The 72,089-nt window shown below is 35.7% G+C and overlaps 3 protein-coding genes and 1 long non-coding RNA gene across 5 annotated transcripts; 2 read left to right on the top strand and 2 right to left on the bottom strand.

Moving 5' to 3' along the window:
• The first annotated feature begins 18,440 nt into the window (after nucleotides 1-18,440).
• On the top strand, nucleotides 18,441-23,340 carry LOC110731825 (aspartic proteinase-like protein 2). Its single transcript, XM_021911710.1, has 9 exons — nucleotides 18,441-19,208; nucleotides 19,917-20,046; nucleotides 20,193-20,443; nucleotides 20,550-20,777; nucleotides 21,561-21,723; nucleotides 21,921-22,091; nucleotides 22,309-22,375; nucleotides 22,552-22,623; nucleotides 22,777-23,340. Exons 1-9 carry the CDS (start codon nucleotides 18,961-18,963, stop codon nucleotides 22,932-22,934), a joined length of 1,488 nt encoding a protein of 495 aa, XP_021767402.1. The 5' UTR covers nucleotides 18,441-18,960; the 3' UTR covers nucleotides 22,935-23,340.
• An 86-nt stretch (nucleotides 23,341-23,426) lies between these two features.
• Nucleotides 23,427-24,982, bottom strand: LOC110731826. The gene is made up of 4 exons (XR_002513366.1): nucleotides 24,915-24,982; nucleotides 24,678-24,743; nucleotides 24,368-24,533; nucleotides 23,427-24,207 (listed from the first exon to the last, which is right to left on the bottom strand). It is a non-coding gene; the product is annotated as an uncharacterized LOC110731826 (long non-coding RNA).
• A 106-nt stretch (nucleotides 24,983-25,088) lies between these two features.
• LOC110731903 (alpha-galactosidase-like) lies at nucleotides 25,089-26,150 on the bottom strand. The gene is made up of 6 exons (XM_021911821.1): nucleotides 26,013-26,150; nucleotides 25,791-25,875; nucleotides 25,634-25,690; nucleotides 25,510-25,544; nucleotides 25,292-25,395; nucleotides 25,089-25,185 (listed from the first exon to the last, which is right to left on the bottom strand). Exons 1-6 carry the CDS (start codon nucleotides 26,148-26,150, stop codon nucleotides 25,089-25,091), a joined length of 516 nt encoding a protein of 171 aa, XP_021767513.1.
• A 19,107-nt stretch (nucleotides 26,151-45,257) lies between these two features.
• On the top strand, nucleotides 45,258-63,681 carry LOC110731824 (fatty acyl-CoA reductase 2-like). Of its 2 annotated transcripts, none has more exons than XM_021911708.1 (5): nucleotides 45,258-45,435; nucleotides 46,111-46,214; nucleotides 48,618-48,820; nucleotides 60,268-60,369; nucleotides 63,168-63,681. In XM_021911708.1, the coding sequence occupies exons 1-5, from the start codon at nucleotides 45,336-45,338 to the stop codon at nucleotides 63,241-63,243; spliced, it is 585 nt and encodes a 194-aa protein (XP_021767400.1). In that variant the 5' UTR covers nucleotides 45,258-45,335; the 3' UTR covers nucleotides 63,244-63,681. The 2 variants fall into 2 exon arrangements, with proteins under 2 accessions (XP_021767400.1, XP_021767401.1); XM_021911709.1 differs by lacking the exon at nucleotides 63,168-63,681 and adding an exon at nucleotides 62,485-63,157.
• Nucleotides 63,682-72,089: the final 8,408 nt, after the last annotated feature.

Below are 72,089 nucleotides of genomic sequence, written 5' to 3'. Positions count from 1 at the left end.
TTCTTACTTAAGTAATAGATTGCATTCTCTTTGTTTTCTACCTCTTGTGCTAGCATGGCTCCCATTGTCTTTTTGGTAACCGTCAAATATAACCTAAGAGGTATTGCGGGAAGTGCTGGCGCTAATACGGGAGGATTTGCAAGATAGGCTTTGATCCGGTCAAAGGCTTCTTGACATTCGTCATCCCATATTACTGGTACATTCTTCTTGAGCTTTTTGAAGATTGGTTCACATATCGTTGTTAGTTTTGATATGAACCTACTTATGTATTGCAATCGGCCAATGAATCCTCGAATCTGTTTCTCGGTCTTGGGCGGTGGCATTGACATGATTGCTTTAATCTTGGTTGGATCTATCTCTATTCCTCTAGAGCTTATGACGTACCCCAAGAGCTTGCCTGAGGTGACTCCAAAAGCACATTTTGATGGATTCAACCTCATATTGTATTTTCTTAGCCTTTCGAAAAATTTCCTTAAGGCTACTTGATGGCCTTGACGGTCCTTTGATTTCACAATCATGTTGTCGACATATACTTCAACTTCTTTGTGCATTATGTCATGAAGCAAGGCAGTTGCTGCACGTTGGTAAGTAGCACCTGCGTTTTTCAACCCAAATGGCATTACCGTGTAACAATAAGTGCCCCATGGTGTGATGAAAGTTGTCTTCTCCATGTCTTCTTTCGCCATGAGAATCTGATTGTACCCTGCGTATCCGTCCATGAATGAGAGAAGCGCGTGATTTGCCGTGTTGTCTACCAGAATATCGATGTGTGGTAGAGGGAAGTCGTCCTTTGGACTTGCCTTATTTAGATCTCGATAGTCGACACACATCCTTACCCTTCCGTCTTTCTTTGGAATTGGGACGACGTTGGCGACCCATTCGGGGTATTTGGATACCTTGATGAAACCTTAAGTTATTTGTTTTTGAACTTCTTCTTTTATTTTAAGTGCTACGTCGGGTTTCATTCGATGCAACTTTTGTTTTACAGGTTTCATTCCTGGAATTAATGGTATAGTGTGTTGAGCTATTTCTCTGTTAATGCCTGGCATATCTTCATATGACCAAGCAAATACATCGATAAATTCTTTAAGCAAGTTAATTAAATCGGTTCTTTCTTGTTTATTCGATGTTAGTCCGATTTTAACTTCTCTTTTATGAGTTGAATCATTTGAGATGTCAACTGTTTTAGTCTCTTCAATTATCGGTGTTTTCTTTTCAAGTGTTTCCATTGCTTTAATAAATTCTTTATCTTTTTCATCGTTAGCTAAGCAATGTTCGTCATCTTGGGTTAGGGAAGAACACGAGAAGTAAGAAGAATGAGTGATATTATTATACTATGAGATCATTACATCAAAGAGTGATATGTCCTCAGAGACTGGATCACTAACTATCCTAGGAGAAGAAATAGGAAGGGGAGACATTATAGCTAAAGACTTAGAAGGTTCTAAAGGGGAAGACTCAGACTCAGACTCTGACTCTGACGATTCTTCAAACATTGGCCCTAGTCCTGTCGTGATTGATATCTTCCTTCCACTCGGAGTAATCACCTTGATAGTCTTGCGCCACCCTTGCAATAATCCTTCGGCTGGAGTAATTAGCTTTGAGGGGTCGAAGTTTTCACTTTGTAGGACCGTTTGAATGAGTGAGGAGTTATCTTCTTCATAAACTGGCTCATTCTTTTCTCGCCCAAACAGTACTCCTATAACGTTAAAGTCAAAGCATGGGGGTACTTTCTCCTTATGGACGGGAGTTGGGATTTCGTCAGTGAAGTAGCAATCCAAGAAAATCTCGAATCCTGGTTGTCGTATGCCATTTACAACAAATGGTTCGGGAAATTCATGGCATGGATAGTCCTCTCCTTCTTTTATAAACTGACCATTAAGCGTAAGAGGGTACTGATCCATTGGAATTGCTTTCTTTTGAATGCGAGCGTCCCTACGTGCTTTCAATTTGTCCTGGGCTCGCTTGAGATCTTTCCGAGTCGGTTCGAAACAAAGTCCGAAAGTATCTAGCTTTGGGAGGCCAGGTGACTCTATTCATTTTTCTATCCCCTTCTTCTTTCCTAAGGTCATCCCAGGGAAGTGTCCTTGTTTCTTTAGCATAGTGTTGATAATCATGTTGGAATGGGGGTCGTGGCAAAGAGATGTCCTTTCATCCTCTTGGATTAAGGAGACTTCTTCGTTAAAGCCCCATCGGTCTTCATCGTCTTCGTCGTGCTCCACGTTGATGATTGGATTCTCTATTGATTTGATCCTCATTGGCGAAGCATTAACAGTGATGGGGATTCCTCCAACTATGGCTTTCACTTGTTGGTGGAGAGATGAAGGGACGGCCTTTAGATCATGGAGCCAAGGGCGTCCTAACAACAGATTTAATGAGGCTTTGATGTCTACCACTTGAAAAGTAGTAGCATGTTCTATTGCTCCTGCCGTCACATTTAGGGTTATTTTGCCAAGATCTTGACGTCGAGTATTATCGTAAGCTCTTATTCCTTGTGTGGACGGAGTTAAATCCTCATCCTTTATGTCGAGCATCCTCGCAGTCCTAAGTGGACAGACATTAATAGCCGATCCATTGTCTACAAGAGTCATGGGAACATTCATTCTTTTGCAGAGTACTATAAGGTTTAACGCTTTGTAGTGCTTGTCACCTTCCGGGGGTAAATCTTTATCAGAGAAGGTGATTAGATTAATTGGACTAGGGAGATCACTCGTGAGGAAGTTAGCTAGTCCCTCAGGAGTGGTGTCAGCTATCCCGATTTTATCCAAGGCATTCATCACAGCGAACCTATGTTTTCGAGATGTTGCCAGAAGCTTCCATACATTCATCTCAACTTTTGTCTTCTTGAATTGTTTAACGATGTCATTGCCTTCGATGATAGGTATGGGAACTTGTTGTACAGTAGGCATAGGTTGTGTTGAAACGGGAGGTAGTATTCTCCCGGATCTTTTGAGGACGTTTATTGATAAATCTTCTTCAGCCCAAATGTCGTCTGTGGTGTATGATACAGAAGGTGAAGGTCCTACTATGTCTTTTATATAGAAATCTTCTTCATCACTGTCCCATACTCCATTAACATTTATGTCCTCTTCTTGTTGAACTTGGACTAATTCCTTTCAATCAATCATTTTCTGCACCAAATCCTTGAACTTGAGGTAGTTTTCTAGGGTATGTCCTCCTAACTGATGGTATTGACAGTAATATCTATCTGTCCTTTTTAATGATTCAAATGGTCTCGGTTCGAGAGGTTTGACCTTGCAACCCTCGGAGAGCATTTTAAACATTTGTGCATACGGGATCCCAATTGGAGTATAAACTTTATTGCTCTTCTTGGGTCTTTCGGTGACTTGTAAAGGAAAGTATTTTGCCTCATAAGTCGTTTTTACTGGTGTGAATTCTCTCTTAGGTTCTTCATCATATTCCTTGCGAAGTTCATTCAAAATTTTGGGAGTTTCATGTAACAGTTGCGATGTCTCCCTCAGATACAGTGTGAGTATTCGTATCTCTACCTCATTTGCTGGTTCTGGAAGATTATCTTCGACATCGAAAAAGGTCTCTTCTTCTTCCTCTTCGACGTTGGTTGCTTTGAGAGGTTTAATGAGGAATGAGGGGTCAACTTCGCTTTCTTCATCGGAGATAGCCAATGTGTGAGCTAGAGGTGCATTGTCAATACTCGGTTTCTTACTGGCAGGGGGCAACGACAGCTTGTTACTGTCAATTAGGTCTTGGATAGCTTCCTTAAGCTTCCAACAACTTTCAGTAGAATGGCCCCTACCTTGATGATATTTGCAATGTGCATTGGGGTTCCAATTAGGCGAACTCTTCTCGACTGGTGGATCTCCAAATGGTCCAATGGGAGTTATAAGACCTTTTGCATTTAGTCGATCAAACGCGGTGTCATAACTCATGCCAATAGGAGTGAAGTTTCTCCTAAACGGTTTCTTTTGTCCTTGATTATTCATGGCGAGGACTTCTCCTAGATTAAAGGAGCTAACATTATTTGAGTGGGCGGTTTTGGAAGAAGAAGGATTGTCGTTCTTCTTTCCTTTCCAGCCACTGTTGGAGTTATTGTTGGCAGCTTTAGATTTAGCCAAGTCATCTTCGATATTAATCCTAATATCATAAACAACCTTAAAGGTATGAAGGTTATTTTGATATTTAAGATGTTTTGAATATTTTTCTTGGAGATTTTTAATGAACAGTCTCACGGACTCTTTTTCAACTTGGTACCTCAATCATTTTAGCTGAGGTTTCTCTCCACTTGTTAAAGAAAGATGTGAAGCCTTCATTCTCCTTCTGCTTGAGAATTTCAAGTTCTCTATGGTCAGTTTCAACTTGAACGTTGCACTTGTACCTATTGACGAAAGCGTTTGCTATGGATTCCCAGGTAGAGGTCTTTTCTTTTTCAAGAGAAAAGAACCATTGTTGGCAAACGGTCTCGAGAGATAGCGAGAACAGAGAAGGAAAGACTTTCTTATCGATACCCTTGATACTTATTATTATTTCAAATGCTCTTAGATGGAAGTATTGGTTGTCGATTGCCCTAAACTTTGGGATTTCATTGGCACTGAAATTATGCGGAAGAAGATCCTTATCCACCGAGACCCCTTGGGATGTGAGTTCTTGAAACTTGTAGTCGCTGGACAACTTGCTTAGGCTTTCTTGCATGAGGTCCATTTGTTGTTGCTTCGCGGGATCCTCGATCTTAAGTGCAAGAAGCTTCAGTGTCTCAGTTACAGTAGCCAGTTGGTTCTTGAGATCGTTAACTTCTTCCTGAGTTGCCATTATGACTCTTGCTTTCCTCTTGCGGGCTATAGGTTTGTCGAAAAGTTGGACTTGTACGAAGAGGTTATCTTTAATTAATCGTCCTTCCTTTCTTGACCACGCGCTGTAAATTAAACCAGTTTGCGTTTTAATTACTTGACTCGAATCAATTTGACTTTATGGTTTTTATTTTAAAAAAGGGTATGCAAAAAGTATGCATATTTTTAGGGAGCAATAATGTACATGTGTTTAGGGAACTTAAGTATTATTATTTATTGGAGGATTAATATCCGACTTACCCCCCTAAAAAAATGACGAAAAATGACGCGCGCACACAAGACTCCCTTAATCATGGTCAAGACATGTGTATTGGTGTGTGTATTGAGTGTAAGTGACATGCTTGGACTCTTGTGTGAGACCATGAGACTTAGTGCCTAAACTCGAATATTGATTCAATTAAGCATTATTGCCAGCAAAATTAACCGAATTAAACAGGAAACTGGTTAATTAGACATTAGGTGATGACTCGACAAATAATCCGAACTGTCGGCCAAGCGACAGAAATGGCGTCATAATATGGTGATTGGCGCCAGACTGTTTAGTAAATTTCTGGCGCTACACACCATACAATGGCGCTACAGCTCAGGTTTTGGCACCAATATTGGAGCCTCGGTCTGGGACTGTTTTCGGTATTATTAGTTAACTGGGGTATGCCTAAAGTCGTACTAGGTCAATTCCGATTAAAAGAAGAAAAAACTTTATTGACTCGAATTAATTAATTATTTAATTAGGCAAAGTTCTTTAAGTCATTAATTATAATCTCAACACAAATCAACAAACGGTTCAGAGGAGCATAGAAAATATATGCACAACAAATAATGCACAATTAGTCAAGTAGGCACAACATGATGCAATGAGTTCGCAACCTAACCATGGCTCTAGTTCTCTAAAGTTCGGGATATGGTTTAGTCAAACAGGGTCCATGGTTAATTTTCCAGATGCACCGCGTAGAAGCCTAACCGTGAAAGGTTAACGCGTGTGGATAGAACACCGCGAGTTTTTAGAAAAAACTCACTTCCATGGTTTGGTGAATTCAACCTCTCAGATGTAACCCTTGTTGCCAGGAGCGTTCAATCGGGTAGATAGAGCATGCATTCCCAGAGGGTTATGTCCATATGTAGAACACATGGGTTTCAGAAAAGTGAGAAAAAATTCAATCAGGAAGCAGGATCGAGCAAACAATACGAAAAACCAGTCGAAATTAGAACGCATATTTCTGGCTCGGTATTGGGGGAAATTGGCGCCAACAAACAGAGACTGGCGCCAACCTTTAACTGTAGCGTCTGGCGCCAATATTGGCGTCTGGCGCTACGGCTTAATGTTTGGCGCCAAGCTCTGGCCCCTGACGCTACTTCCCACATGCCTCAGCAGCTTTCTGTGCTCAATAAAATCACCTAGTTTCGCGCGGTGCTATTTCAGTCCTAGTTGTGAAAGACATTTCTCAAATTTCCTACGTGTAAAAATCCTATGTTTTTGACTCATTACGGATGGTCTTTCCAATGAGAACCTTTTTATGCATATGACAATAATGTTAATCAAAATTACGCACATGAAATACTTAGAATTTTTTGAGTCTCATCCACTCATTCTAAATCATTGCCGAAACAAATTCAGGAATTAAAATAGAAATCCTCCCCAGTGAAGTCGCCAAAAACTGTAGGGAATAGTTTCAAGCCTTTAAAATCCCACTAGCTCGAACCCCACTGTGATCATACACTAAAGTACGGTGGCGTCCAAAAGGGAAGAAGATAGAGCAAAAGAGTCGCCAACAAGTTTTTAAGGAACTTGTAAACCGTTCACGAGGTGAAGGTTACACCCCTTAACGATCCAAGAGATCGTCAACTCCATAAGGTCATGAACCAAATAAGGGTTCGGGGATGATGGTACAAATCCAACCTAAAAGAGATTGAACCTGCCCTAATAATAGGCCTCTACTTTATTCTGCTCGTATTCATGTGCGCTTTCTGACTAACATACAATCAATAGGATTAACCCTAAACCTGTTTAATCTATGTTGGTTGAATATTAATGCACAAATAAACTATTATAGGTGATCACTTGAATTATAATAACAATTAACCTAACAAGATTATTAATTATCTTTTTAAGCGTGATTGCAAATACAAATTCCTTTTAAACATACATAAAAAGGTGTGATCAAGCAATAAATAATATAAAATAATACATATCAAGCAACATAATAAATAACATCATTAATAATAATAACATCAATCATAATTAATCATAATCATGTTAAAGCATAGCAAGATCCTAGGCGTGATACTAACAAGATTAATAACAAACCCTAGCATGTCACTAAGCAATAAAAATCAAATCTTTAGCCCTAACATGATACTAACATGAATAAATATGAGGAAGAGAATAAAAGGCATCATAGCAATCATATTTAATATTAAAGTTATTCTAGACATGATACTAGGAATATCATAATAACAATATAAACATGATTTCTACATCATAATATTAATTAAACCATTAAAGTACTTACTTGGATGCCTCGTACCTCTTTCTAATTACAAAATACACACGTTAGTAACTTCAAGGAAAATAATAATCAAAACAATTAAATTAAATAATTGAAAGAAAGATTTGGGACCAAACCCTCAGAAATTAAACCTTTCACGCCTAGGGCGAAGACAACTTCGAATATGGCTAGGTGTTTCTAGATCTTGCGAATGCGGAATTTTGTATCAAAAAGCAAGAAAGAAAAGAAAGAATGAATGTTAATGAAAGTTGATTAAAAGAGATGAATGAAAAGGATTATTTGACTGTAGATGAATGCTAATTGATGAATAATTTGTGAATGAAGAGAGTTGATGATCGATGATGCTTGTTGATGAATGATGAAGATAGTTGGTGAAATATTAAGAATAAAGAGAATTGGTGAATGAAAACGGAGTTTTTGATACGATATTTATAGAGAAAATCATCCAAAAAGATAATTTAACAAAACAGAGTCTGAAGACCGCAAAACCATCTTGGCGTCAGCCCTGGCTCATTGGCGCCAGGACCAGTGGCTAGCGCCAGGCGCCAATGGCTGGCGTCTGGCGCCGATCCTGGTTCCAGGCGCCAAGGCCTGGGGTTGGACGCCAAATTGGATTTCAACGCGTTTTCAAAAAATCTGATAAATTTCCGTAATGGAAGAAAAAATAATATAATTTCAGTCGAAAATGCTATTTGATCTAATTAAAACTCTGAAGAGTCCTAATTGAATTAAGAATGATAATACCTTTCTAGAATTTTCTAGAAGACTAAAACCATTCCTAATTACATTAGGAATGATAAATTATATTAGGCCCTCCCCTAGATCATTAGGCCGTACTTAAAGCTCAAACCGGTGCCCAGTTTAGTAAATTGGCCATAATTTCCTCAATATTCATCGGAATTGGGCTTATAATATATCGTTGAAAAATTATTTGCAAGCCCCATCCAACTATACCACTATTAGACCCATATCATGGACCAACCAAACTGGATTGGTTGTTTTCTTAAAATAAAGTTTTCAAAAACAGGGAGAAGAGAAATAAAACTTTCCGCAACACTAGACCTTTCCACACTTTCGTTTCATTCGATTATGATTCGACGTGAAAGGCACTCATCACCGGGTTTGGTTTTGGGGAGACACAAATGGGTGTCTACAACAACCAACTCAAGATCCAACTAGTCCCTATTTTATTCATCCTTCATAAAATACTAGTCAATCACTAGTTTCTGAGAAATTTTCTGGTGATGGATATGGTGAATGGAAACGAAGCATGATAATAGCTCTTTCAGCTAAAAATAAGCTTGGATTCATAGATGGAAGCTTGTCTAAACCTCATCCTTCAGATCCAGCATTTGCTGCCTGGAAAAGGTGTGATGCAATCATCATTTCCTATATCTTGAGGTCTCTTGAAACCTCGATTGCTCGTAGTGTTATGTATTTGACAACATCTAGAGAAATCTAGAAGGATTTGGAGGAGAGGTATTCTCAAACTTCAGGACCTCAACTGTTTACTCTACAGCAGAAACTTTCTGATCTTACTCAAGGACTTGATACTTCGATTGCTGATTTTTTCACTCAAATTAAGGCTGTTTGGGATCAAATTAGTGAGATGAATCCGATACCTACTTGTTCCTGCAGTAACTGTACTTGTTCTCTAACTCAAAAATTCTTGAAGCAACAGCAAGAAGAACGACTTGTTTAACTTTTGATGAAGTTGAATAATAAGTTTTCCAACACCAGATCCAATATTCTGATGATGCAGCCCTTGCCTCTATCTCTCTTGCATACAGGCTTTTGATTCAAGAGGAGAAACAACAGGAAATGAGTATGCTATCTGATGAAGCAAACAAGGCTATGGCATTTGCTGCAGGCTACAAGAAGTTTCAATCTCATCCTAGGCCTGCATATCTTCCTGATTCATTACACACTCATAAGTTTGTTGTTCATAACAAGACCTCTATTTTGTGATTACTGTAAGTTTCCTGGACATACAGTAGACAAGTGCTACAAAATTCATGGTTATCCACCTAATCATCCAAGTAAGTTCAAAGGCAAGAGAGTAGCTGCTGTTGTACATGGAGATGATACTGATCAGAATCTTGAAGATGTTGTTCAAGTTGCACATATTTCTCAGGAGCATTACAACAATTTTTTGAAGTATATGCAGACTCAGGAATCTGATGCAAGCTCTGGAGGTTCACTTGCTCATACTGAGTCAACTTCAAGAGCATATGTTGCAGGTACTTGTCTAATCACATGTTCTAATTCTAACTGGATTATTGATAGTGGAGCTACAGACCACATTTGCTCTAATATTGATTTATTCAGTGAATTTAGAGTTTTTGACAAGTATCCTAATACTATTACTATAGCTGATGGAAAAAAAGTAATAGTTAATCACATAGGAACAATCAAGTTTGATAATGGAATACATGTACAACTTGAAAATGTTCTGCATGTTCCTGAGTTTAAATTCAACCTGATTTCTACACATAAACTGTGTAAGGATCTGAATTGTGAGGTCCCTTTCACTCATGATAAATGTTTACTTCAGGATCCAATTTCGAATCAGTACTTGGTTCTTGGTAATCAGAGTTCTGGCTTGTATGCTGTTGATGATGCTGGACAGAACAAATTGCAGGACAACACTATTGATGTTAGTACTACCTTACTAAGTAGTTCAGAGGAAGCCAAGTTATGGCACCTGAGATTAGGGCATATGCCTTTTAACAAATTACACTTAGTAAATAAGTCTTTTGATTGTACAGTTGGTTGTGACACCATCTGTCAGGTTTGTCATAGAGCTAAGCAAACCAGATTGCCTTTTCATTCTAGTACTTCTAGAAGTAGCAAGTGTTTTGAGTTGTTACATGTAGATACTTGGGGACCATATAGAGTTAAAACTCATGATGGTTATAGTTACTTTTTGACTGTAGTGGATGATTACTCAAGGCACACTTGGACCTTTTTAATGAGAAATAAAGTTGAAGTTGTTTCTGTTCTGAATAATCTTGTTGCATTAATTGAAAATCAATTTCATACTAAAGTTTTAGGCATTAGAACTGATAATGCCAAGGAACTTTGTGAGGGTGATATCTTGTCTTTGTATCATGGGAAAGGTATCTTACATCAGAAAACTTGTTCAGAAACACCTCAGCAGAATGGGGTGGTTGAAAGGAAGCACAGGCACTTGCTTGAGACAGCAAGGAGTTTGTACTTTCAGTCCAGAGTTCCTATCAAGTTCTGGGGAGACTGTTTATTATGTGTTACTCACATAATTAACAGAATGCCTTTAAGCAGTGTTCAGTTTAGCTCTCCATATGAAATGATGAATGGTGTAAAACCTAATCTGGATCATTTGAAGGTGTTTGGCTGTCTGTGTTTTGTCTCAACCTTGAAAAATAATAGAGCAAAGTTTGAATCCAGAGCTTCACCTTGTATTTTTCTTGGATACCCACCAGATCAGAAAGCTTATAAGGTTCTCAATCTTGAAACAAACAACATCATTGTATCTAGAGACATTATATTCTATGAAAAACACTTACCTTTTCATTATGATCCTAACCTTCACAAATCTAAATTGCCTATTTTCTTACCATCTAATACAGATTCTGATCTTGATATTTCTTGTGAAATCCCTGAACCTTTCATTTTCCCAACAGACATACAAGATTCCCATTCTATACCAACCCAAAACACTGATCCTGATCCCAACCAAAATACCTGTCCTGTTCCCACTCAAACTGTTTCTTCACAAATCACCCAAACTGTAACTGACTAAAACACTGATCCATCTGTCTTAGTAAGACAGTCAACCAGACCTAGAAAATGGCCCTCTTATTTTGATAATTTTGTCTGCATTGCAGATTCTGTGACTGATCATTGGTGTAACATTGTTCAGTTTGATGTGATTCCTTCTGACACTAGAGTCTTGATTAATAAAGTGTCTCAAATCAGTGAACCCGTGAGTTATTTGGAAGCATCTCAACATCCAGGTTGGGTAGAAGCTATGAAAAAGGAGATTGAGGCTTTGACAGCAAATCAGACTTGGGATATGATTCCTTTACCTAAGGGAAAGAAGCCTATAGGTTATAAGTGGGTCTTCAAGGTGAAATTAAATGCTGATGGGTCCATTGAGAGACTGAAAGCTAGACTAGTGGCAAAGGGGTTCACTTAGAAGTATGGCATTGATTACCTAGAAACTTTCTCACCTGTTGTTAAAATGGCAACAATAAGGTGTATTTTGTCTATTGCTGCAAACAGACATTGGAAGCTTCATCAACTAGACATCAACAATGCTTTTCTTCATGGTGAATTGACTGAAGAAGTCTATATGAGAGTGCCTGAAGGAATGCAGAATCCTAACAACCTTGTTTGCAGACTGAAGAGATCTTTGTATGGGCTCAAACAAGCTTCTAGGCAATGGTTTGCCAGGTTAACTACATAATTGGTAAATTTGGGGTACATTCAGTCTAAAAATGATTATTCTTTGTTCATTAAAAGGTCAGATTCTATGTTTGCCATGGTTGCAGTCTATATGGATGACATTATTGTCACTGGATCAGATGAAAAGGAGATTGAATTGTTTAAAGCTCATTTGCATTCCAAATTCAGCATTAAGGATTTGGGACTACTCAATTTCTTCCTTGGGATTGAAATTAGTCATTTACCCTCAGGAATTCTTATGACACAGAAGAAGTTCACCAAAGAGTTGCTGCAAGACTACCAAATGGATCTCTCAAAAACAGCTCTCTCTCCTTTACCTACTTAAAGTTGCAGTGTGATGTTGGTGATTTTTATCATGATCCAGAACTGTACAGGAGTTTGGTAGGAAAGCTCAATTTTCTATCTCATACAAGGCCTGATATTGCATTCTCAGTTCAGACCCTCAGACAGTTCTTAACTCAGCCTAGAGTTCCACATGCTACAGCTCTGCATCATGTCTTGAGATACATTGCTCATACAGTTGGTCAAGGAATTTTGCTTAGAGCCACTGATAAGCTGACCTTACAAGCTTACTCTGATTCTGATTGGGCAGCTTGTCTGAACACAAGAAGATCATCACTGGGTACATTTTGCTCTTAGAACAGTCACCTGTTTCTTGGAAATCAAAGAAACAGTCCACTACTTCTACAAGTTCAAGTGAAGCAGAGTATAGAGCCATGGCTGCAGCAGCTTCTGAGGTAGCCTGGGTTGTAAGATTACTGCAAGAACTTGGAGAGCATAATTTACAACCCGTGACTCTGAGATGTGATAATCAGAGTGCCATACACATAGGGAAGAACCCTGTGTTCCATGAAAGGACCAAACATATTGAAATCGACTATCATTTTACCAGGGAGAAAGTTCTGGAAGGTCTATTGGAGCTTACTTATGTGCCTAGTGGAGAGAAATTGGCTGATATTCTAACTAAGGCTCTTCCTGTTCATCAGCATTCAAAGCTTAAATCCAAGCTAATTGTGTCTACTTCAGGCATCCACTCTAGCTTGAGGGGGGATGTTGCTAATGCTGATATTGATTCATCCTCTGCCACATAGGAGAGTTTGTTATAGTTTGTTATTTGTTTGTTATTTGCCGGTGTCAGCAGTTAGTTACAGAATTTGTTTTGCTTCCTGTATGAACATTCTAGTTGCAGTATATATATTCTGCACTAGCTCTCCTTTGATGATTCATTCAATACAATCTTCTCTTCTTCCTTCTCTCTACAATTTTCTCTCTCTATTTCTGCATTTCACAGAGTTCAATAGTTGGTAATCCTATTACGAAACAAAAACACATCTGCATAGATCAAATATAATAATAGTTGATTGTGCTACTAGTACATGCTTAATGATGGTAACACATCTTATAACTCATCAAATGTGCGGCTATACACAATTGCTTTGTAATTGTGGTTGTTATGTGCCTAAAAAAAAATTAAAAGGGATTTTTTTTTTTTTGAATGATTGTCACACTTTCATGAATTGATATTTGCAACTCAGCAACTGTAATTGATATAGATATAAATATGGCCCTCCAAAAATGAAGAACAACCAAAGTTGTTGTTTGATTAGCTGCTTTACTGTGTTTGTTGGTTTATTCAAATGTACTTCAATTATTTTTCATAGGCTACAATGAATAATGCTTTTTGATGATGTGAAAATTTAATTGATACCTGAAATGCTCTTTGTAAAACGTCCTCAAGTATTTGAAAATATTAGTGTGCGTGGACCAGGGAGAAGATGGGTAAGTACTACCTGATGAGTATTGTTCTTCGATCATGTATAACTAGGAATGGCAATCCCTGACCCGACTCGATAACTCGACCCGAATCCAACCCGAAGTTATCGAGAGAAACCTGAATCCGACCCGACCCAAACCCGAACAATCCGAATTCGATCCGATTTGACCAAAATGTCATATATTGTTATAATATTAAGTTTTAAACTATTTTTGATAGTTTTTAAACACAACCCGAAATTAACCCGAAATCTGACCCGAACCCGACCCACTGACCCGAATTGCCACTCCTAAGTATAACAATTAACTCGATTAGTAAAGATTTAAGGATATAACTAGCCTAATAAGTTAAGCTTAGTTTAGTGGCATAACCATGACAAAAACTATTAACAAAGATAATTCTAACGAGCACTCACTGATTCACATAGTCACATAATCGAGTGGCATAACCATGTTTAATCTCGGGTATGAGTCAAATGTATATATGTGAATAGTACGGATGATATTCAAAAATCGATCCAAAATAGAAAAAATAAACTACACCAGACAAAAGAGAACCGACCAAGTCTATAGATTGAGAAATTTAAAATTCTAGCTTTCGGTTCAGTCTTGTCCAAAACCCTTAAAATCGATCTTGAATTGAACTGATTTTTTTGGTCATAATTTCATACCTATGAATAAAAATTAAAAACCTTACTACAAAGTTATGTTTAAATTTTTGGTACGTGTTAGAATTAAATTACATTGAACGTTCGAAACAGCCATACAATCTTTTTTTTAATTATTACATTGCTGTAAATTTTTGTAAAAAAATATAGCCGAAAAAATCTATTTTGGACCGATTTAATGAGTTCGGTTTGAGTTTGGTCCAAGCAAAACCGGTTCGATATCTTTGTAAATCGAATTGAAGTATACTTCCTCTGTTCTTTTTTACTTGACCTATTTCTTTTATCACAATTGTCAATGCAAAACTTTAGCGATCAATAACTTTAATTCTTCATAAGTAAAAATTATAAAAGTTGTATATTACGATAGTACTTATTGAGACGAATTAAAAAAGATATCATATGAATATATTTTTCCTTACATATCATTCACAAAAGACGGTCAAAGGTCAAAGGAGAGGTGGTGAATAACGTAAAAGTCAAAGCGGTCAAGTAAAAACGTACAGAGGAAGGAAATACTACTTGTAAATTTCTAGAAGTGGCGGCGGCTGGGTGGCAGATGTCAGAGGTTGAAAGGATGACGCCAAAGACTGGGTTAATTGGTGGTTGACCTATAATACGCTGCATTATCATTTATCAAATATAAAAGTCAATTTATTAATTTGTGGGCAGCTCAGGTTATACGCCATTACGCGTTACCTAAAATGCCATTTCTACATTTCTAAAATGAAAATTTCTCCATCATGTGTTGACCATGCATGTTGTTGACTAGTTTACACGAGTTTCATAATGTGAATACATAAGATCTTTCATTCGTATGCTTTAATTTGGTCACACAATGAGTGCTTCGTTGTAAGTGTTGCAATTAGCCAAAATGGTTAAAAAAAATAATAATAATAATAATTTAAGGAATGTGTTGTGATTAATCGAAAGCTGGAGGAATAAACAATAAAAGAGGATTTTGAATGGTGATATTTATGCTTTGTTTAGTTTAATTGTTTTTTTGGACTTAATTTGACTTAAATTTTTTATTATATGAGTGTTTTGTTTGAAATAGTCTAAAAATGTTATTTATATTAAATTATTTGAACTTGTCTAAATATATTATTGAATTAAATCTAATTTAACTTTAGAATTTAGTTAAAAAGTGATGAAACAAAAAATCTTTAATTTGTTTGATTTCATTAGTTTTTTTTTAGAGAGCCACAAAGACAAGTGATGAGAATCGATTCTTGGGTCACTTGGAACCGGAAGGGAACTATAACCACTTAAACTTTCTCTCACCCTCAATTTGATTTCATTAGTGGTTGTTGACCTGTTGATACCTTCCTATCTTTTTTCTTTTTTTTTTTTTTTTTTTTTTTTTTTTTTTGGTGAGATAATCATTGTTCAATTGTTGTTTAATTCATTTCCCCGACTTAATTTCACTATCCACAAGTATATTCAATCTCCACCTTCCTTTTCTTTCTAAACTATTCAGTTTTCGAATAATGCATATATAACTAAAGTGATTAGGGAGTTAATAGAATCTACTAGACTACTACTCTGCAATTAGTCGTTTTTTTAGTTTAATGGACTGCGACTCCAAGCTACGTTAGACTAGTATTTTGTTTATCTAAACTTTGATAGATTCGTTAGACGTGGGTCAGGGACACAAGTCAAGTGGTCAATAACGGCCTAATACGATGTAATGTACTCCGTATAATTTAGCAACAATTAAAAAAAAATAAATTATGTAATTAATTGATTTCTCTTGGTTCCAAATAATAATAATAATAATAATAATAATAATAATAATAATAATAGTAATAGGGAAAAATCCTCTGTCCCCTTTTCAAGTCCCATTTTCAAGTCCCATTTGTATTCCACTTAATTTGAACATAATAATAAAAATTTAAATATAAGAATTCTAATTTTAAGATATGCTCTAGAATACTTGACTAGTTGTCATTATCAATTTGAATATATTAAGTTAACGTGCCTTTATGAAACAAATTTGTAATAAAAAAAATCCCATAATATGAGATATATTATGTTCCAAGTATCGAGTAGTTAAGATGTTTCTAAGGAATACAACCACAAAGATACAATTACGTCATTCTTCCCAACATTTAAGTATCCCTCGAGTGATTTCATGTGTGATGTAGGCACCAAATAAATTGGCATGCTATGCACTTTGCTTTCTTCATTTAAGCTTTAGTAGGTTTATTTCTCATGCAACATTAGTACATTACATAAACTTGTACCATCTCACTAACAGCTAGTACATAATCAATCTAGCCTACTCCTAATAAACCTCAATTGGGTTGTTTTTAGGTTAATGAAGTCATCTACCCATAAACTCAAATAGTTTATTGTTAGCTGTTTTTATTTTGGGTTGGTTAGGAAAATGTCCAATTGAGTCAAAACCTCTTTAGGATCTTCCTGATCTAGCTTAACGGGCTAGACACATTAGAAGTGAAGGGAAAGGGTGAGAGAATTCACACTCCAAAGTGCCTGTAGTAGAGTTGATCCCAAGAGGTTGTAAATTGCAAACATCTTAAAACATTGAAAGTATCCGAGGTTATTCAATTTATTACAACTCTTTTATGATGCAAGTGTATCATTAATTAAGCGTACAACAAACTTTAATCATCTCAATCACACAGTATATATTCAATCAATATACTCATTATTGTTGGTAACTTTAAACTTATTTAGAATTAAGAAAATAGAATATAGGATGAAAAAGCACGATTATTTAGTAAGAGTACTTCGTATGCTTTGGATTGATGTAAAATGTGATTACTAACTTTTGATTGATCTTCGATCTAGTATATAAGTGTATTAAAAATCTATAGTCATTTTCTAAAAAGGAATTAAGGAAGAACATTGAACATATTTTCTTAATTATAGTTCTTATTTTCATGATGAAAAGCAAAAGGAAGAGAGCTATGCTTTTGCTGAATCCAAGGAAAATTACGGCAAGCAGATTATTATTTTTTTTTTTTTTTTAATTTTAAAATTCTTTTTTATAAAGGTAAGAAAAATAGAGGACATTAAAAAACCCTTCCTCACGAGGGGAACTTCTAATGCAAACAAGCCGAGTAAATTAGCTTGTCTTTCTTTAATCATTTTTTTAAAAATTTATACTACGAAGTATAATTTTTTGGGTTTCTTCAAAAAAAAAAAGGGTTGTTTTCCTTTGTTAAGTTACTAGATGAAGCCCGTGCGATGTACGGTTTGTTAGTATTTTTTTAAAAAATATTTTACATATTTATGTGATTAAAATTGTTATTATATTAGTTTTAAAATATTAGATAAAATTCCTAATCCCAAAAGATAATATTTTGTATTTAATTAATTTAAACTTTGAAATCTCATTCGTCAATTTTGCTTACGTGACATTTGAATTATTTAATTGTAAAAGAAATTAATAATCTCTTACTTAATTGGCTACAACTTAAATTTATAATCCTACATGGCGCGCTAAGAAAATTAAATCCTACGTGGCTCTTTAAAAACTCGGGGAAAAACTCCCCTTTATATATATATAAATATTAGATTTTTCTTAAGAAAAATAATCAAGTTATCTTTTTAAATTACATACTTAGGGCCTGTTCACATTTAATGAACTGGACTGATTGGAGCTGAACCGAATTGAATTGAAATGAACTAAACTAATTGGACCTGAACTGAACTAAACTAAACGGAACTGAGTTGAAATGAATATTTAATGAGCGAGGAAAATTAGGAACTGAACTAAATTGAACTGAGCTGAAATTAAGTAAATGTAAACAGACTAATTGGAGTTAAATTATTCTGATTGCCTTAGAAAGATGCATTGAAAAATATGAAAAATTTATTGCAAAATAGATTTCAGCAGAGTAGAGCAACTCTTAAGAATAGGGCCATATACTATGCAATATGCATCTTAATATACAAATTAGTGTGAAGCCCGAGCGTTGCATCGATTGCTATTTTAATTAGACCTTGTGATTATTAATTATATACATTTATTTTCATGTTTATAACATAGTTAAATAGGTGACGTGACATGATCTAAGTGGCACAAAGACGTTCTTAGTGATGCCTTTTAATAGATTAGTATAGTTATTATTATTCATTCGAAAAAAATAAAATTAAAAGATATTCAAAGAGTGAAAATTTCTATAGAATTTCCCATACTAGGGGTAACATATAATTAAGCACATGGCCTTTAATTATTTGGTAGTTGAAGGAAATTGCAACGAAAGAGGTAGCTTAAACAATTTTAATCTCCTCCCAAAATAAAGGCAAATAAGAAGATCAAAGAATTTTCTCATAATTACAAAGGTTGGTCTACAATTAAATATAAAGTATATTAAAGAAATTATTTTATTAATTAATTACCAAATTAATTAAAAAAAAAAGAAAAAAAAAAAGTAAAAGCAGAGAACATATAAATGCTAACGTAATCCAAACTCTCCTAGTCGGCTGCTTCTTCTTCCCCTGCTCTTCACTTTCTCTCTCTAACTTTGTCTCTCTTTCTCTCTCTAAATCATCCTGCAAAAACATGCAATTTTCGATCTTGTAATCAATTATTTATTAATTAATTTTACATATATACTCCCAATTCATTCCCTAATTATACTTTAATTCAATTTATTAATTATAAAGTATATAAATTCAATTAATTTATTACTACAAATTTTCTCTCTCCTCCAATTCTGGTTGAGTTCTTGGTAGGGGTAGGAGAGAGAGAAAATTCAAGTTCAACAAAAAGCAATGAATCCGAACTTTTACGCAACTATTTGCATCTGGGTAATACTTTCCGGCGCTTTTTCGCCGGCGACGGTGGTTTCCGGCGGTTTTCCGACGACCCTAAATCTTCACCGAGCTATCCCTCTAAAAGACAGAGTTGAAGTGAGTCAACTTAGAGCGCACGACCGTGCTCGGCACGGCCGTGCGCTTCAGTCAGTTAATGGAGTTGTTGATTTCCCTGTTGCCGGAACCTTTAATCCGTACCGTGTTGGGTAATTTGACTCATTTCTAGTTAAACATAATTTTTTTAATGTTTTTTTTTTTTGAGATTTGATGTAGTGAATTTTGATGGGTTTTGAAAATTGATGTGAATTTTGATGGGTTTTTGAAAATTGATGTGAATTTTATTGGGTTAGTTTTATTTTATAAGATTTGATTTGATATGATTTCTATATTTATGTTGTTTTTTTTTTCTTTATTTGGTTGTTTCTAAAGATAGAACCTTTTACTTCATGTAGAAGTTTTGCTCTGTTTCATTGTTATTGCTTTAATCATATGATTGATATCTGCCAACTTTTTATTTATAATTCAATTATTAATAGTTAGTGGCCATTTTTTTTTTTTTTTTGAAACCTAGTTAGTGGCCATATATTGGTAGCTTTAATCACTTTTTTTTTTTTTTTTTTTTTTTTTATGGTATTTTGTTCAAACAACTTTTTTTTTTTCATTTTCCTTTTGCTTTGAAAAAATAAATAAATGTATGAGTAGAATTTCACCAATCTAATTTCTACTACCATACGTATGATGCACGGGGCACTTGCCTGCCCCATACGACCGGTTGTACCAAACTTGTCCAATTCCAAAACACGTTAACAGTAAAATCGCTAATGTCATTATATGGTGCACCTTACCAATAAATTGAATTTTATGTAGAGAGTGAAGTTTCTAATTTTGTAATGTTGACAATATTGTATTTTTAGGCTATACTATACGAAGGTACAACTAGGGTCTCCAGCACAAGAATTCAATGTACAGATTGATACAGGAAGTGATGTTTTGTGGATTGGTTGCACAGGATGCACTGGTTGTCCTGGAACTACTGGACTTCAAGTATATTCACTCTTCTTAATTTACTACTTAGTATTTATTTTTTCAATTTTGTTATCAAAACTTCTGAAGCAAAAAAAGATTTGAAGTAAATTAATCTAGAAAGACTTGATTTTGTTGTTGTGCAATACTAATTGGACCTTTTACAGGACATTCAACTTAATGAATTCAACCCATCAAGCTCATCTTCATCATCCGTAATCTCTTGCTCCGATAAACGGTGTAAGATGGGAGCTCAATATGCTGATGCCCTTTGTGACAACTCAAACAATTGTGCTTATCAGTTTCAGTATGGTGATGGTAGTGGAACTCAGGGTTACTATGTATCTGATTTGTTGCATCTCGAGACTATTGTTGGGAACACTCAATCTTCTAACAGCTCAGCTAAAGTCATCTTTGGGTAAGAATCAAAGAGTCTTTCAATCTAGTGTAGGAGGATTAGATTTTTATATGAATTATAGCTTAAATGTGATTGACTAATATTGGTTTTTAAATTTGTGGTACAGCTGTAGTGTGTCTCAGACTGGGGACTTAACCAAGACAGATAGAGCAGTGGATGGGATTTTCGGGTTTGGTCAGCAGGCAATGTCTGTTGTCACGCAATTGTCGACACAAGGGATAACACCAGCAGCATTCTCCCACTGCTTGAGGGGAGATGATAATGGTGGAGGAATAATGGTCCTTGGGAGTATTGTGGAGCCCGGGATTGTTTATACTCCCCTTGTACCATCAATGTATGTTCCTTTCTTCTTCATAGTGTTAACGATTGTCTATTGGTTGCTTCCCTCATTGCTTTGCATCAACATAAAAATGAATTAATGATACAAGAATATAACAAGAAAAAGCTGACAAAAGCAAATGCTTAATGATGATTGTTAAGGGCTAAAGGCCACTATCCTTTTGTGTGGGATATGTTTGCTTTCATTTACTTAGGACGAGGCTTAGTCATTATAATGTATTGTGTTTACTTGCTATTTCAAAAGCGTCATTACTACAGTTTAGAAACTAATGATGGTGTTTGATTCTCGACCCAGTTAGTGGTATCCTTTAGGATACTGGAATCTGTCTTCTTAAAGAGGACACCGGAAAAAAAAAAAAATTACCTATTTCAACAAATCAAAAGAGAAAACCTGTCTTTTACTCTTCTGCTGGGATTCTTCTTCTATGACACACTCCTCTCTCTTTTTTCCTGCTTTTCTTCTTGTGTGAAAAACAATTCAGGCTGAAAAATTCTTATACTGTAAGTCTGTGACCATTTTTAAATGCAAAGTTTGTTATTTGTATAAAGGTAATCAAGAAAGCACAGATAAATACTTTGCCAACTTTGTGTGAATCTCAGTTCTTCTGATGTACCTCTGATTCTGGAAAAAAAAAAATGGTCAAAACAATTTTTATTGCGCCTAATGAATATCTTAATGTTATCGCCTTAGCCTATCATGGTTCATCCGATGTGTCATACAACCATGTACTTGTTATTGTAGTAAGAGCTATTCTGATTACTTATTTCCAACTTGCAGGCCACACTACAATTTAAATATGCAGAGCATTTCTGTCAATGGCCAAAAGCTGGCCATTGATTCTTCAGCGTTTACTACATCCACCAATGCTGGAACGATAATTGATTCAGGAACAACCTTGGCTTATCTTGCTGAAGAGGCTTATGATCCTTTCGTGAGTGCGGTAAGTTTCATTGGTACTAAATTTCAATTATCAACTTGTAATTAATTGGAAGTAATTAATGGTGTTCAACCTATAATACCTTAAGCATTTGAGTATGGATGACCTTTAGCTGTTGAAAAAGACTATGTTTTCTTATCATTTGTCATTATAAAGAAATCGGAGTTCCAGAATATAAACTTTCTACGTTTCTTTTGCAGATCTCTTCTGTTGTTTCTCAGTCTGTGCGTCCCTTATTATCTAGGGGAAACACATGTTATCTGATAACATCCAGTGTCGATGATGTATTTCCTCAAGTCAACTTAAATTTTGCTGGTGGTGCAACCATGGCTCTCAAACCACGAGACTATCTATTGGAGCAGAACTCTATCGTAAGTTTTTTTTATACCTTAGTTCTGTTGTGAAAGAGTAGTTAATGTCTAAGACATCTGACTGTTATCCATCCTATTTTTAAAACATATTATCATAACCGATAATGTAATCTAGAGGAAATTAGCTCTATAATATACTCGTAAGCTGTCTCTAAAGACTGAATAAAATCAAAGCTTTAATTTACTACAACTAAATCGGTGAAATTAATGGTGGCAGGCTGGAGCTGCAGTGTGGTGCATGGGATTTCAGAAAATCGATGGGCAGGGGATGACAATTTTAGGAGGTAAGCTTTTATTAAGAAATTATAGTTTTGCTATTTCTCTTTTTAATATAGCTATTTGCTTTGCTTAAAAATCTCAAGTTTTAGTAACCTGATTTGCAATGGCCTATTGTTTTCTATTCTTCCCTAAATGCTCCTGCTTTATCCATTTTAATAAACATTATCATTATTTTCTGCAGATCTTGTTTTAAAAGACAAAATTGTTGTATATGACTTGGCTAACCAACGGGTTGGATGGGTCAACTATGATTGTAAGTGGATATTAATTTCAGCCTTTTTTACATCATTGATTTTCTGCATTTAATCTGAATCTTATCTGCTTCAACTATCTAGGGGGTTAGAAGTTTATGCCATATTTTTTGATGTCAGGTTGTGCATACTAAGTTGATTGTGTGTTTGTGCAGGTTCTCAGTCTGTAAATGTTTCTACAAGTACCGGCTCAAATTCAAATACATACGTGAATACAGGACAGCTGAGTAGCAGCATTTCATCAATGAATCCTTCTTACACGGAAATACTATTTGGTGTGCTGGTAATGCTGGTCTCTCTAATGTCTATGTGACATATATTAATGGAATCATTGAGATATTCCAGTTTTCCTTGGTCTGTTCGCCTCACACTTCCTTTTTTCCACATTTATAGAGTCTTGTCATTTATTATGGCAGGGCTGATTATAGTTTTGCTGATTATAGTTATTATTATACATCAGATAGCTAGGTTTCCAGTTTATCTGGTCATTTTTTCTTAAGATAACTACTGTAGGTAGTCCCTTCTTTTGGAATGCCAAGAGAAGTGTTTATGGGTTTGTACATGCAATCAATACGAGTATTAGTTTAGTGAATTTGTTGATAATAGCAAAAATATGTCCATACAATCGCAGATTTGCAGTTGTGATTTTGCTTCAATACTGAATGCTTGTGTATAACTCCGTATTTTTATATTCGATTTATATCTAGAACATTAGCACATTGAAGTTGATATTGAGTGACTCGAACTGGGAACTGAACTGGTTATGTATTTACTTATACGAAGAGAAATGACAAATAAGCCTTTAACTAGCATTCACTTATCTACATGAGTCTTTTAGTGACCAACTGATCATGTAATAGTACCACGCTAAGCTTGGTCTAGTGGTAAGGATTGTACCTTTCAACCTTATTAGGGACACTTTGAGAGTGAAGATCCCTTAATCTTTCCCCTCACTCTCAAAGTGTCTGACTTGTAAGTACCGGACCAAAAAAACCGTGAGGGTTGAGGTACGGTTAGCTGTCCTTCTCCTTAGTCCTTACCGACTGATCATGTAATAGCTGTCAGCACCGGCATAGCTCAGCAAAATGTCTGCTATATTAGCTCAAATATCACATGTTGCGAGAATATATATTGAAAAGAACACAGACGATCTCAAAATAAAAAACGATACATCTTTAGAAAGGAGATAATTGTAACCTTAATAAGCCTGTACGAAGACTAATCCACGCAAAACAAAGTTAACAAGTACATTAATGTTCAGCATCAGGTCTTGAGCTGATGTCCACACCTCCACTTGAGGTTGCAGTATCATAGGCTTCCCCTTGGACATAAAACCAAGCACAACATGCAGCCAAGTGAGCATAATACACAGGGCTACTGGAGGAACTGCCACTGTCTTGTACGAAAGCAGATTCAGTTTAATGAGTACGGAGTAGTAATGAGGCAACGAAGGGAGAGAGAGTGAGAGACCGGCCTAAGGACACTGAATGTATGTATCGAGCATTACTTAAATCAATTATGATCAACAGGTCCTCAAACAACATAATTGTAATAAACACTACTTGATCTGGTACGGCCGTAAGTTACTGCCAAGTAAAATACAGAAAAAATAGTGCAACACAAGCTGTTAGAAAAAATATTGTGCAACACAAGCTGTTAGTAATAAGTAAAGACTAAAGAGCTGGAGAAGATCAGGAGAGAAGTGGTTCTCGTCATGCGGACGTGGTAATGTGGGTTTGCTAGTACCTTAGTGGGCAATGCAGGCCCGCCCGGGAGCCCGTGGTAATGTGGGTTTGCTAGTACCTTAGTACCTCAACATCACTTTCACCTATCCCATTTATCTTGGATATCAAGAGTTGTTCTCCAACTGTTTCCAATACTTGGGGCCCATGTTGCAGGATCTTCTTCTCCCCTGCTCATAAACAAGTTTCTGTATGAACCATTTTCTTACAAGATCGATATTCCTCTTTACTTTTATTTTCGGTTGTATACAAAAGTATCTACTATTGGAAGCGCTGTTTAGCAGAAACAGAATAAGTTCTGATGAGTAACTTACCAATTACATATGGAGTAATATATCTTCCTGCCGCTGTTTAGTAAGGCCTTACTCATTTTAGGGTACCTATACATAATTAATGAGTGTAAGCGCACACGCGTTAGCAGGACATATGAGGAAGAGGAGAAGACACTGGTACCTAAACAACAAATTATCAGTTTGACAGAACAATTCGTGGACAAATACTATACAGCTTTGATATACTTAATTATCTATCATAATGGTAGATGTACATACCTTTCCTTTGCGCTTATCCCAGTGTTTTCACAATTATCATATTTCAAATAATCAATACCCTAATCAGACATGAATAAAAAATAAAAGTTAAAAGAAATCAATAACAATTGAGAAGAAAACTCTGATACATTTTCCCTCATTTAACATTTGCAAATGAAATTGCTTGCTTGGATATTAAGGAAAAATATAGCTCACCCACAATGCAAAGGTGTTTGCATCTTGCTCTTCATGACCAAGTGATCCTGGCATGGTCTTGCTACAAGTCTGAGTTCTGAAATCAATCAATCAACACTTTAATCCCATAGTTGGGGTCGACAACTAATAAAAGTGAATATTACTGCAAGTATAATATGATGGCAAACTTATTGAATATATACCCTGCATCTGAGTAGATACCGATCTTCAGCCCTTTGATATGCACATCATACACTAGTGCAAAGATTCCTGATGGAAATGCCGAAAGCTTGGGGACCAAGTATCCCTGATATAAGTGTGCAATTAGCCTATTTTGGACAAAATGATAAAGATTTGACAAGGGCAATTCAAGTAAAAACACAAGCTAACAAGAGATATATGAAAGCGAAATCAGCACTACCTCAGAATCTCTGTTAAGCTCTGCCCAACAATCATCTGGTGCAGTACAGTAACTGATAGAATAAGTACTACAAGAAATAGCAGTCAGCCTAACAAAATTAAATCACATAAAACATATGACTTACCAATGTTTATGTATTTATATCCTAGATATGCTAGGCCGGTTGACACGATTGCATCAGCTGCAAGAGAATTTTATAATAAAGCAATTAATCTTCGTACTAAATACATTACATAGCACTTCCAAAGTGAGCAATTACTGTCAATAAAGAAAACTGTTACCTGTTTCTCTGATTGTTACCTCGTCGACATTACAGCCAAAGTGATTCCAGCTATTCCACCTATAACCAGAGAAGAAAATATAACTCTAATGCTAACGAACCTCACATAAATTTATGAAAAGGATACGCAAGAAGAAGTTCATATATACCCCATTGGTGGAGTAAGACCAAGGCCATTGTCAAGTAGACTACGTCTCAAATTGGCAGACGGCATTTCAGATACTTTTTCACCTTCAAAAAGACTACCCACATGTGTTGCTCTTGCAGTTCTTTCCACTATCAGCAGCCATATCATCATCCATATACCTAAAAACAACGCGCAGAAATTGCAGGGAAATAATTCTTTATTTAAAGATCCCATGGTATGTTTTTTCATTTCTGCCAATGTTGCTTAGACACTAGGTACTTATGATGAGATTGCAAATTAATCCTAGAAGGGAACTATCACCAATAATTCACATACAGATACATTACAACTCTATCATAGAAAGTAAGGAAACAAATCAAGATTTTTTTTTTGATGGAAACAAATAATCAATGTTCTTATTCTTTTCTAACACAATAATGAGTGTATCAATAGTAATTGAATTACAGTCATTTTCTTTTACCAAACATGCTCAAAAATGGAAAAAATCTAAAAGACTTTTGAAGTTTGGAAACATAATCACAGTAAATTAGGAAAGAAATCAAGTTAATTATTGATCAATCTGATTTTTTTGGAAAGGTAAGAAAAATAAACATCAGGCTTGCAAGGAGATTTCCTAATGTAATTGAGAGATTAGATTAGAAAATTTACATTGGTGCTTCACAGTTCTACTTATCTTATATATCTTATAAAATACACTAAAAAGGATTTAATAAGGTAGTATTTGGCCTAGCTTTTAAAAGTGTTTCTCAATCTAAAAATAGAGTCTGGGCCAAACAAGGGGTTTTCAAGAAATAGAAACACTTGAACAAGAAGCCCAAAATAGCTTCTAGGGAGGCTAGAAGGAGAAGCACCAAATTGTTGTTGGAAAATAAATCTATTTTCTTTTATTTTAATTTAAAATTTAAAGATAACTTTATTTTATAAACTTTGGATACTTTCTTTTAATTAGCGTTAGATTTTGTTTTTAATCTTGCTTGAGTTGTTAACCTCCTACTATTAAGGAACATTAACGTTGCATGGCTTGAAAGTTGGGATAACTATTGAGCCACTCATGGAGCATAATGTCCACATTCATATAACAAAGTCAGCATATTTGATAACGGTTAATTTTCATTTGTTTTCCTATATATATAATTCTAAGTGACGGCAAACGAGAATCAAGAGGTGAAAAAATACTTTCAGAGAAAAATAGTGTTTACAATATTCTCTCTTTAAAAGCAATACTATAATTATTACGGAGCATTGGTGTAATTAGGTTCGGGGGTCTTTTGCTGCACACAATTGATCCGGCGGGTTGTCTTATCTTGGGAGAGGAGCGCATAAATACATTCTACCAGTGTAGTGGGGCGTTTTCTCTCTAAGGATAGCGCATTGCGTGCTACAACCCAGGCTACTCTAAACTCAATCATTCTTCTACTATTAATTTACCTTTGTACTACTTGCTTCTTATTTTAAGTATTGTGCTTTTTGACTATTAATAAATACTACTACTGCCTCATATTTAAATTTATTAATTTTGGTTTTATTTTTTGTAGCTTCTTCCTTGCTGTTTCTTGTTTAATGAAACTTTTTTTGGACAAAAAACCCTCAATATTTTGCAAATTGACCACTAAAGTCCCAAATCCTCCCAACAACTTCATACCCATGAAGCTGATCTTTTGGATGAAACAGAAATGAGTTTTCTAATTCTACTATTTTTTTTCATCATCCATAGGCTGAGTTTTTGGGGAATGGGGATTATACAACTTGATGAGGTTTGCTAATTCTTGTTTGGCTTTTGCTAGAGATAATACTACTATTTTGTGATTAGTAATTTTTCTGTTTTTTTTTGTTGTTGCTGTTTTTGTTTGATTTTTTGGTTAATTTCTTGCTCATTTCGTTTGTTTGTTGGCGAAGGTCACTTTAGAGGGAGGATGTAGAGGTGGTTGTAGACTTGTAGAGACAATAATGGTTAATGCAATTTAATCCTGTCTTTCCACATAATCATCAATCTTCCTCTGTTTTTTGCTCTGTTTATCATGGATGACCAATTGGTGAAAGAGTGGGAAAATCTGAAACTGACTGACGAAGAGAATTTTGTCCTTGGTGGTTCGAGTGCTATGATGGATGATGTTGTTCCGCAACAAAAGATCGCTTTATCTAGGTAAACTACTTACCAAGAGAACTTTCAATATTGAAGCAATGAAGAGGGTTTTGAAAAACATATGGCGAATTGATGAGAATGTAGCGATTAGGTCTGTTGATACCAACCTTTTTATCTTCCAATTCTTCAATGCTGATGATAGGAGGAAAGTTTTAGATGGAAGACCTTGGGCTTTTGACAACAATGGGTCTGAGGCTTTGGATACTAGGGAAAGTGGTGAAGGAGTTTCTGGTTCGAAGAAGAGGAATATTGAGGCTATGAACGTGGCTACCCAAGATTTTCTACCTGCCCAATCTGAGAAAAAGCAGAAACTTTGTGTGAATCGTTGATAGGTCGTCGTCGAGCCTACCAAAGATAAAAACTTAATTTGGTCTCTCTAATGGGTAGAAAGGGCAAGTAAGGGTCGATCCCACAAGGACTAAGGGGAGCACTAACAAGTATCGATTTGTGATAAGCTAAGTCAAGTCTTTTTGGGTTTTGAGTTATAAAGAAAAACTACAAACAATAATAAAAAAGGATCTTGGGAAGGTATCCACCAATTAAGCCATTCACAAACTACAATTTAACATACAAAACATAGCAATTTGGGGATAAATTAGGGGAAGTCATCTAAGGCACCTAACTACTCTCTCAAGCTAGAGGGATTACTTGAGTCATGAATACAACCTACTCTCGTGGTTACAAAGCATAAAACAAGTGTTAAAGCATAATCACGATGACATAAACATTCCCTTGACTGGAAATTCCTAATCTCATGGCATTTCAAGTCAATTAAGCATAAGGGAGCTAACTCAAGTTCATCTCTCGATTCTTCGTTGAGAAAGCTTAGATAAATAGTTCTAGCAATGACCACTTACAACAACTAACAATGAAACCACTTAAGCTCAACTAATTAACAACCCACATTAGCTAAATCAACACATGCAAACAAGTATTTGTGAATTCATCAATGGTTTCATCCATCTTAAGTAAAAGAGCTACTCACAAATCATTATGAATTGCAAAACTAAAGTAGTTAACAACTAAAAACATGAAATCAAACACTAATTTAACATAAACAAGTAATAAAACTAGAAAAGATACAAAAATAAGCAATTAAAGCAATAAAATAAGAGAGAGAGTAAGAAATTCTCATTGATATTGCAAGAAATAATCAAATCTTCAAGTCTCCTTCCTTCAATTCTTCATATTCCAAGCTTTCAACAAGTTTTTCACACTTTCTCTCTCTAAAAAATGAGAGTTTCTCTCTCTAAAAATCCTAACCTAAGCTAAAAATACTGCAAGAAGGTCTTCCTCCCTTTACAAATGAAGCCAAAGGGGTTTATATAACCCCCAAGTAAAAGGACGGAGAACACGAGAAAACGACCCGTCTTTAGGTCGGCACGGACGTGCCAAAGGTTGCACGGACGTGCAGACCTGTTAAAATACGACCAGTAGCTACTGCCTGACGTGCAACCCTTTTCTAACGAAACAACATATTTTTGGAAGGTCATAATTTCTTTGTTACTCATCGGAATAAGGCATGTGACCAGTCGTTGGAAAGATCTTGAGATGAAATTTAATCTCCAATTTGAATCACTTCAAAATGTTGAGTGGAATAAAAGTTTTGGTCAGTTGAAATTGACCTTAGTGTAAAAATCCTTCCAAAACTTTCCAAAAGCTTTTCATTTCTCTTTAAGGCACTCATCCTTCTTCCTCCATTGCTCTATCAACCAAGCTTTCCCTTCTCCTTGTTCACTCATGCTTGATCACGTCCATATATAGTGCTTAAAATAGCTACATTACATCAAAAACACAAACAACCCGTGAAGCATGGAAGGTACAAAATTTGTATAAAAATAGGATAAATAATGAACTTTGATTGATGTCAAATAATTACGAAAACAAGGTTCAAAAGTACCCTAAAATCATACCAAATAACACTATATCAGTAGTGTCTCTTCTAGTTTTACCGTGTCTATAGTAGAGGGTCTTGGGGATGTCCAAGCCCTCGAAAAACAATGAAAATATTAAGCTGGAACTGCCACGGGCTTGGCAACTCGCGTGAAATTAGGGGCCTTCAAGACATGTGTTGGAGGGAGAAGCCAAATATTGTCTTTGTAATGGAGACTATGCTTGATGAAAAAATTCTAAATAAAATAAAAAATCATTGTGGTTACACGAATGATGTTTGTTTTAGTAGTATTGGTAGGTCGGGGGGGGGGGGGAGTTTGGGGATGTGGTGGAAAGATGTTAATGTTGGGATTGTGTCTTACTCTATTCATCATATTTATGCTCATGTGTTGGATGATAATAATGTTCCTATTTGGAGGGATATTGGCATTTATGGGTGGCCAGAACAAGCTAATAAACATCAAACATGGTCTCTTATGACCCAACTCAAAGGCCTTAATGATATCCCATGTGTGATGTTTGGTGACTTTAATGAAATATAAGCTTGTCCGAGAAGGAGGGTGGTGTTCTTAGAAGTGAGCGACTTATGGATGCGTTTCGCGAAGCTATCGATATATGTGCTTTTCGGGATCTTGGATATAAAGGTAGTGTGTTCACTTGGGAAAGAGAAAATTCAATGACAACTTTTGTGAGGGAGCAGCTTGACCGATTTCTAGCAGATGAGGGGTAGTGTGCTTTGTTCCCAAATATAGTTGTTCGCCACTTACCGATATTGAAGTCGGACCATGCACCAATTATTTTGTCCACCGAGCAGAGATGTATTGATGATGGGGTTAGTTCGGGGTTCAAGTTCAAATCCTATTGGTTATCAAATGAAGGCTGCCAAGACACGGTTAGTGGGGCATGGGATGATTCGGGTGGGCTTGGATTGCGTCAACGAATTGCAGTTTGTGGGGAGAGATTAGCAAGTTAGGCAGCTTTGACTTTTGGCTCTATTAAGAAGAAGATAAAAATGGCAGAGAAGGATATTAAGGCACTCAAGGAGGGGCCTATGGATGGTGAGAAATTAGAAAGGTGCCATGCTCTTTCTATTTAACTTGATTCCTTATACTTACTTGAAAAGTCGTATTGGTCTGCTCGTGCTCGGGCAAATGAGCTTCGTGATGGGGATAAAAATAAAAAAAATATGTCCATCATAAATCCAGTCAACGCAAAGCTCGAAATAGAATTGCTGGACTATTTGGACAACGGAGTTTGGAAGAACAAAAGAGTTGACATTGAGAAGCTGAATGCTGCATATTTCTCCAATCTCTTTGCAACGAGCTCGCCTACCGGCTATCAAGACGCTGTGGGAGGACTGGATACGGTGGTCACTGATGAGATGAACTCAATCCTGGATAGAGAACCGACGGGAGAAGAAGTAAGACAAGCTTTGTTCCAAATGCATCCCAATAAAGCCTCGGGCCCTGATGGTATGCATGCTTTATTTTTTCAGAATTTTTGGCATGTTGTTGGGTCAGATATTATTGCTTATGTGCAGAGTTGGTGGAATGGGAATATTGATTTGGCTGATATAAATAACGCATGCATTGTGCTTATTCCGAAATGTGATAAACCTACTCTGATTTCGGAATTTAGGCCAATTAGTTGTTGCAATGTTATTTATAAAATCATCTCTAAAGTGTTGGCAAATAAACTAAAAAATTTCCTTGGAGATATCATCTCTCCAAATCAGAGCGATTTTGTTCCGCAGAGGCTTATTATTGATAATGCTACATTTATGTTCGAAATTTTTCATGCAATGAAGAGAGGGGGTGATGGGAAGGAGGGAAATGTTGCTCTAAAACTTGATATGAGCAAGGCATATGATAGGGTGGAATGGGTCTTTTTGGAACAGGTGATGATTAAATTGGGGTTCTCTTAAAGTTGGGTTCATCGTATTATGTGTTGTCTTAATAGCGTCTCTTTCGCTTTTAAGATAAACGGGTAGATCTCGGGGTCCGTGGTTCCATCTAGAGGATTGCGCCAGGGTGATCCGATTTCTCCGTACTTAGTTCTGTTATGTGCGGATTCTTTTTCGACTCTTATTTCGAAGGCGGCCAAGGATAATTTGATTCATGGTGCTAGAATTTGCAGAATTGCTCCTAGGGTGTCTCATTTTTTTTTTTTTTGCAGATGACAGTATACTTTTTGCTAGAGAAAATGTGCAAGAATGCTCGGTTATAGCTGACACTATCAGCAAATATGAGAGAGCTTTCGGTCAAAAAGTCAATCTAAGCAAGACAGAAGTTGTTTTTAGAAAAAAAGTGTGTCCGAATCAAAGGCAAGAAAGTATTGAGATTTTGGGTGTTCGGGAGGTTAAAAGACATGAAAAATACCTTTGGTTGGCAACTATCATAGGGATATTGAAAAAAGCATTTTTTGCTGGATTAAAGGAGAGACTATGGAAGAAACTGCAGGGTTGGAAAGAAAAGCTGCTTTCTCGTCCGGGAAAAGAGGTCCTTATTAAGGCGGTGGCTCGGGCTATCCCAACTTATATGATGAGTTATTCAAGCTTCCCGACGATTTTATCGATCAAATTCATGCTATTCTTGCAAGATTTTAGTGGGGCTCATCGGAAACTACGAGTAAGTTGCATTGGCAACGGGGGAGCTATTATGTCGTCCGAAAGCTCTTCGAGGATTGGGGTTAAGGGACTTAAAATGCTTTAATCAAGCTTTGTTAGCGAAGCAAATGTGGAGACTACACCATAACCCGGGAACTCTCATTCACTCGATTCTAAAAGCTAAATATTTTAAGAATTGTGAGGTTCTTAAGGCTACTTGTGGCTACGATCCAAGCTATGCTTGGAGAAGTATATGGGGTGGAAGGTGTCTATTATTATAGGGGCTCAAATGGAGGGATGGAAATGGTAGTGAAATCAAGGTATGGGATAAAGCTTGGCTGCTAGGGAACTCCTCTTCCATCGTGCCTACTCCATGTGCAACGAGTGATATGGAGCTCAGAGTGTGCGATTTGATTAACCATGAATGCGGGGAGTGGGATATTGATGCGATAAAAAGCAATTTTAATGATGTTGATGCTGCCAGAATTCTCACTATTCCTCTATCAAATCATAGTCCCTCTGATAGAATGTTTTGGTGGCCTTCAAAGGACGATATGTACATTGTAAAATCTGGCTACTGATTGGGTAAAAATGTTTCGCAGGAGCAGGGGTCTGATTTGAATGAAGTGTGGAAGCTGATTTGGTCTATGGGTTGTCCTCCAAAGTTGAAGTATTTTCTATGGCGTGCTTGCAAAGGATTTCTTGCTGTTAAGGAGCGTCTTTTTTATCGCCACATTGTCCCCGATAAAACGTGTAGTATATGCAATGCCCCCGAGGAGACAATAGTTCATGCCACCTTCGATTGCAATGCGACTGCCGAAATCTGGGCTGCTAGTCCGTTGAGTAGTCAGGTACACTCTGCCCCTGCTAACAGCTTTGAGGAACGATTTATATGGTGCTCTATGAATTTATCAAAGGATGAGCTTCTATCTATGTTAACGTTAGCTTGGGCCTCTTGGCATTGTAGAAACAAAGGTGTTTTTGAGCAAGAGAGCTTTAGTGCGGTTGATGTTGCTAGAGGATGGATGATTTATGTTAAAGAAAGCAACGAATATATGGAAAACGTTTCCAACAGGGCTGCTGCTGTGGTGTGTCGTGCCCCGAGTTCATGAAGCTCCCCAAATGCAGGTATGGTGAAGGTGAATTGTGACGCTCACATTGGTGCAATGACAGGTTTGAGAGTGGTCATAAGAAGCGAGCAGGGCTCTCTCCTTGCTGCTGCAGTGTGTCAGGTGGAAGCTGGATGGGATGTGTGTGCTGCAGAAGCAGCAGCTTGTAGGTTTGGCCTGCAAATTGCGAAGAGATTGGGTTTCACAGATGTGCTTCTTGAATCAGATGCTGAGCAAGTTGTGAAGGCAGTTAAGTCCAAGGCAAAGGGTTTCTCACCTATCTTCTTGATTTATGATGCTATCAATAGTTTGGCTTCCTGTTTTAATTATTTTTCATTATCTCATATTAAGCATGTGGGTAATACTCTAGCCCATCAGATTGCTAGATGGGATACTAGAGGATGTAATGAATTTGTTTCCCTTGGGTCGCTTCCACAAAGCTTGACCACTTTGGCGGGAATTGACCTCCTTTAATGAAATTCGCAGCTTATCTTCAAAAAAAAAAACAATAATATGTAAGAAACAATTATTATTTTAGGGGCCAAACAAGGTAAAATAGTTTTTATTTCTCAGAATCACTTCTTATTTTGTTGAAACCAAACACTTTTGTTTCTTCAAAGTGTTTCTCTAAAAACAGTTTCTGGAAAACTAATTCTAGGAAACAGAAGTTGTTTTTCAAAAGCTTCCAAACAAACCTAAGTCTACCCATTATAATTTAGGAAAATTTGTCAAAAATATTCCTAACTTTCACGTATTCGCTATAAATAATCCCAACAACTTTGGATTATTATTAAATAATCCCAACTTTGGAGTGTATTCGCTCAAAACGGGCCAAAATCGGTTACTAACTTGTTATAATAAGTTAAGGAGACACGTATCACCACGTGATTGGTTTATAAATTACAAAAAATTAAAAAAAAACATACAAAAAAAAAGAGAAAAACTTTTTAAAAAATGTAACCCAGCCACCACCACGAACCACCTTCCCCACCACCCACGAATCACCTTCCCCACAACAGCCGCGGCGGCCGAAACCACCTTCCCCACCCATGCATTGGCCAGAACTCTGTCTCTCACGCCGGTAGCTCCTTTTCCCCCCAAAACCACCAATTTCGTAGCCTAAAACCCCCGAAATCCTACCCACCCAACCACCCAAAATCCTTAAAACACCTTCCCCACCGCATAAAAACCACCAACTGCCCCTCCACCACCATCGGAACCCTAGCGTAAGGGTTTCGATGGTGGTGGAGGGGCGACTGGTGGTTTTTAGCGGTGGGGGATGGTATTTTAAGGATTTGGTGAAGGTTACGGGATTGGTTGTTTGAGGGAAAGGAGTGTCGATTAGGGCGATGCCGGCGTGGGGACAACGTGACCGCGTGTGGGAGGGGGTCTTGCTGCAGCAGGCTAGGTCGGGGACTTGGCTACGCCGGTGGCAAGCCCAACGACGGTGGTTGTCGTGGGTTGGGGGCTTGGCCATATGGGGTTGGGTTTTTTTTATTTTTTATTTTCTTAAAAAAAATTTATTATATTTTCAACTATTAACATGATGACATGGGTCAATTAACTTAAAAAAAATTTACCTGTTTAACAGGTTACGGGTCACATGGACCTGTTTTGAGCGAATACACTTCAAAGTTGGGATTATTTAATAATAATTCAAAATTGGAATTATATAAGGAGAATACGCAAAAGTTGGAATTATGTTTAACAAATTTTCCTATAATTTAAAAATCACGTGAACATATTGTCAAGTATAAACTTTGTTTTTTGAGGGATTCTCTAAGGTGTACTTGAAAATATGAGTGTACTTGTCACAAATCATGATCACTCTAGCTTCCTAAACTTCGTTCAATCATTTATACGAAGTATCTTTTTATGACTATACTAAACCTAAGGTAATCTGCTAAGATGAAACTCCATGCCCTAAAATTTATGGATAAACTACGAATTTATGTTTTTCTACTAGTGTTCTAAGATGAAAACAATAATTTTTTTTTTTTTTTTTTTTTTTTTTTTTTTTTTTTTGGGTCTGTGATGCAATAGATCAAACAGCAGCATACGACATACAACAAAATGTGACAAGTACAACATAGAACAAAATATATGAGATAAAGACATGTCAATTTTAGCATAGCCTAAGTCAAATGGAATCATACAAAAGGGATCTAAGATAACAAGTATTACTCCTAACTCCTACTCCCTCTGTCCCTATTTTATTACTCCATTTGACTATGCACGGTCTCCAAGACATGTATTAGAACATTTATATCTTTATTTCCATACACGTAAAAATTATTAAAACGTGATATTAATAAAATATAAAATGAGACGAATCTAACAAGACCACTCATGACTATATTACCTTTTATAGATTAACGACAATTTATGGTCAAAGTTTGACCCAAAAAATGGCAATGGGTCAAAAATAAAGGGACAGAGGGAGTAAGAGATATTATTAGCCAACAGTAAATAATGTAAATCTTTCCCGTCGCATACTTCATTATATTACCTTCATTTCATATTATTTCTACAAGTTAACATAAAGTGTGAGTAGAAAATATCTTATTGTTGCAAATAATATGAAACAGAGGTAGTACTAACATTTCCAAGCCAATTAACTCAAGTAAACAACTGGCATTCTGCCACAATAAGCTTTATAGAAATCAAGTTGGCTTGAAAATCAAACACTTGACGACATTCAAAGAGATCGTATAATTTGAGTAGGTTCACCATTTGCATAACACATTATCGTGAATTTTATCAAGAAATTTCCATAATTCAGCCTTTGATTTTAATAGATATTAATAGATATTATACTTATGATAATATTTGTCGCGGATTAAGATAATATTTGTATATATTATGTATCCTTATTATACTAGGAATACGTTTCTTGTGCAACTTTATATATTGATCAATGGTACACACTCCAGATTTGAGGAGTTTTCCCAAAATCCAACATGGTATTATAGCTTAGGTTTTTTTTTTATCTTCCGCGGCCTCGTTTGTAGCGTAGCAAACTTTTAATGCCTCCAATTCCGGTTGCCTAACCACCGTCTCCACAACCACAGCTGCATCAGCAACGACCTGGCGGTGCTAGCAGGGGCGGTCGTGGACGCGGTCGTGGTGGCCCGTGTAAGGGAGGAAAAGGCAAGGGGCATGGACAATCGAACTCCTAATAGCTCGCTCAGCAACAACAGGCTCCTCAATAGGGTTATAACCCAAATAGGGCACAACAGCCCAACCAATTTCAACATTGGGCCCCTACCGCCCCTTTCCCAACAGCCTCTAAGGGCTGTGTATGTAGCCCAGTTTCCTCAACGACAATTCCAAGCTTCATACCCAGCCTATCAAGCTTCGAATTACGGGACTCTTATGACTTTCACGAAATTGGGGAACTCTTTTGCAACCATGTCACTCCCGCAAGACAACTCATGGTACGTGGACTCCCTCGGGCGCGACATTTCATATGACCAACAATTCAAGTACTCTCAAGCCCTTGTTTAATTTGAGCACCAATAATCATATTTTAGTTGGTAGTGGTAGTCGCATTCCAGTGACAGCTTATGGTCACACCACTTTGCCTTACCTAAAAACCCCCTTAGCACTCCGTGATGTTCTTTTAGCACCTCAAACTGTCAAAAATCTTATTTTTGTGCGTAAATTCACATCTAATAATTTTGTTTTAATTGAATTTGATCCTTTTGGTTTTTTAGTGAAGGACTTACGTACCGGGAAGGTAATAACAAGATGCAATAGTTTGGGGGACCTATATCCAGTAACTAATAACACTAGCCCATCCACTTATCTTGCAACATTGCTCACTGCTGCCACCGCACCCTCTTTGCATGATCTTCTTGGACATCCCGGGTATTCTGTTTTAAGCTTTCTTAGGTCTAGAAATTTAATTTCATGTAATAAGGAGCATGACCCCCCTTTTTTGTGTTTCTTGTCAATTAGGAAAACATGTTAGGTTACTGTTTCATAATTCCAACAGTATTACTTCTATTGCTTTTGAAATAATTCATGCCAATTTTTGGACTTCACCTATTCGTAGCTATCAAGGTCACAAATATTATTTAGTACTATTACGCGATTTTACTCATTTTGTGTGGTATATTCCATTAAAATTCAAATCACAAGCCTTTCAATATTTTTTGAATTTTAGAGCTTAGGTTGCCACTCAATTTGAACGGCCAATTAAATCCTTTCAAAGTAACCATGGTAGGGAATTTGATAATAATCCTTTTAAACTATTTTGTGTCACTAACGATTTAGTTTTCCATTTTTCTTGTCCACACACTTCATCTCAAAATGGGAAGGCCGAACGCATGATCCAAACCTTGAATAACATCTCCCGTACTCTCCTTATTCATGCTTCGATTCCTCCTTCCTATTAGGTAGATTCTCTAGAAACGAAAACCTATCTTCTTAACATCGTGCCTACCAAATCTCTTGCCAATGGGACTCCCGCTTATGCTTTGTTTCGTAAAACACCATCATATGACCATTTACGTGTCTTTAGTTGCTTATGTTTTCCAAATCTAATGGCTACGACCCTCACAAACTAGCCCATAGGTCCACTTCATGTGTCTTCTTAGGCTATCCCATAAATCATCGGGGATATAAATGTCTAGACCTTTCCTCGAATAAGCTTATCATTTCTCGCCACATCAATTTTGACGACTCTCAATTTCTATTTCGGAATCTAAGTCACTACCAAAATTCTGACTACTCCTTTTTAAAGCCCCTGACCCAAGCCCACTTCTTTCCCCTTTATGGCAACACCATTCCTCTAATACCCATCATCACAATAGGCCCACTCAACAAAGCCCAACTGCCCCACAACATACTCCTACTCACCTTGTGGATCAGAGAAGTCCGCAGGTAGGCACCGGTACCAATGATGGGCCCACAACCCACCGATCTGGTTGGCCAGCCCACCTTTCCACTTACGCTGGGCCATCTAGGCCATATTCTGATGGGATAACTTCTCCCGCACTCCACCCACAGAACACAGATACACCCCACCTCGCATTATTCGCTTTACTTTTCCACCCCCTTTGTCTCCTCGTGTGACTCGTAGTCAACATGTAATTTTTAAACCAAACCCTAAATATCACCAAGATAATATGACCATTCTATCTCATAAATCACCGCTCCCTAAGACACAGAAAAATGCTCTTAATGACCCTAACTAGAATGCGGCGATGCAAGATGAATATGATGCTCTTATTAAAACAGGGACATGGGAGTTAGTGCCTAGGCCTACGAGGGGTGAATATTGTTAATTGTATGTGGCTATTATTTAAACACAAATACAAGTATAATGGTGACCTTGAGAGGCACAAAGCTCATCTTGTATGTGATGGTAGGTCGTAGGAAATTGGTGTGGATTGTGATAAGACATTCAGCCCGATAGTTAAACCGGGCACTATTTGAACTGTTCTCAGTTTAACCATGGCTAAAAAGTGGTCGATTCGTCAATTAGATGTCAAAAATGCCTTTTACATGGTGATTTGCAGGAAACTGTTTATATGAATCAACCCATGGGTTTTGTTGACCGGAGAGCTTCCTCTCCGAGAGGCTCTGTATGGTTTGAAACAAGCTCCCAGAGCTTTGCAAATTTTCTGATAAAATTGGGTTTTATCATTGCTAAGAGTGACAACTCTCTTTTTACTTTCTGACAGGATGAAGATATGGCATATTTGCTCTTATATGTTGATGATATTATATTAGCTACCTCATCTGACAGGTTGCGTACAGGGATCATTTCTCAGTTGCAAACTGAGTTTCCTATGTCTGACTTAGGGCCTCTGAGTTAATTTTTTAGGGATTGTTGTGCCCGTACTCCTTCTTGTTTGCTACTTTCATGGGAAAAGTACGCACAAGAGATTTTAGAGCGTGAAGTTATGACCTCTTGTAAGCCTGCAACTACTCCAGTTGACACTAAGTCTAAACTTAGTGCGGATGTAGGACCACTTTTCCGGGATCCTACTTTGTATCGCAGTTAGCAGGTGCTCTTCAGTATCTCACTTTTACCTGACCAGATATTGCATATGCGGTACAACAAGTGTGTCTGTTTATGCATGATCCCCTGGAACCTCATTATGAGGCATTGAAATGCATTATGCGTTATGTTCAGGGCACCATTGATCATGGCTTACATTTATATCCATCTGCTTCTCATGGATTAATCACTTGCACAGACGCTGACTGGGGATGTTGTCTCGATACCCATCGTTCTACTTCGGGCTATTGTTACTTTCTTGGGGACAACCTCGTATCTTGGTCATCTAAGCGTCAACATACTTTGTCTAAATCGAGTGCAGAATATTGAGGTGTCGCAAATGTTGTGTCAGAGGCATGTTGGCTTCGTAATCTTTTACTTGAGCTACACTGTCCTCTTTGACAGGAGACTATTGTTTATTGTGATAATGTCAGTGCTATACTGCTATCTACCTTTCTGGCAACTCGGTACAACACCAACGTACCAAACATGTTGAGATGGATATTCATTTTGTTCGAGAAAAGGTTGATTTGGGACAAGTTCGGGTTCTACACGTTCCTTCTAGATATCAATTTGCGGACATCTTCACAAAAGGCTTATCATGAGGGTTAAATTTGGATTTTAGATCCAGTCTTAGCGTACAACCTCTTCCCGCTACGACTGCGGGGTGATTGATATTATTTGTCGTAGATTAGGATAATATTTGTATATTATATTATGTATCTTTATCATACTAGGAATACGTTTCTTGTCAACTCTATATATTGATCAATGGTACATACTCCAGATTTGAGGAGTTTTCCCAAAATCCAACAAATATGTTGTCTCTTCCAATCACAAAATTTATAACATTAAGGAAAAGAGAGAAAAGATCCCTTCAAGTAAAATTATATTTATTCATGATGATGTACACCTACAAGACAAAGCTTAACACCATCATGTCTAATAACCAAACTTAGGCCCTATTCAGTTCACCTTAACAAATAATATCTAGTAAAAATAATTTCAATTCAACAAAATTTGGTAACTCTGAAGAAGAAATATAATAAAGAATCACAAAAATAATTTCAGTTAAGCAAAAATAAGTTCAGTTCAATAAACTTGATTTCAGCTCAGCGAAAAAAAGGTGAAGTGAACGTAGCCTTAAAACATGTCTTCTATCTTATATATAAGGTTGTGTAAGGTTGAGAAAAACTATCCAAAAAATCAAAAATCCAAAAACCAGATTCATAATCGTTCCGAAAATTAGAATACTCGATCCGATAACCATAACGATTCGGGTACCCATTGCGATAATTTGTTATCGGGTGTGGTTATTGGGTATCATTTTACTTTACTTCATAATCACTTTATAATATCAATTATTAGTAATATTATTAATAAGTTGGTCAAGATCATGAAGTATTGTTGTCAATTAGTGTTTAATTATAAGTATTGGATATCTTATTGGGTACCCGATAACCGATACGAAAATAAAAAACTTATCGGTTCGGTTTATGGATATCACTTTTAGTGATATTTGCTTGGTATCGGGTAACCTGAACTGTTAGCACTAACAATACGAGTACCCGTCCCATGCTCACCCCTAGGGTTGTGATCCAATGAGAAGAATCTCAATTAAAAAGGATGAGAAGCAATCTTGAGCGTACAAATAAATCCAGTGAATTACATTTCAATGTGCAAATGCACATTTAGAAAAATAATTATGCAAATTTAATTATAAAAACTAGTTTTAGGCCCGGACAATGCTCCGGGTCATTTTTTATATATAAAATATTATAATAAATTAAAGTGACATATATTTGTGGTTTTATAATTTTAAATAATATTATTGAATATTTCAAAATTCATTATGAAACATGCAATAACCTAAATTTTATACTTCATATTAGTTTGTTTTATTTGTTACAGGAATCTTTATCTACCATTATAAATTTCTTCAAAGTAAACACATGTTGTGGTTTTAAAATTGCTATATTTTTTTGTGTTATATATTTTAAATACGTAGTACAAATAACCTATATGAATTATGGTATATATATATATATATATATATATATATATATATATATATATATATATGTATATGTGTGTGTGTGTGTGTGTGTATATATATATATATATATATATATATAATTGATAATCAATTTTAATATGGCATGAGTTACATGACCCCATATCATTTATCAAGTCATGACGACACGTGGCATGATTACAATACTTGCCATGGGTTGACGAGCTATTAATATTTTGTAGATTTATTTTTCACATTTATTAATATTATGCACATTTAATTCTAAAATTTTGTAGATTTATTTTTCACTTTTATTTCCTCATTGTTTGTCGTTGACGAGCTCTCTGTCTCTCTCTTCTCCATTAAAACATATTTAGAGTTCTAATTTTAAAAGATATCTTCTTTTTTTTCAATGTCGAGAATTAAAGATATCAAATGTTATAATTTTGCATTGACAAACGTGAGAAAAAGGCGTCAATTAATTAAAAATGGAGATAGTATGCGAAATAATAATGATAACTAAAAAGAAGGAAATCAATCATAAAGAAAAAGGAAAGAGCCTTTCTTAATAAAAAAAACGATTTATTTAATATCATTTGATGGTTTTTTAATGTAATTCTTTGTTGATTTATTTTAACTAAACTAGAAAAATATAAGATCCTTTCTTAATTAAAAAAAACCTCTTTATGTAAAATAAATTTTACTCTTTCGTAAATACGATTATTAAAATATATACTATATTCTTCATAATTTTCTTAAAAAAAAAATCATCATAAGGTCAAACAAAGGCTAAATTTCGATAATTTTTTATTCACTTTATATATTGGGAAAACTCTTTTTTTTTTGAGGCCATATATTGGGAAAACTCATAAAATATCACATTTAATTTGATAATGAATTTACTTGAAATCTAAGGTTTTTTTTTATAATTTTTTTTTTTTATTTTAAAAGGTATGACATAGTGCTATAACAAATTAAAAATGAAATATATAAATGAAATTTAATCAATTTTTTCACAAATTTATATGTTTCTTTTTTCACAAATTAAGGAAAGATATGTTTAGTTATGAGTTTGATTAAAACTACTCAATATAATCCCAGCTTGCTTTACAAGTGCAGAAAATAAAAAATAAACTAATTGTATGCTTAAAAAAAAATAAAATAATTATAATAATAAAGAGGATTTTGAAAGGGTTGAGTTAGCAGTCTAGGGGTGTCCATTCGGATTTAATCCAAATTTAATCCAATCCGAAATATAATTCGGTTTCAATTTTTCAATACGATTCGATCCGAATTACTCTCCCAATTTAATCTGAATTGAAATTTAGTTATTTTAATGCGATCCGAAAATCTGAATTAAAATGCGTTAATTTTTAGCTTCTAATACGACAATATAAATAAAAATGCAATTATAAAATTATCAATTATCCAAGACTTAATTCAATATTGATACAAGTCTTGAAAATATCATGATTAAATTAAATTGTTTAACATTAAGTCAAGGTTAATTACTACTAAGTGTCCAAGCTAGTACAAGTACTAGGAAATACCCTTACAACAATAATACCATGTAACATCAAATGTTAAATTAGCAGCAAACTACAAGGCGGCACCATGCACCACCATATATATATATATATCAGCATTCAACAACAACAACTTCATTGAGATAGCAAGTCAACAAGTTCATAAATGCTTAATTTTACAATTCAGTTTTTGGTTTTGCTTGGATTCAATTAGTGTCAATCCAATCGAATTCGCTTTTCAAAAAATCTCAATCCGATCCAATCTGATCTGATTTAATAATCGGATCTGACTCGAACTGAGAATTCAGTTTGGATTGGATTGGATTTCGATAATTTGAATAATAGACACCCCTATTTAGCACCGTTAAATTTCAACTAAGATCGTTTAACTGCCCGTTAGCACTGTTAAATTTTAACTAAAACCGTTTAACTGCCCGAGACCGGCCGACCCAAATGAGAACCAAACGTCCGAACCGATTATTTAATTTGAAAGCGAAAGCCGGCCTAAACTGTATTTTAGTTAGCCCAAAACTTAACCAATCCCAATAACCGTATAAGAACCGAACCCATTAACGAACCGAACCAGTTATAAATCAAACTGAATAGAACTAAACCAAAAAAGAATTGAACCATTTCAAACCTGAAACCGTTTGAATAGAGTTAAAAACCGTTAGTTTACACCGAACTGTTTATAAAATAAACCGTTTACAAACCGAATCGCTTATAAATTAAACCGTTTACTGGTAAAACCGAACTGCTTATAAACCGAATCGGTTACAAACTAATTAGTTTTATAAATTGGTAGTCTCATTAGAATTGATCTTGTTATCTTAATCTCTTAGGGCCTGTTCACATTTACTTAATTTCAGTTCAGTTCAGCTCTAATCATTTCAGTTTAGTTCAGTTCAACTCTAATTAGTTCAGTTCAGTTCAGCTCCTAATTCCCTCTCTCATAAAATATTCATTTCAGCTCAGTTTAGTTTAGTTCCAATCTGTTTAGTTCAGCTCCAATCAGTTCAGTTCAGTTCAGCTCCGATCCTAATTTCCCTCTCTCATAAAATATTTAGTTCAGCTCAGCTCAGTTCAGTTCAGTTCAGCTCCAATCAGTTCAGTTTAGTTCAGTTCAGTTCAACTCCAATCAGTTCAGTTCAGTAAATATGAACAAACTAAACGTTTTAACTATGAAGGGAAGTCATTAAAAGGAATTTTAAATGAAATATAATTATACACACATGTTGACTACAAAATACAATATTACAAGAGTATAATTTACCGACCCAAATGAGAACCTTACTGATTAAAAACCGATTACTCCCTCTGTTTTTTTTTATTTGCATCAGTTCCCTATTATGGTAGGGTTTTTATTTTTATTATATATATATATATATATATATATATATATATATATATATATATATATATTTGCTTCAATTCTATATATAGCTAACTTTATACTATATTTTATTATTTCTCTATCTTATTTTATACTCCACTTAAATTGATTTATCATTTTTCTTTCTCATTGTCCCCTTTACCCCCTCTCACATACTTTCACTTTTATATAGTCTCCACATTGCTTTTACTATAATAAATTATTCATCTACTCAAATAAAAAAAAAACAAGCAGAGGTAGTATTTAAAACCGCAAACCGTATTTAAGTAAACGCAAAATCAAACCGATCTGATAATTTTAAATAGTATTAGAATCAAACGCGATCACGAACCAAACCAGTTTTAAACCGAATCGAAAAAATATCGAACCATTTCTAACCTGAACCGAACCGTTTACAAACCACAACCCGTTTGCACCGAATTGTCGAACCGTTACAAGTCGAACCGAGTTAAAACCGCACAAAAATAAGCTGAAATTGAACTAACCCGATAATAATTTGAACTGAAAAAACGACACGTAGGTCACTTGAACCGATTTCTAACTGACCCGTTTTAAATCGAACCGAAATCAAACCTTTAAACCGACATAGGTTGAGTAGATATTATAAATACTTTCTCAAGCTTACAACACCAACTCACAAAGCTTTGCTCTTGAAACTCAATCAATATAATTCTTTGTCTCTCTTGGTATTTCTTCTTTATTACAATGGCGAACCAATCAAATGCTAACCAAGGCATTGGAATTGTTAATTTTCTTAAGCACAAAACTTACTTCGTAGTCGGATCAACTGGCTTCACGGGCAAAGGTATTGCTTATTTCTCTACTAACTTAGAAATTATCTTTAGCTATGTATGTACTTGTATTTACTATCGCTTAAATTTGATGAAAATTACGTATTAGTGCGTGCCTTAGCTCTATAAAAGTATAATTATGTAACAGTCTTTATATATATATATAAAATTTTCAGTTAATAAAATTTCTCTTTCTCTCTTATATCTAATGGTAACTTTTTTTTTTCCTCTCTATCTCTCTTTACTCCAAAAGTTGCCTAGGATTATGTGAATTTACAAGTAATACATCTAAAACCGGAAAAAGTATATAACAATATTCATTAGACTATTGAATATATATATATATATATGCAAAATTTAGAGACCGTCTTACCATCATAACTCATAAAACTACTTGTGTGCGTGAGGATCTATTCACTTCACCTTAAAATTAAAAATAAAACTCAATAAAAATAAGTTTAGTTAAATAAAAATAAGTTAAATTTAGTAAAAATAATTTTAATTCAGTAAATATAATTTCAGATCACTTTGCTCTTGATACCATATTATATTTACTGAAGTAGTACTAGTACTTGAAGTCAACTCATGAATAAAGTCACTAGTTAAGCTAATTTATATGATAATTGAGATTTAGCAATTACCACACATTTTATGCACTTAAAGGGTTCTTGTTGTGTGATTGGCCTCAGTGTTTATTGAGAAGCTATTGTGGGAAGTTCCAGAAGTGGAAAAGATTTACCTCTTGTTAAGAGCCAAAAATGCGGAAGGTGCAGCACAAAGATTGAAAACTGAAGTGAGTTTAATATGTCCGGAGTTTCCTGTAAAAAAAAAAAAAAAAGTTTTTTCTACATTATAACCCTCTAACTTTGCGTTTTCTACGATGTGCCACCTTTTGAGAAATCTACATTGTAATCCTAAAATACATTTAATTTCTATACGGTAACCTTGTCGTTACCCCACCGTTAACAAATTTCGTTAGTGGAACACACTCTCCACTTAATAATTTTATTTTTTTTTATCGATTTGCTTATTAAAAATTATTCTATTAAAGGTTTGGGGCTCTTTTAGTTTTTAAGAATCTATATTGAGCTCAGATTTGGCAAAAAAACGATGTAAAGTCTCGTTTTGTGTATTAAATGCGTTAAATTGAGATATTTTTTAATACACAAAACGTGGCATTTATGTTATTTATTTGCTAAATTTGAGCTCAATTTGGACGTTTAAAGACCAAAATAGCCCCCAAAACCTTTAATAAAACTATTTTTAACACGCAAATTGATAAAAAATTTTATAAATTATTGAATGCGCCCCACTAACGAAATTTGTTAACGACAAGATAACGATAAGGTTATCGAATAGACACTAAATGTATTTTGGGGTTACAATGTAGAATTTTCAAAAAGAGAGGACACAGCGTAGTATAGATTACGGAAAGTTAGAGGATTATAAACTTATAAGGTAGAAAAACAAAAAAAAAAAATGTACGGAGTATTATTGTAAATATTTCATCTGTTTCTTTTTAGTTGCTATTTTTTTTAAAAAATTTTGGAAATTGCTAATTAGTTGTAATATTTTTCAGTTTTGACATTTCCATCTCTTTATATCTCTCCTACTCACATTGGCCCTTCTTATTTTTTTCTTTATCTCTCTCCTCTTATAAAATTGTATAGAAAACCGTGAAAATAAAAGTGTAGCATCTAAAAAAATAGAGAAAGTATTACAATATATTGTCAGATTAGTCACAAATTCACAATACATACTTTATACTCCCTCCGTTTCTTATTTCTTGCAACAAAGGGGGGTTGCACGGTTCCCAAGTCAAAAGTTTTTAAGCATGATTAATTAAAAGTAAGAGTATGCTAACAATGTAATTAAGGAGAGAGGGTGAATAATTAATTAAATAACTAAAAGTTCAGCACCACCACCGATGAACACACACGCCACCAGAACCACCGGCAACGAAAAGCTATCATCAACGAAACCACCCAGAAACCACCCGAAACCACCTAGAACCACCCGAAATCACCCAACGACACCACAACCACCACCCAGACCCACCACACCAAATCCACCCACCAAACCCACAACCACCAAAACCCCTCCTCCACCCCTACGAAACCACCAAAACCCCTCCTCCACCCCTGCGAAACCACCGACACCAACGACACTACCAGATCTAGACCCACCGACACCACCAAGGCACCAACACCACCGAAAACGACCAGTTCAAGAGCCACGAAACCACCAGACCCACGCCACCAACCCCACGACCCACGAAACCACCAGACCCATGCCACCAACCAACGACCACCAACCTACGCCACCAACCACGAAACCACTAACCCACGCCACCAACCACGAAACCACCAGACCCACGCCACCAACCCACGAAACCACCAGACCCACGCCACTGCCAGACCCACGACCCACGCCACTGCCAGACCCACGACCCACGAAACCACCAAGACCCACGCCACCAACCCCACCAATCAGATGTGAAACCCACTAAAAGGTGGTTTGGAATATGATTCTCAGAGATGAAGATGATGCAATGATAGATGAAGGAGGAGAGAGAAAGATAATGGGTTTGATTACTTGGGTGTGATTTAATTGATAATCAATTTAGATTAAGGTTATAATGGGTTGTTATCATGGGTAGCATTATGTGTTAAAATTTTTTTAGTAAGAGTATATAGATCATTTTGACAGAAAAAAGTTTCCAAATAAGGAAAAAAAATAAGTTTGTTGCAAGAAATGTGAACTAGCCCAAAATAATGACAAATGTTGCAAAAAATAAGAAACGGAGGGAGTAATATCAAATTATACATAAATTTTAATAGTATACAATTAATTACAATATAGTAATGGTTAGAGTCTTGTCTTTTTTTTTTTTTTGTCTAAATAAAAGTCTTGTCTTTACAACGTATCAGTTCAAAATGTACTTTTAACACATACTTCGTAATATATAATACCTTCGTTAATTGTTATCTGCAATTTTGGGGTATTATATATTTATGAGATACGGAGTATAAAATATTTCAAAGTTGCTAATAACAATTAACGGAGATATAATTTTTTTTTTAATTTTTTTTTAAAAAGGTAGTTAATTCAATTAAGTTGTTTTTATACAATATTGATTTATATCTTATAGTAATAACTAAGTCCAGCTCACATCCGATTTTAAATATTAATCTAGATCATAGATTGTGAAGTATTTGCCCGATTAAAAAATGAGCACGGAGAAAGATACGAGGAGTTTATGAACGGCAAATTGGTTGCAGTGGCTGGAAATATTACCGATCATCCTTGCTTGGGTATGGATGTCGATTTGGCTCGTGCCATTGCGAACCAAATTGACGTGATTGTAAATATTGCAGCTGATGCCAGATGGCATGCCAGGTTTACCTCTTTTTCTCATCATATACTCGTACTATTTTTGTTTTGTAAATATGAGCAACAAAAGCTTTGGCAAAAACTTGTGGGCAAAGATTTGTTTGTGAGTGTTGAATAGAGAGAGAAAATTATAGATGCATATGATGAGAAGAAAGATATTGTTGACTCGAATGAACAATATAAGAGGGGGGTGAATTGTATTGTAGAGGAACTAGGTTATTTTGGCGGAATTTATAAAGGAACTCAAATAAAAACTAAAAATGCAAAGAGAGATTTTACGTGGAAAACTTCTTGACCCTAATCAAGAAGAAAAACCACGACCACAACAGATTTTAACTCAACTCTTAATAATAATAGGGCAAACAACCTATTACAAATTAAGACTCTAAAGTCAAGTTCCTCTATGAACTTAAGCTCCCTTCAACTGATCCCTCAATCAGTCGAACTCTAAAACTCTCTCTCTTTATCCTTGCTTCACTCAAAGCAATAAAACACTCTTAGAGTTTCCCCAAACTCTAACCCAATACAACTCAAAGATTAAACTCTAAATTGCTAAGTACAAAGACAGTCAAGGACTTAAGTGGATTATGACTCTTTTTAAAAGCTAAAATACTGTAATGCTCAAGTGTACTTTTTCCAACTGAAAACCGAGGCTATTTATAAAAGAGTTAGGCAGTTAAATTGTAGTTGCCTTAATCACCACTTAACCACAACTTCCTTAAAACAAGGAAGTGCAATTCGTGGGTGCTTGGGCAGCAAGCTGAGCACTTTACAAGGAAGTGGTTTACTGCTTCCAATTTTCTCTCAACTTCCTTGACCAAGTAAAATAGCCGTGTTTAAAGAATATTTTCCAAATCAGATTTTCCAAAATAATAGGATAGAATCAAAACAAAAAATCATTTTAACTAACAAGATATTTTAACTCAAAAGATATTCTTCGAAATTAAATTAAAACAAGTTAAAATATGGAAAATAAAATCTTTATCAAATGAAATTAAATCCACTTAAATCCTATCAATTGACAATGTATTTAACATAATTACAAGTAGCCTAAAGTAAAGATAAAATACATTAGACCCCTTGATACTCTGAGAAGCTTCGACTCTGAAGCTTCAGTTCCTCACTAAAGGAACTTTCCTTTGAAGCTTCAATTCTGGAGCTCCAGTTCCTTATATAAGGAACACGACTTGATTGACTTCTTTATCCTTCCATGGCTGGCTTAGATCTTGTTCCATGCTCCCTTCTTACTCAAGAATTTCCTAGCATAAACCTGTCATAAATCAAAGCTAAAACCGAAAGTTAAACTTGTTATAGGTTTACTTAGGTTCCTTGAGTCATCATCAAAACATAAGGTCAACAATATTCCCCCTTTTCGATGAATGACAAACTAAGCAAACTCAGTAAAATAAAGAAGTAATAATCAAGAGAAAACATATAACTAAAAAATTGTGAACTAGAAAATATTTCTATAACAAGGAACTGAAAGTAAAATTATATACCTTATATACCTTAGCATGAAGATGGATAGAGAAGCTTGTCAACAATTGAGTTTGCCTTTCTTTTCCCCTTTTTGGATTTCATCAAAATTAATGCACATATATATCTAAACACAGCACCATTTGTATGGTTTGTGTCCAAAGCATAGAACAAGGCACATATAGGCAGAAATAGTATGCAAATAGTCATAAAGCAAGCAAGCAACATCCATATAAACAAACTAATGTTCCTCCAAAACATCAAAAACAAAAGCAAATACCCTGTTTAAATGTTTACAGACCAAAAGAAACCAAATAAACCAAGTTTAATACAGACCAAGACCAAAAGATAGTTTGATAGATGAGATAGACAGAAAATAGGACTAGGCTTCAGGGGCTGGGGACTTATGCTCTTCTCCAGTATCCTCATCTGATTCTTCTTCAACAACAATATCTTCCAGCTTCTTCAACAAATCAGCCTGGCCTTGAGAGAGAGTTGAAGTGCTTTCCTTCATTGTTGAGGTGAGTTCCTTAGAAGCTTGCACCAGGTCTCCTACCAGTTTCTCAAGAGCCCCAATCCTCAGAAGCAGTGCTGGTTGAGCATCAGACAGCAGTTTGACAACATCTTTGAGTGCCTTCAGTTCCAAGGTGGAACTCACAGAACTAAAGGCAGCAAATCCTGAACCTGCACTTACTGGAACAGAACGAGTGACAGTTTCTTGCACAAACGTGCCCTGTTCCCCCTTAACAAATGCTTTCTCCTCACTGAGATCCACAAAAGCAGTTGGAGCCTCAACTTTCATCTTTGGCTTAACAGCCAACCTGATGCTCTTCCTTTTCCTGCACCAGGAGCACTACCTTTCTTCCCCTTCTTTTCATAACTTTCTTCTTTATCTTTCATTTTTTCTTTCTTTTCTTCTTCTCCCTCACTGTCCTCTCCTTCCAGCCATTTATCCAGCTCCTCTTCCTCAGTTAGAATCTTAACTCCTTCCTTAGCTTTAGGGGTTTGTTTTGGAAGAAATTGGGTAACACCATCAACAACATGCAAGTTTCTGCTTTCAAGGGTTTTGGGTTGTACAAAGTGATTGGTTTGTAGTTTGAGATGTTCACAGTTCTCCACTAAAATACCAAAACTCTCAATGAGAGTAATGATCAGATTTGCATATCCCACCTTCAAATGGTTTGCAAGACAGTGGGTGAGGTGTTTTATCATGATGGAAGGGAAATTGATTTGTATTTTGTTTTCAAGGAAGTACATCAGCATAGCATCAAGGTGATTAGCCTCATGCCTGTGCTGAGTTCTAGGAACTATGGCTAGGTGCACCAAGATAAACAACAGTTTCTGAATGGGAGAGAACAGGTTATGATTGGTTTGGACTTTAGACACTTTTCCACCAATTGATTCCACAATTTCTTTTATAGGAACATCTCCAAACACTTTTATCAGTAGCTCCTTTAAAATACTCATCAAACCCCTCATTTGGAGTTCCAAAGATAGCACATAGATAATCAGCATCAAAACTAATTTTCTTATTTTTAATTCGTGACACACAAACACCATCAAAATTCTTAAAATTCGCATAGAATTCTTTCAAAGGAGCATGAGCAAGCACATTATTGTAACTTTCACTAAACAATTGCACCCAATTTTGAGCCTCTAATATTTCAAGTAATTCAGAATACTTACTTACTTCACACCATGGTAAGTTGATGCAGAAACCATGAATGAGGCGTTCAGAGCTTGCTTCGATTTTCTTGAGAGATGAAGTCTTTTCCAACTGAATCTTTTCTCCCAATTCCTCCCAGCCTTGATCCTCGAGTTCCTCCAGCTTTTGTTTCTTTGACTCAGCAGGCAAGTTCTTTGGTTTTTCAATAGAGAGTTTTGTTTGATTCTCTTGCTCGATATCCATGGGTGAATCTTTTTGAGGGGTAACTTTAGGTTTTGGTGAAACATCCATGGGTGAATTTTCTGAATCGGTAAAATGTTGGGTGTATTATACGGAGCGAGGAGGTGAAGAACAATGTGTAGGGTTTGGTGTCATTTTATAGGGATGGGAATTTCAAGGGGTAAAAGAGTCGGTGGAAGAGTGTGGAAGGTTAATTGAATAGTGCAGGTGTCGATTGATGAAGGATAGAGAAATTACTTTTAACTTGGTCAGTTTGAAATTTAATGTGATTTGACATGAAGGGTCTTGGTTAAGTGAAGATAATCTTTGATCAGAAACCTTGAATTGAATTTGAAGAGCCTTGGGTATTTAAATAAAGATTTATTTGAATTTTGAGGATAAATACTTGTAAATAATTCAAAATCAGAATAAAAAGATAAGATTTTCAAAAAGGATAAAATTAATTAACTGACTAGCTAATTAATTCATGAAGGGATAAAACAAAATCTGATAGATATTTCGGAGGAACTTGGAACAAGTCAACATAGTTTGTTGTAACACAGACATGCCTAATGCAATTTGATTTCTTCACATACAGCCACAATCCCATATGCAATGCCATACATTCTAATGCTTAGGACTATGTTTTCACATATTCAAATTGTGCAAGACATACATTGCATACATAATTGACTTATACCTTTGGGGGGAACTTGAGGTCTTCTTAACTCAATTGTATCATACCAATTTCCATGCGCATCTTTTCAAATTTATCCTTACTCAAAGGCTTAGTAAGAATGTCAGCAATTTGATTTTCAGTATCACAAAAATCCAATTTAATTAAGCCTTTTTCAACATTATTCTTAAGAAAATGATGCCTTATGTGAATATGCTTCACACGAGAATGATGAACTGGATCTTTTGAAATGCATATGGCACTTATATTGTCACAATAAATAGGAATGCAATTATATTTCATACCATAATCTCTTAATTGTTGTTTAATCCAAAGAACTTGGGAACAACAAGCTACAACAACCACATACTCAGCTTCAGCAATTGATAGGGCCACTGTATTTTGTTTCTTGGAGCCCCAAGAAACTAGACATGGTCCGAGGAACTGGACCATTCCAGAAGTACTTTTCTAGTTCACCAAATCTCCTGCATAATCAGCATCTGCAAAACCTTTTAAATCAAAAGTATCACTTCTAGGATAGAAGAGACAGAGATTGTCAGTTCCTTTGAGGTATCTTAGAATCCTTTTAACTACCGTAAGATGAGATTCTTTAGGATTTGATTGAAACCTAGCACATAAACCAACACTAAAAGCAATGTCAGGTCTACTAGCAGTTAAATAAAGAAGGGATCCGATCATACCTCTATATTTGGTTTGATCTACACTAGTTCCTTGTAGATCTTCATCCAATCTTGTGCCAGTTCCCATTAGTGTATGATTAGTTTTTGCTTGATCAAGGTTATACTTTTTTAGAAGTTCCTTGACATATTTTTGTTGGTGAATTGCAATTCCTTCTTCAGTTTATTTGATTTGAAGACCAAGGAAGAAGTTGAGTTCTCCTATCATACTCATTTCAAATTCACCACTCATTAAATCAGCAAAATACTTGCACAAGATTTCATTAGTTGCACCAAAGATAATATCATCAACATATGTTTGAACAACTAATAAGTTAGTTCCTTCATATTTCAAAAACAAAGTTTTATCAATTTTTCCTCTTTTAAAATCATTTTGAAGAAGGAACTTGGAGAGCCTTTCATACCAGGCTCTTGGTGCCTGCTTCAGCCCATAAAGAGCTTTATCAAGATTAAAGACATAATTAGGAAATTGGGGATTTTCAAAACCAGGAGGCTGTTCCACAAAAACATTTTCTTCAAGAAAACCATTCAAGAAAGCACACTTAACATCCATTTGGTATAATTTAAAACCCATAAATGAAGCAAAAGCAATTAATATTCTTATAGCTTCTAACCTAGCAACAGGAGAAAAAGTTTCTCCAAAATCAATACCTTCTTACTGATTATAGCCTTTCACAACAAGTCTGGCCTTGTTCCTCACTATAGTTCCAGACTCATCTAACTTGTTTCTAAAAACCCATTTGAGCCCTATTACCTTTTTATTTTTGGGTTTCTCTTCTAGATGCCAGACCTTGTTCCTTTCAAATTCATTGAGTTCATCTTGCATGGCAATTATCCAGTCAGCATCTTTGAGAGCTTCTTCATGATTTCTTGGCTCAATTATGGATAGAAAGGCTTGGAAGGCACAGAAGTTCCTCATATGTGATCTGGTTTGAGTTCCTTTGCCAATGTCACTTATTATGAGGTCAGTAGGGTGAGAGCCTTGATATATGAAGGGCTTTGGATGAAACTCTCTGGCAGGAACTCTTATTTGAGGCACTTCTTCTTCTGCTTCCTCTGGTTCCTCTACGTTGCCTGTTTCTTCATGACCTTGTTCCTCTTGAATTTCAGGTGGAGGAACTTCAGCATTTTCTTGATGTTCTTGTTCAGGTTCAATTTGCTTTTCCTTGGGATGACTGGTTTCCTCTTCATCATCCTCCCTGTCTCTAACCATACCAATTTCATAATCATTAGAGTCTTGTTCCTGCACATTCATAAACATATTAGATTCATCAAATATCACATGAATGCTTTCTTCCACACACATAGTATTTTTATTGTAAACTCTGTAAGCCTTGCTATTTGATGCATAGCCAAGGAACACAACTTCATCACTTCTCTCATCAAATTTTCCTATGTTCCTTTTCCATTATTATGGACAAAACACCTGCATCCAAAAGCTCTAAAGTGAGAAATATTGGGGTTTCTTCCCTTAAACAGTTCATATGGAGTTTTATTGATGATTGGTCTCATCATAACTCGATTTATAATACAACAAGCAGTGTTGATAGCTTCAGCCCAGAAGTTCCTTGGAAGTCCACTGGCTATGAGCATTGTTCTTGCCATGTATTCTAAGGTCCTGTTCTTCCTTTCCACAACTCCATTTTGTTGAGGAGTTCTTGGGGCTGAGAAGTTATGATCCATGCCATTCTCTCTGCAGAACTCATCAAATCTTGAATTTTCAAACTTAGTTCCATGATCTGACCGAATGTGGATAATTTGATTTCCACTAGTTTTCTGCACTTTCTTGGCGAATGACACAAATTCATCAAAGGTTTCATCCTTGCTAGATAGAAAAATCACCCAGGTAAATCTAGAAAAATCATCAATAATAAATAAAACATATTTCTTTCCACTTCTACTTTGAACACGCATGGGACCACACAAATCCATGTGTATGAGTTCCAATGGCTTTGTGGTGCTCACCAAGTTTTTACTTTTAACAGATGACCTGACTTGCTTGCCTCTCACACATGCATCACAGATATGTTGTACGAGGAACTTGACTGAGGGAAGCCCTATGACCAAGTTCCTTGCTCTAAGTTTATCCACGAGTGAGAAACTAGCATGTACAAAACGTTTATGCCATAATAAAGGATCATCATTAATAGCACTCAGGCATGTAAGGTTTTTCCTTGGGACAAAATTGAGATCCACAATATAAGTGTTCCCTTTTCTAGTTCCTTCAAGAACAACCCTTCCTGTTTTGTCATTAATGATGTTGCGTGAATTAGAAGTAAAACTTACATAGTTTCCTTTGTCACAAAATTGTGATATGCTCAGCAAATTGTGCATCAAACCCTCGACCAAAAGTACATTTTCAATTGAATGGGAACTTAAACTTCCAACTTTTCCTTTTCCAATGACTTCTCCTTTCTTGTTGTCTCCAAAGGTCACAGTTCCTCCAGAATAGGTCTCAAGTGAGAGGAATTTTGATTTGTCTCCTGTCATATGCTTTGAACAACCGCTGTCGAGGTACCACGTGTTGTTACCCCTCACTAGGACCTGCAAAAGAACTCATTGATTAGTTTCAGGAACCCAGGTTTCCTTGGGTTCCTTGGACGTTGAAGCAATATCAGATTTTCTAACCCAAACTTGCTTAACATTCTTACTAACAGATTATTCCTTCTTATAACAAGTATTCACCAAGTGACCTGTTTTCCCACAAAAGGAACATACTTTATAGCTAGGTAAATCAACATATTTCTTTTTACCTTTTTGCTTAGATCGAATGTATCCTAGTCCTTCAGTTCTTTTGGTTTGAGCATTCTCAATTCATTTAGGTACACCAAGCAGACCAGTGCTTCTTTCTTTTCGGATTGCAAGTTCCTTTTCTAAATTTGCCTTTTCAATTCTTAACTCATCAAGATTGTGTTTTAAGTTTTCAAAATCTTCATTAAATTTAGGCAGTGATTCAGAAGAGGAACTTGACGATTTAAAGTCAGTACTGGCAAGCTTGTATTGAGTCAGTTCTACATTAACCATAATATTTTCATACTTGAGTTTTTCATTCATTTCTTTTAGAAGAAGATTCTTATAAAAAAGATCAAAGAATTTGTCTTGAACATCAGTACGCTGGTTCTCAATCCAGGTACTGTGTTCCTTGCAGACTTTAAGAGCTTTTTCACATTCATTAAGCTTTTTAATATCAATTATCCAGTCATCTTCCATTTCTAAAATGAAATCAATAAGTACTTCTTTAGGAAGAGTTCTAAGATGATTTAGATCAGCACGTACCTCTTTAGCCAGTTCATCATTGTAGTCCTTTTCGTCACGTTTGGACATTAGACATAAATTGGCTGTTTCTTCTCCAGGTTGTTCCTCCTCATCATCACTCTCAGAATCTCCCCAAGCAGCAATCATAGCCTTCCTAATGTCTGTTTTGTTTTAAGGAGTTTGTTGCTCTTGTTTTGTTCCTTGGCCTTCTCTTTACCTTTCTCAGTTTCCCACAAGGGGCATTCACGAATGAAGTGATCTAGGGATCCACATTTGTGACATCCAGAATCGGATTTTGAGTTAAAGGAATTTTTGGTGAAGTTCCTTGTTCTATTATTTCGATTGAACATTCTTTTGAACCTTCTCACCAACATAGCCGCTTCTTCTTCATCTACCTCAGATTCTTCTTGATCACCAGCTTTGAGAGCTAAGCCTTTTCCTTTGTTCCCTTCACTATTTCTTGTTCCTAAGTGCAACTCATGAGTCATGAGGGAACCGGCAAGTTGCTCAATGTTGAATTTCGTGAAGTCCTTAGTTTCTTTTAGGGCAGTCACCTTGGCTCTACATCTTTCATCTTGAGGGAGGCTCCTTATAACTTTCCTGACTTGCTCATCAATAGGTATTTGCTTTCCAAGAGAAACAAGCTCATTAATAATGTTAGTGAACCTTGTTAACATTTCCTGGATAGTTTCTTTAGATTGCATTTCAAAACGTTCATATTTAGACATAAGCAGATCAATTTTAGAGTGTATCACTTCATTAGTTCCTTCATGTGTTACTTGTAGTAAATCCCAAATTTCTTTAGCATTTTTACAGCCCATAACACGATTGTGTTAATGGGGACCAAGGCCATAGTGAAGTAATTTAACAGCAAGTGCATTAATTTCCATTTTATCAAAATCATCCTTATCAAATTCAGACATGGGTTTAGGTACTACCTCATTTTCACCAACTGTTTTGGTGATTTCAAAATCACCAACTTCAATAACTCTCCAAACTTGGTAGTTGTCAGCTTTGTTAAAAATTTCCATCCTGTTCTTCCAATAGGTGTAGAACTTCCCATTGAACTTAGGAGGACGCTGCGTAGAGTAACCTTCTTCCAGTTTCTCATGATTGTTCATGTTGCTTCCAAGAACTTAACTTGTCAGGGTTTCCTGATTTCTTCGAGGAACAGACTTTGATACCAATTGTTGACTCGAATGAACAATACAAGAGGGGGGTGACTTGTATTGTAGAGGAATTAGGGTAATTTTTGCGGAATTTATAAAGGAACTCGAATAAAAACTAAAAGTGCACAGAGAAATTTTACGTGGAAAACTTCTTGGCCCTAATCAAGAAGAAAAATCACGACCACAAGGGATTTTAACTCAACTCTTAATAATAATAGGGCAAACAACCTATTACAAATTAAGACTCTAAAGTCAAGTTCCTCTATGAACTTAAGCTCCCTTCAACTAATCCCTCAATTAGTCGAACTCTAAAACTCTCTCTCTTTATCCTTGCTTCACTCAAAGCAATAAAACACTCTTAGAGTTTCCCCAAACTCTAACCCAATACAACTCAAAGATTAAACTCTAAATTGCTAAGTACAAAGACAGTCAAGGACTTAAGTGGATTATGACTCTTTTTAAAAGCTAAAATACTGTAATGCTCAAGTGTACTTTTTCCAACTGAAAACCGAGGCTATTTATAAAAGAGTTAGGCAGTTAAATTGTAGTTGCCTTAATCACCACTTAACCACAACTTCCTTAAAACAAGGAAGTGCAATTCGTGGGTGCTTGGGCAGCAAGCTGAGCACTTTACAAGGAAGTGGTTTACTGCTTCCTATTTTCTCTCAACTTCCTTGACCAAGTAAAACAGACGTGTTTAAAGAATATTTTCCAAATCAGATTTTCCAAAATAATAGGATAGAATTAAAACAGAAAATCATTTTAACTAACAAGATATTTTAACTCAAAAGATATTCTTCGAAATTAAATTAAAACAAGTTAAAATATGGAAAATAAAATCTTTATCAAATGAAATTAAATCCACTTAAATCCTATCAATTGACAATGTACTTAACATAATTACAAGTAGCCTAAAGTAAAGATAAAATACATTAGACCCCTTGATACTCTGAGAAGCTTCGACTCTAAAGCTTCAATTCCTCACTAAAGGAACTTTCCTTTGAAGCTTCAATTCTGGAGCTCCAGTTCCTTATATAAGGAACACGACTTGATTGACTTCTTTATCCTTCCATGGCTGGATTAGATCTTGTTCCATGCTCCCTTCTTACTCAAGAATTTCCTAGCATAAACCTGTCATAAATCAAAGCTAAAACCGAAAGTTAAACTTGTTATAGGTTTACTTAGGTTCCTTGAGTCATCATCAAAACATAAGGTCAACAGATATAGAGAACGACTAAATGAAAAGAAAATTGTGTTGCACATAGCAGCCATTTTTAGTAAATAACTAAATATTGCATAGATAATGAAACAAGTAATATAATGTCTCTTTACATGTTATTGTTTAGTAAAAACATTTCTATTATTGTTGCCAATTTATATTCATATATTATGTTATTGTTTAGTAAAAACATTACGATTATTGTTACCAATTCATTACTTGTATATTATATAGGAGTATATTAATACTATCAGAGCTGTTCATAACTTAAGTTTTATGCAGAACTTAATTAAGTACTATGCAGAGACTTTTAGAAAATAAAAAAATAAAAAAATTAAGAGAGTGAGAGAGAGAGAGAGATTGAGAGAGGTTTTTATAGGGAATTAAAATAGGTCTACAATTCCACACTAAGGGTCTATTCTGTTCAGTTTAATTTCAATTTAGTTTAGTTCAGTTCTAATCAGTTCAACTCAGTTTCTATTTTCGTTTTCTCATAAATAATTCATTTGAACTCTATTCAACCTCAATAAGTTTGGTTCAGTTAAATTATTTTCAGTAAATTAAAACAATCCCTAAAGTACTCCATATTAAACTAAGGAGAGAGAGACACGAAAGACTAGGAAACGAAAAAGAACAATCAATAAATGGGCATAGCACAGGTATGAAATACTACTAATTGGTAGCCTTTAGTTATTGCATTTTCTATTTGGTGGACCTTTTAGATTTGCGAAACTCTAGCGCGCTATATAATCTTCATTAGAATAGCTATCCACAATTTTATAGCTCATTGCTTAACTTTTTTTTTTTTTTAAGGAAAGCTCATTGCTTAACCTTGATGACTGCAATTACTAATTTAACCATTAGCTAACCACACGTACACCACTATCTAACTACCTAAGCTAAGCCACCAAACTACCCCATTGTTGTTAATTCCACGTCCAACTACCACAACCAGCACCACTACTGCCTAGCCGACACCACCACCTCTACTCATGCACAAAACTCATCCTTTCACCCACCAACCATAAGCTAACAACTCCACCACTCAAATTTTACACACTACTTTGGTCTACAGGTATGATGTGCTCCTTGACGTGAATGTGAGAGGAATTTCAAGACTTCTCACGTATGCAATGGATTGCAAGAAACTCCTACTTTTTTTTACATGTTTCAACCGGTATGAAAATCCAATGAAAATTTTCTTCTGTTTTTTAATACATGTATTCCTTTATTTCGTACATCATGCATGTTAATCATCAAAGCTAGGAATGGCAACGGATCAGATTCGGCGAAAACGAATCCGACCCAACTCGTAATTTTCGGAGACCCTTGAAATAATCCTTTTTTTTTTTTGTAATTTCATATACCTATAATGGCTTATATTGTCATACCAAATAAAGTTTAAACATAACGTATTTAAATTCTAAACTAAGTTGCATAACAAAATTTGCTACAAAAAAGCAAACAATTGTCCCAATGTATAAAGCATATGCTCATACTGATGGAATCGGACTCCGTCGGACTTTGCGTACGATCCATGTCCAATCCGCCTCCATTTCAGATTCAGATTTATTTTATAGGATTTGCATTCGAACTAATTTTAAACGGATCCGGGAAGATCGAATCGGATTCGAATCGAACTCAGATTAAATTGTCATCACTAATCAAAGTATAATTTTGACCATTAATGTATAGAATAGCCTATCCTTCTATCCAAATATATATCTCAATGATAAAGCATTAAAAATAATAATAGTATTTTTGATTAAAAAGATACATTGAGAGTGTTTTTCAAAAAAAAAAAAAAAAAGAAAGAAAGATATATTGAGAGTTTGAGACTATCCAACAATATTTCACACACTCCTTCCATTTTCTTTTGTTTTTTTACGTTTTCATTTAAGATGTTCCTTTTTAATTTGTATATAAATTTAGGATTTTTTCTTTTTAAATTATTAATTAATTTGGAATAAAAGTACCCTTACTTTACAATTTAAATACTCAACTACCCTCCACTTTTACGTGCAATTGTAAAACCAAATTTTCTAACTATATATTGCAAGTAATGGAGAAAAGTACTTTGTACAACACAATTCCTAGAATGATGTCATGATTTAGGTTTTGATGGATCTTTTAGCGAGACATGTGCCAATCAAATGATATTTTTGTTTTGGACAAAATATTAAAATTCTTAGGAAATTATGTCAAGAATTACCCTAAAGATAGAATTATTTGTGAATAGCTACCTATTTTTTTTATTCGTTAAGAACTACCCAGAAGTTAAGAAAATTTCTAGTAGCACAACACATTAATGTTTTCTGTCCAAAAAAACGTTAATGGGGCCCACTTTTTCACTTCTCCCACTTAATTATCTCCCCTAATTACCTTCTCTCTCATCCCTACTTAACTTCCCCTAAACCCTAGAAATCGAAACACCCAAATTTAGACATCCTACCAATCACAATGGCCAATTAGAAATCATACCAATTACAACGGTCAATTAGTAATTAAAATGCAATTGAATTCAATCTCAAAGTCAAAATAACCGAAATCTAGAACTTAGTTGAACCCCTAAACCCTAGAAATCAAAACCCCTAAATTTATTTGAACCCATAAAGCTTAATCCAAAACACAAACTTACACCTAATTATGTTAATTGCGTTCAATTAAAACTTGTAAACAAATACAATAAACAATGAATTAAAAGGAAAGTAAGAAACATTACTTGAATAATTGAGAATTTGTGTTCAATTGATTGAGAATGTTCTCTTGGATTTTTTGAGAGTGAATGGAGGGGAAGTTAATTAGGGAGGAGAAAGAAGGTAATTAGGGGAGTTATTTAAGTGGGAAAAGTGAAAAAAGTGGACCCAATAACGTCTTTATTGGACGGAAAACGTTTATGGGTAGTGCTACCCAAACATTTTGTAACTTCTGGATAGTTCCAAACAAATAAAAAAATGGGTAGTTGTTCACATATGAGCCTATATTTAAGGTAATTCTAGTCAAAATTTCCAAATTTGTATTTACAAATTTCTTCTGTAGCTATGTGATGGCTAAGTTTAAGCAATAACTATTACTCTATATTATTTGAATTTATGAAACATGAAATAAGGGTTATTAAAATATAAATTATTATTAAATTAAGTTTTGACAAAAGGTAACATAAGATAACTAGGTAAGTTTAGATAAGTGAAAGAAATGGCCATGACATTTTTATAAAAATTGTCCTTTTCTAAGAACCAATTGTATTACTTTCTTTAACGCCCAACACTCCTTACTACTGAATGTCTACTAGAGAGCACATGAGCGAGAAAGAGTAACATGCATGGTAGAAAAGGTGAAATAGACGATAACCAGCAAAACCCACCCCCCCTCCGCCGACATGGTTGACCAACGCACTAGCAAGATCTAACAAGAAAACAAAGAGTAAAATCACTCATTTGATTTTCAACCGAGAAGAGAACCAGGAGGTTAATCCAAACACTACTGCAGTGGAGGTGGATATTTGAGACTTTGCACAGGGTCGGCAAGGGAATACACCTGTCCTTGTGGGAGGAATACAACAACAAAATCCACCAACCCTAGGTACTACAACCAAGTCTTTTAGAAATCAGTTTGTTGGTTGATTAATTCAAACTTAGTTGGAGTATTTTTAGGAATATTGTTTTTGGTTTTGTACTTGGTCAAAGTGAGTGTCTTGGTTAAGTAATATTATTTCTTAGTGGAGCATTAGTTATTTAGTCACGTAACTTATGTTTGTTCAGTTAGTAGGATAATGTGTTTAGTGGGCTTGAAATTAGGAGGTAGTTGTGCTTGACTTTTTAGTCCTATTTAAATCCTTGTAAGTTTGGTCTTTTGTATGCAGAGTATTAATCGAATAGTATGAGTTTCAATTTCTAAGTCTTATCTCTTGTCTTTCATTGTTATCTTTTATTGTTCTATCTTATAATATTTTTCTAAGTATCAGCTTCAACACAGTTTGCATCTCATGTTGATCTGGGTAATCACATCGATTCGGAGGAAGATGATGTATCTGATGATGACGAAGCCCTGAAAGGAATAGAGGATAGTGATAGGTGCCCTATCATTTTACTTACTAATGAGGAGACGAGGGCTATGCGCAAGCCTTAGAAGCATACTCTGATAATTTGGATGTTCGATGGTAGCCTAAGCTATATGGGACTAATGAAACGCCTCAAGCGTAAATGGAAATTGAAAGGAGAGTTATTCCTAACGGATATTGGATGCAAGTATTTCATTGCTCGTTTCAATATTGTGGATGACTACAATTATGTTCTTATGCAAGGTCCATGGCTTATTGACGGCAAGTATCGATCTCACAATAAGGAAATGGATTGTAAATTTCATCCCGAAAGACAGTGGCGGATCCAGAATTTTCGAACTTATGAGTCACCATCAATAATTAATCACTTGTTTCAATCCAAAAATTATATAAAAAAAATTATATTTCACCAAAATGATTTCAATCCAAAAATAGGATATAAAATACATATTATAAAACTATTACATTAAACTAAATTTATGATTTTTTTTACTTAAAAACAAGAATTATTAAAAAAAAAGTTAGATAACTTAAGAGACTCGTTATGAAATATAACAAGTGTCTTTAATGAAATATGAAAGCAGCGCAAAAAATTATTCTAACAATGGCTGACAAAAAGAGACCTATTATCTAGATAACAGGTCTCTAATGACGTGGTGGCTATAGCTGCAACAAAGAGACCACATATATGATATTTTAATAGGGGGTCTCTTTGATATTTAAAAAACTGACTAATCTCAAATAGAAGCAACAAAGAGATCGCCTATATGTAATAGGCGATCTCTTAGATTTTCTTTCTTTTTTTGTGTGCTGGTGAGTCACGTGACTCACTGTGCACCTTAATAGATCCGCCCCTCCCGGAAGAGGCCTCCATCAATGTACTAATTGTGTGGTTTAGGATCCCTAATCTATCTGTTGAGTAATTTGATAAAGCGTTCTTCAAGAAGGTTGGTGCAAATTTTGGCAAAGTGTTGAGATTGATCTCTCTAAACCCTTGTTAGCAAAAATCAGGCTAAAAGGGAAAATTTGGAGAATTCAATATGAAGGGATTAAAATGCTTTGTTACAAATATGGAAAACTTGGTCATGTTGAAGATCAATGTGCCTCAAAACATCCATTTGATAACATTATTATTGATAATGTCAATAGTCGTTTAGAAGTCATCGAAGAACATAATAGAGAACCTCCTGCTAAACTAGAAGACATGGATGATTTTGGGGATTGGATGTTGGTGAAAAAACGGGCCGCAAGAGAAACTAGAGACTGGAAAAAATGGGTCGGGTCAAGGAAAAGAAGGTCAGAATTTGAACAAAGATAATAGTCAACACTTGCCAAGAAATGCTACTAAATCTATGGGGGCATTGAAGCAAATAAATCAAGTTTTGATATCCTTGATTTTCAAGGGGTAATAGAAGATAATAATTTGACAAATTCTTTGGCAAATGATAATCATGGACATGCTATTAATTTGGGAACAGGGGAAACTTCAAAATATTTGAATAAATCCTCTTCTATTTAAGAGGGAAATATTCCTACAATAAATCTTGGTGATCAATCCAAAAACCAATTCGAAATTTTACCAAAAGTTAGCTCCTTTAATTTTGGAAAAACTACTCAAGATATTAGAGGTGAAGGCAAGACAAATAACAAGAAAAAAATATTTTGCTAAAGCTACTAAAATAGCAACGCAAAGAAGTAAACTTCTTGGGCCAACTACAAATGTGAATTTTCCGAAATATCTAGTACAATCTTTTATTTCCAAAGTTAAACTTGGGAAGGAAAATTCAATATTTGATCTCTAATGCTTATGTTAGTTCTGTACCATCTACCTATTTTAATGGAAGATACGATTCCAAATTCAGCACCAAATTCTTTGCCTATTTCATGCATGGTGTGGAATGTGCAAGGGGCCAGTAGTCGCACTTTTATTAGTGCTTTGTGTGAAGTAATAATAAACCATAAACCTAATTTTTTGTACTTGTTGAAAATCATATGGTGGGGGAAACAAGCTAAAAGAATTTCTACCATCTTAGGATATGTGGGTCACACTAGAGTGGATGCACAAGGATTTAGTGGGGGAATTTGGGTGTACTTGAAGCTCGACCTTGTGACAGTCGAGCTAATCTTACAACATAATCAGCATAGTACTATGGATACTAGACGAGTTGGGGGTGATCCATGGTATTTTACTGCAGTTTATGCAAAATCAGATCGGACAAAAAGAAGTTATTTATAGCGTGAACTAAAAGATTTTGCAGCGACTCATAACAAACCATGGATGGTAGCTAGTGATTTCAACGATACTCATGAGCGTAGTGCTAGTTGTCCTGAAACCTCTAGGTGAGTGGCTCGTTTCAATGAATGGATGGAGGATATGAACTTGTTAGAGATTGAATTCAGTGGCCCGAATCACACTTGGCTAGAGGCAACTCCATTGCTACTCGTACTAGTGCTTGTCTTGATAGGGCATTATGTTATGGGGAATGGAGTCTTCATTTTACAATTGTTGAGGCTAAGAATTTACATGCGGTCCAATCGAATCATTTTCCTCTTCTGATTGCTCTGAATGGTTTTGCACCAATTTCATTTATTAATAAATCGTTCAAATTCCAGCCAACATGGTTGTCTCACGAGCATTTTTGTGGCTTTATTCAAGAGAAATGGGATAAGAGCACCCCCTAGTACCTTTACTTAAGAAAGTTAGTGATGATTTGCAAGAATGGAATAAAATGGTATTCCATAATATTTTTCAAAAAAAGAGAAATTTGCTAGCACGAATTGCTAATGTCCAAAAGTGTCTATCCGAAAAAAATTCAAGGGATCTTATTAAGCTTGAAGCTAAACTCCGTAAAGAACTTGATGAGGTTCCAGAGCAGGAGGAGTTACTTTGGTATCAAAAGTTGAGGGTTGAATGGATTCAAGACGGGGATCATAATACCTCTTTCCATTTGAGCACGATTGCTAGATGTTGAAGGAATAACATCACTGTCATTAAAGAGAGTGCTAATGGTGAATGGATTTATGTAAAAGAGCGTATACAAGAAAATATAGTCTCTTATTTTAAAAATTTATGCAAGGATGAGGTGCAGCACAGCCATGGTCCAATGCCAATAGACATCTTTCCAAAATTCACGAATAGAATTTGGATATGTTATCTCGACCCTTTGCAAAATGTGAAATAGTTTAGGATATGTTTTCAGTCTTTGTTCTTCCAAAAACATTGGGATTTAGTTGCGAACGATGTTTACAAAGTGGCGCTTGATGCTTTAAATGGGAAGGGTCTCTCGGAAAACTTGAATGATACTTCTATAGTACTTATTCCAAAAGTTGATACCCCAGAGCTTGCAACTCAATATCAACCTATTAGCCTATGTAATGTGGCTTACAAAATTACTACGAAGGCTATTGTCAACCGTATTAAACCAACTATGCCACACTTAACATTTTGTACTCAGACAAGTTTTGTTCCTGGGAGACAAATCTATCACAGATAATATTGTGATTGTTCAAGAGGTCATTTATACAATGCAGAATAAGAAAGGAGGAAAGGGTCTTATGGCGATTAAAATTGACTTTGAAAAATCGTATGATCGCCTTAAGTGGGAGTTCATTTGTGATACATTGTATGAAATTTGCTTCCCTATCCTTATAAACGAACTTATAATGGAATGTATTTCTACTTCAACGATGCGTGTTCTACGGAATGGTGAACCGACCCAATCTTTCAAACAGGGGTGTGGCATTCGCCAAGGCGATCCATTATCTCCATATTTATTTGTTTTGTGTATGAAGAGGTTAAATCAATTAATTGGAGAGTACGTTATGGAGAATCAAAGGAAGCCGATCATACGAGCTGGAATGATCCCAAGCTCTTTAACTTATGTTTCGCGGATGATATAATTCTTTTTCGCATAGGCAACACTCGAACAAATTGTGGTTATTCAAGAGTTCTTAGCTCGTTTCAATAGTGCATCGGGGCAGAAGGTGAGCTATCCTAAGTCTCGTGTTTATTTCTCCCAAAATATGTGCTTGAATGATAAAGTTGGTGTTTTCCATGCGTTGGGGATTGATGAAACTGAGGATCTGGGCACATACATTGGTATGCCTATGCTACTCTCAAAAGTAGAGTCACTCGTGACACTTTTGCGTATTTATGTGAGAAAATTGATCGACGGCTTGCACGGTGGATGTCTAAATACATATTACTAGCGGGTCGCATCACCTTAGCAAAAACAACCTTGACTACTATGAGCTCTTATGCAATACAGACTGTAAAGATCCTAAGAACTATTTGTGATGACATTTATAAAAGGACTAGGAGATTGATTTGGGGGTGGTGATGAAGAGAACCGGTGCATCCACCTCCTCTCTTGGGACTTGGGAGTTAAAAAAACCGAAGGAACAAGGTGGGCTAGGAATAAGATCCTCACGGCAAACTAATGTAGCGTTCTTAGCCAAATTAGGTTGGCGTGTTTTGAAGGAACCCAATGCCCTATGTTCTCGTGTACTTAGAGCGAAATACTGCAAAGGGAGATGTGATATTGATATGTTTGAAGCTCTTAGAGCGAAATACTGCAAAGGGAGATGTGATATTGATATGTTTGAAGCTAAGTCAAACATGTCAAATGTTTGGAGGGGCATTTCCAAAAATACTAAGCTGATTTGTGCAGGTTCTTGAGTAGCTATTAGGAATGGGGCTACAACTCTGTTTTGGGACCATAACAGGGCTATGCCTAGTCCACTTCGAGCTACTACTATTGCTGCTATCCCCCCTCAGCTTGACAGAGCAATAGTGGCAGAGTTATAGGATGTCTAAAATGGCTGAAAATGAGACTTGTTTGCCGAATTGTTACCTGCTAATGTTCTAAAATTAATTGAAGCTCATGCTTTGCGTAATGATTCGAATACAGGGGATTTATTGTGTTGGGGTGGCTCCTCGAATGATAAATTCAAAGTAAAGTCAGCGTTAAAGATTATAAGAAGAGATAATGCTATTGAAAATGATGGTGTCTAGAATTTAATATGGAAACTCAAAGTGCAGCAAAGAGCGAAGGTTTTTCTTTAGCTTGCTATGCATGACTGTATCATGACAAATGCAAACCGTTTAAAGCGGAATCTAACTGACAACCTTTGGTGTAAGAATTGCAATATACATGAAGAGACCACGCCCCATGCCCTTCATGACTGTCGTGCAACAAAGGAAGCCTGGGTGGGAACACCTGCTTCAAATCCAGACTTCTTTAGTGGCTCACTTCAGCAATAGATCTCACGTAATATTAAGGTATAAAAGCGTAGCAATCTCTCCCCTGAAGTTTGGCCTACATATTTCTCTATTACTTTGTGGTGGATTCGGATATGGAGGAATAACTATGTGTTTGATAGAGCACATGAAATCCAATTGATACAAGCCAATTCCTTCTTGCGCGTTTTGAAGAAGTATGGCGTGTGTTGGGTGAGGATGTAAGTAGTAATCAGCAGAGTGGTAGGACTCGTGAGGAAGCATATATTATGTGGCTAGCACCACCTATTGGTTGGCTTGCCTTGAATATGAATAGTGCTGCCAAAGAGGCACCAGGACTAGCAGGTGGTGGAGGCTTAATACAGGATTATACTGGAAAATTCATCCATGGTTTTTCTCTCAAATTGGGATATTGCAATGCCTTTGTAGCTGAAATAAAAGCTATCAAATACGGCTTGGAGCCGGTGAAGAGAATGGGCGCAACTAAGGTTCAAGTGCAGCTAGATAGTCAAGTTGTTGTAGCAGCCCTGAATAATGAAGAGACTCACCGAGGCCAAGGTTATCATATCATCAGAAGGTGCAAGCAACTCATTGAGGATAATAATTGGTAAGTGCAAATTCACCATGTTTTCCGTGAAGCAAATAAAGCAATAGATTGGTTAGCAAACCAAGGTGTCGTCCAGAACAACAATATCGAGTTGATTCAATTCCCTCCTATTAAGTTAGAACATCTCTTGCATGATGACATCATAAGGGTGGCCTTGCCACGTTTAATTCCTATTTAGTTTTTTTTTTCCAGGGCCTAGCCCCTCGTTTGCAGCAAAAAAAAAAAAAAAAAAAAAAACTGAGTGTCTTCTAAATCTGGCAATGGATTGTATTTGGATTGGGTGGAGCTTCACCCGCATCCATCCATTATTCTATCGTTCCATCAATATCCATCCGTTATCCGCTTCACCCATCATCCATATCCGTTCGTCTATCATCCATATCCGTCCATCCATCATCTGCAGATGACTAATGGCTGAGTATTTAAGTGAAAAAAAAATCACATAAAAACTCTAATTTTCGGTTATTTATACAATATTTGTTTTATTAATAAAAAAGAAAACAATGAAAACATATCGTTTGAAAAAATAATTTGCAACAAAAAGAAAAGTAATTTTCTTGCACATTTCATTTTTTATTATTAAAATTCTTAGACAAAAAATTTAATATATGTTAAATGGTGGGTGGATGGTTAGTGGGTGAAAAAGGTATCATCCACATCCAATATGATCCATTATACGCTTCTTACGTCACCCGCTTCTCATTCATTTAATTCAGGTTTTTGTCCATTTATATAAAACGGGTGGAGCAGGTTAGTGGATATCACTCTATATTGCCATCCCTAGTGTCTACTATGCACTTCCATACATTTTTCCATGCTTGTACTGCTAGGTTGTTAACATTAATGTATCCATACTGTATTTTGAATTGAGCCCTTAAAATTTGGTAATAGGTATTATCACCTGCCCTGCACACCCTCAACAAACTTAATTGTGATAGAGTATACGACATATTCTTGGACCTCAATTATTAGCTTAACCTTTTAGTTGAGCTGGTCCTGTAAAATGGTATTAAAGTCCCTCATTTCAAAGTGAAATATTAAGCGCAAGGTATGTGGAGGGTTCATGTTGCATCCACACTTCAAGCCCAACGAGCTTTTATGTAAAGGGGCGTGATAGAGCATACAACATATTTTTGAGCCTCAGTCATTAGCTTAATCTTTTGGTTGAGTTGGTCTTTTAACAAATTCTTATTAACCTGTTTTTGAATAAACTTTCTATTTTGTATTAGTAATCATTTGAACATACATATATATTTCCTCATATCTTGAATTGTCTAATACTAATTGAAGTGATTTGTTTCATAGCTTTTGTCACCCTGAAAGCGGTGGGAGTTGTTCAGGAAAATCCTATAGTCATGGAAAACGGCAAATTGAGGAGAGAAAACTCATATACAGATCTACCAGCAGAATTAGAGATCAAAGCAGAGTTAAAGATAGTTGATGATTTATTAGCTTCTGGCATTCAGGAATATAAATTACCTACAGAGATGATCAAGTTAGGCATGATAAGGTAACCTTTCTTTTTTCTTTAATTTGCTAAGAAACGTTAATTCTTTCCTCAAATAAAAGTGTTATTTTAAAATTTTTGTCCTACATAACTAACATAGCACACATTTGTGAACGCACTAGTTTAATCATTATTATTATACATATTAAATACGAAATATTAGTTAAAAATGTATAAATAAAAATAGGATTAGATTTATACTCATATCTATTTAATAAATGACTACTCCGTACTTGACAAGAACTGTATACTTTGTATTAGTTAAAAAATAGCTATAGTCAAAGCTAGGGGTGTACATAAAATACCTTAGACCGGCAGGTTCAGGTCCATTGTCGGTCCGCGTAAACCGGTCCAAACCGATCTAGTCCGAGTCTAGACCGGTGTTCACCTCGGGCGTTTATAAAATACCCAGGATTGGAAACCGGATCGAAACCAGACCGGAAGATTCAAGTCCAGCCATTACTATACCGGTTCGCGTAAACCGGTCCAGGTCCAATTCGATTCAGGTTCGGTTCGGGTCTGATCAATGTTCACCCCTAGTCAAAACAAAAATTTATTGCTTAAAATGATATAGATTTGAAATTATTGTATATGGTTCTTATTTAATCGGCTAATACTCGGTATAAACTAAGAATAGGACCAAAATGCATGGATATTCAAATACGTATGTACTAACAAAGGTTATGGGAGAGATGGTAGTAAGTACAATGGGAGAAAAATTACCGACCGTCATTATTCGTCCGACTTTCATTGGCAACAGTCTCCAAGAGCCATTTGCTGGATGGATTGAGAAATACAGGTAAAATGAATTTGGAATTTATTTTTCTTTTAGTTTATTTATTTATTTATTATTACATATCTTCATGATCTTGTAAAAACAATGAACCATCAAGCAAAAATGGAGTAATTATTGTCCAAGGAATTTTAACTAGAACAAACAATTAAACAACCATGTTCTTATACTTGATTCGTTCTTGATATAATCCGTGTTACACTATAAAGCACATCAAACTTTCCTAACAAAAATACATACAATTTAGGAAATTTTGCAAAAAACCACCTTTTATATGCATTTTTTTTTGCAAGAAACCACCTTATAATTTTTTTTTTGCAAAGACACACCTTAATCAATTTTTTTTTTTGCAAAACCATACATTTTTGCCGGAAAATAGAGGCAAATCCTTTGACTCAACTTGACTCTATTTTTCGACGTTGACTACGCCATCCGCACTCACGAAGCTGACAGTGGAGGGGAGAAGGGTGGCTAGGGCTATAGAGGAGGGTTTAGGGTAGTCAACGTCGTTAAAGGGGTGTATTTAGGGTGGTCAACGCCGTAAGAAGGGGTGTGTTTATGGTGGTCAACGCCATGAAAGGGTGGTTTTGTGGGTGGGGCTTGGGAGGGAGGTGGTTTCGTGGGTGGATTGGGGTAGTCAACGTCGGAAAATGAGGTCAAACCACATTTTTCATCATAAATGTATTGATTT

Source organism: Chenopodium quinoa, unplaced genomic scaffold (assembly GCF_001683475.1).
Source record: "Chenopodium quinoa cultivar QQ74 unplaced genomic scaffold, ASM168347v1, whole genome shotgun sequence".
Taxonomy (NCBI): domain Eukaryota; kingdom Viridiplantae; phylum Streptophyta; class Magnoliopsida; order Caryophyllales; family Amaranthaceae; genus Chenopodium; species Chenopodium quinoa.
This window is presented reverse-complemented; position numbering and strand designations above follow the sequence as displayed.

Coding starts and splice junctions, on each gene's coding strand:
- LOC110731825 (XM_021911710.1), top strand. CDS start 18,961: ATGAATCCGAACTTTTACGCAACTATTTGCATCTGGGTAATACTTTCC. Junction 19,209..19,916: donor TTTAATCCGTACCGTGTTGG/GTAATTTGACTC, acceptor TTGTATTTTTAG/GCTATACTATACGAAGGTAC. Junction 20,778..21,560: donor ACTCCCCTTGTACCATCAAT/GTATGTTCCTTT, acceptor TCCAACTTGCAG/GCCACACTACAATTTAAATA.
- LOC110731903 (XM_021911821.1), bottom strand. CDS start 26,150: ATGGGATCTTTAAATAAAGAATTATTTCCCTGCAATTTCTGCGCGTTG. Junction 25,876..26,012: donor GTCTTTTTGAAGGTGAAAAA/GTATCTGAAATG, acceptor CGTTAGCATTAG/AGTTATATTTTCTTCTCTGG. Junction 25,691..25,790: donor GGTAACAATCAGAGAAACAG/GTAACAGTTTTC, acceptor ATTCTCTTGCAG/CTGATGCAATCGTGTCAACC.
- LOC110731824 (XM_021911708.1), top strand. CDS start 45,336: ATGGCGAACCAATCAAATGCTAACCAAGGCATTGGAATTGTTAATTTT. Junction 48,821..60,267: donor GATGCCAGATGGCATGCCAG/GTTTACCTCTTT, acceptor TTTGGTCTACAG/GTATGATGTGCTCCTTGACG. Junction 60,370..63,167: donor TTTTTTACATGTTTCAACCG/GTATGAAAATCC, acceptor GCTTCAACACAG/TTTGCATCTCATGTTGATCT.